At 44.3% G+C, this 72,089-nt stretch overlaps 2 long non-coding RNA genes across 3 annotated transcripts; both read right to left on the reverse strand.

Annotated features, from left to right (window-relative positions):
- Positions 1 to 293: 293 nt before the first annotated feature.
- On the reverse strand, positions 294 to 20,298 carry LOC141579670 (uncharacterized). Of its 2 annotated transcripts, XR_012511532.1 has the most exons (5): positions 20,205 to 20,298; positions 17,027 to 17,152; positions 13,412 to 13,533; positions 2,673 to 2,760; positions 294 to 1,455 (listed from the first exon to the last, which is right to left on the reverse strand). It is a non-coding gene; the product is annotated as an uncharacterized LOC141579670 (long non-coding RNA). The 2 variants fall into 2 exon arrangements; XR_012511531.1 differs by lacking the exon at positions 2,673 to 2,760.
- A 407-nt stretch (positions 20,299 to 20,705) lies between these two features.
- LOC141579671 (uncharacterized) lies at positions 20,706 to 49,872 on the reverse strand. Its single transcript, XR_012511533.1, has 3 exons — positions 49,643 to 49,872; positions 22,908 to 23,048; positions 20,706 to 20,822 (listed from the first exon to the last, which is right to left on the reverse strand). It is a non-coding gene; the product is annotated as an uncharacterized LOC141579671 (long non-coding RNA).
- Between the last annotated feature and the right edge of the window lie 22,217 nt (positions 49,873 to 72,089).

The raw sequence follows: 72,089 nt of genomic DNA on the forward strand, positions 1-72,089 counted from the left end.
TAGACATTTTTTAATTAAAAAAAATAAGGCCCCAAATAGGATAGAGACTTGAAGGGGCATACAAAATTAAAGGGCAAAGACAGAAAAATGATAAATACTCTACAAGTTTAATATAATACTTACACTATGGATCAGATCAGCAATTCTCAGTAACAGCTAATTGAAATATGTCCATGAGGTAAAACGTCTCTCCTGTCAGGAGATGTCTAACAGAAAATAGAATTAAAACAACAAACTAAAATTCTAAGTCTGGCGAGGTACAGAAGTCTACCAGCTAAATGTGTTTTCTTCTGGAAAAGAGGGAGGCTCACCAGCTCTTTACTGTGGAGCCTGAGCCCAGGGGATGGCGGTGAAGTGAGCTCTGTAAGTACCCAATAGCAAACTTGTGATGAATAAAGAGATGTGAGCTTTGATGACAGAGATGATACTACTATTCACTTGTCCTGTAAAGTATGTCTTCACGTTCAGTGATCAATACCTCGGAGTCCTCAGGGATTAAGATTATAGGAAAATTCACAGCCCGCACCCAGACATCCTCTTTGAGCTCATGACAATGCACTTAGATGTCTCAAGGGCAACTCGAGCTCCACCTGCAAAGAGCTGACTTCAGGGTGCTCCTCCCATAGCCGTCCTACCCAGGGCCCCTGGTCGGGGGGCAAGGTCTCCCTGCCTCTCCCAGCTCAGGCCCATCACTCACAGATGTGACTGGACCCCACCTTCAGGGCCCAGATTTCCTCAGTCACCGAGTCCCACCACCCACACCTGACCTACCAGGTACTCACTGGCACTCACTCAGCACTGACTGTGTGCTGGGGACCACGCTGCACACTGTTCACACGTTATCTCACTGGATCTCCACAGCAGTCCTGGGAGGTCGGTACATCACTTCTTCAATTGATTAGATAAATTGTTTCACTTCCTTGAGTGCATCATCCAAAGTGACACAGCTACTCAGCCACAAAACTGGGACTGAAAACCACTTGAAAATTCTACACTCCTACACCTCGCTGCCACCCTAATCTGACTCATCACATCATCTCCTGCAGAGCCTTCTAAATGTTTCTAAGCATTCTACAAGACAAAAGTGATCTACGAGAGCACCCCACTCCCCTACTTAAGATCTGTCAATGACGGTCCACTGCCCTTAGGAGAAAGCCCCACCGGGCCTGAGCACAGCCCAACGGCCCGGCATCCGCGTTCCCTGCGCAGCCTCGCCGCCTCACCCACCACGCAGATCTACACGTGCCGTGTCCAGGACAGGGATGCTGACTCCGTACAACCCGGGGCTCGTCTCAATCAAACAATGATCACCTTCTTCAGTGTTCACCCTCTTCAATGCTGACGGTCAGAAAAATATTTTCTCAGGATGAATCAATATCTTTTTCCTTACAACTTCCTGTCATTGATAATGAGCTCCATCCAAAATACAGAAGACCTAATTCTCAGTCTCCTTATCTGTAAAATGAGAATAACAAGGAAATATATGAAGTTTTAAGTGAAATAATATATATGTGAGGCTGAGGGACAATTCCCAACATACAGTAAGCACTCAATATGTGCTTACTTAATATTAATAGGAATATATTGCATTCCAGCAACATTAACTCAATGTTTTATGGCTTTGTCCAACAGACTACAGACAAACATTTGGACGAACACCTTTGAGCAGATCAGCCCAAGCGTGCTGGGAGAGGTAAGCACTGACTCCAGTTACAGCTGCAGCCAACCAGCCCTACGGGGCTGGGGCAGTTTGCTCAAACTCTTACATGTTGCTTGAGAATTTAGCTGTCATTAATGAATAAAGACAGGTGTTCTTTAGTCAAAATTCCTGAAACATATATCTTCAAAGATTGATGCAAATTTGATTTCAAGTACAACACTCTCACTAGAAAATATTTGAAAATGATAGTCTTAGCTCCCCTGCACATCAAAAAGGGCATGATCTTAATGTATCTGACTACACGAAAAGTGTTGTTTAAAGGAATTTAAGATGAAGCCATCCTAAATAAGCTCTAAGTATCATCTTCACAAAGCCCCACCCAAGGGTCTCATTTCTCACTTCCACATAGGTGTTCAGGTAGCTTAACCTGGGTCTTGGTTTCTTATAACACGGGGGTGGGAAGAGTTGTGGATAGATTTATGTAGCAAATATAAACCTAGGGTATTTGCTGTGTAGAAATCCTAGAAATAAACAAATTAATATATAGTCCTACCCTCAAGAAGCTCAGCCTTTCCATTTACAACAGCATTAAAAATAAAATGAGAGATACATTTAACAAAAATTTACAAGATTTGTACATTGAATATTTTGATGTATCACCGAAATAATACTTAAAAGATCTACATATATGGAACACATCCCATGTTCATGGAATGGTAGACAATATTGTTAAAAATGTTAAGACTCCTCAAAGTGAGTTACAAATTCAGTGGAATCCTTATCAATATTCCAGCTGACTTCTTTGCAAAAATTGAAAAAGTGATCCCAAAATTCATATGGAAGTGCAAGGGGCCCAGGTCAGCCAAAACAATCTTGAAAAAGCAGAGCAAAGTTGGAGGACTCACTTTAAAGGGTACTAAAAAGCTATAGTACTAAGTCAGTATGGTACTGGCATAAGTTTGGATAAATAAATCTATGAGACATAATAAAAACCCAGGGGGAAAAAACTTACATTTACAGTCAGTTTTCCACAAGGGTGCCAACAACACTCCATTGAAAGAATAGTCTATTCAACAAATGGTGCAGGGAGTGCTGAGTATCTGCAGGCAAAAGAATGAATCTGGAATCTGGACCCCCATATTTTAAATAAATAAAAATTAATTCAAAATTGATCACAGACATAAACGTAAAAACTAAACCTATAAACTTTCCAAAAGAAGACGCAGTATAAATCTTTGTGGTCCTAGGATAGGCTTTGGTTTCCTAGATACAATACGAAGAGCACAAGTGATAGAAGAAAAAAGCAGATAAACTGGACTTCATCAAATTAAAACCTTTTTGTTACAAATTACATCATCAAGAAAGTGAAATGACAGGGGAAGGGGGTATATCAAGTGACAGAGTGCATCCTTAGCAAGAAAAATAAAATAAATCAATACATCTAATTACCTCCCCTGTAAAGAAATTGTTTTAATGCTTAAAAAAACTAAAGTGAAAGGACAATCTGCAGAATAGGAGAAAAATTTTGCAAAGCATGTATCTAAGAAGAGACTAGTATTCAGGATATATAAAAAATGCTTACAACTGAACAATACAAAGAAAATCGACCCAATGTTTAAATTTGCCAAGGATTTAAATAAATACACAAATGGCCGATAAGCACATGAAAAGAAGCTCAGCATCACTAGCCAAATCAAAATCAAAATGAGTTCTCATTTTACACCCACTAGGACGGTTATAATCAAAACATGGACAATAACAAGTGTCGTTGAGGAGGCAGAGATACCTCATTTGCGGCCAGTGGAAAGGGACAATGGTGCAGCTTCTTTGGAGAAGTCTGGTGTTTCCTCAAAATGTTAGAGATATATGGCTCAGCAATTCCACTCCTACATGTAGAGTCATCCCTCAGTATCCTCGGGGGGTTGGTTTCAGGAACCCCCCACCCTGGATACCATAATCCAAGGAAGTTCGATTCCCTTTACCACCAGCCATCTGGATCCATGAAGTGGAAACTACAGATATGGAGGGCCAACTGTACAGCCAACAGAATGAAAACATATTCCACAAAAACTTGCACATCAATATTCATGGCAGTATCATTCAGAGTAGCCAAAGGTTACAAACAATATCCATCCATCAATGAACGGATAAACAAAATTACCAAGAATAGGCCCACAAACTTTTGGTCATTGAATCTTTGACAAAGGAGGTGAGAACATACAATGGAGTAAAGACAGCCTCTTCAGAAATGGTGTAGGGAAAACTGGACAGCTGCATGTAAATCAATGAAGCTAGACTACTCCCTCACAGCATACACAAAAATAAATTCAAAATGGCTTAAAGACTTAAACATGTAGACAAGACACTATAAACCTCTTAGAAGAAAACATAGGCAAAATATCTGACATACATCTCAGCAATGTTCTCCTAGAGCAGTCTACTCAAGCAATAGAAATACAAGCAAAAATATACAAGTGGGATGTAATTAAACTTACAAGGTTTTGCACAGCAAAGGAAACAGTAAGCAAAACTAAAAGACAACCTATGGAATGGGAGAAAATAGTTGCAATAAATGAGACTGACAAGGGCTTAATTCCCAGAATATATAACACCTTTTACACTTGATAAGAAAGAAAAACAAACAATTCAATTCAAAAATGGGCAGAAGGCCTAAGGAAGCTTTTCTCCAATGAAGACATCCAAATGGCCAATATGCACATGAAAAAATGCTCAATATCATTATCAGAGAAATGCAAATCAAAACTGCAATCAAATATCACATCTCACCAGTCAGAATAGACATCATTCAGAAGTTCACAAACAATAAATGCTGGAGAGGCTGTGGAGAATAGGGAACCCTCCTACACTGTGGTTGCAGTTTGGTGGAGCCATTGTGGAAAACAGTACAGAGGTTCCTCAAAAGACAAAACATTGACCTCCCATATGACCCAGCAATCCCACTCCTGGGCATATATCCAGAAGGAACCGTAATTCAAAAAGACACCTACACCCCAATATTCAGAGCAGCACTATTTACAATAGCAAGACATGGAAACAACCTAAATGTCCACTGACAGATGACTGGATAAAGAGGTTGTAGTATATTTGTACAATAGACTACTATTCAGCCATAAAAAAATAATAAAATAATGCCATTTGTAGAAACATGAATGGACATGGAGAATGTCATTCTAAGTGAAGTAAGCCAGAAAGAGAAAGAAAAATACCATATAAGATCGCTCACATGTGGAATCTAAAAAAACAAAGAAACAAAAAGATAAACTTATCTACAGAACAGAAACAGACACACAGACATAGAAACCAAACTATGGTTACCAGAGGGGATAGGTTGTGGGAAGAAATAAATTGGGAGTTCAAGATTTGCAGATACTGAGTATGTATAGAGTAAACAGCAAGTTTATACTGTATAGCACAGGAGAATATATTTAATAACTTATAGTAACTTATGTTGAAAAAGAATATGAAAATGAATACATGTATGTTCCTATATAAATGAAGTGTTGTGCTGTACACAAGAAACTGATGCAAAATTATAAACTGACGCAACATTATAAACTGACTAGAATTCAATGAAAATATTTTTAAATAGAGAAAAAACGAAAAAAAAAAAAGAAAAAGGATATTATAAAACCAAAAGAATAAAGTACTGACTGAGGCTACAACATGGATGAACCTTGAAAGTTTATACTGAAATAAGCCAGACACAAAAGGGCAAACAGTGCCCTTTTAGGTGAACTGTATCTAAGCATTTATTGTACTATTCCAGTAAATTTTCTGGAAGTTTGAACTCTCAAAATCAAAATAAAATGTATTATTAATTAAAAACCTAAAATGATTCCTCACAGGAGGGCTTTAATTATTAAATGCAGAAATGCATGTAAAGCTCCTGGAACAACACTTTGCACGTCCACACACAGTCACTGCTGTCACTGCCACTCAGAGGGTGGTGCCAGCGCTGATGAGGGCTGCCTCCAGTCGCTCCCCTGCAGACAGGAGTGAGGGCCTGGGCTCTGACAGGAAGGGTGACCGGGAACATGGGTTAGACAGAGCCACGCCCCAGACTTTGTATTACCCAACTTTCTTATACAAACTGCTCCATGTAACATAAACACGCTACAGGGATGTATATTACGACACAGGGAATATAGCCAATGTTTTACAATAACTATAAATGGAGCATAACAATAAAAATTGTGCAACTATTGTACACCTGAAACATATCATATTGTAAATCAGCTATACTTTTATAAAATGTTAAAAAATAATTTTAAAATGTTATCACTTCAGTATTCAATTCGGTTTTTAAGTAACTAATAAACAGCTTAGAATGTATAAAACATTTAAGTGTGATGTTTGTTTACATATTTATTTACTTTCAGCCTCCTGCTAAAAGAGAAATTAAACAATTTTTAACACAGCTTAACAACCATAACAACAAAAAGACAAAAGTTAGAGTGAAGAGAAAATGGAGATTCAATACTTAAATGAAACCAGGGGGAGGTAAACTCATAAAAACGAATGCCATGAAGTCAGGGTAAGTGTTAAAGGCCGACTAGAAATTCAGCCATAAGATTCTTGGCAGCTAAAGCAAAAAGTAAAAGATGATGGGGCGGGTGGTAGAGCTCAGTGGTAGAGCGTGTGCTTAGCGTGCACGGGGTCCCGGGTTCAACCGCCAGGGCCTCCTCTAACAGATAAATACACCTAATTACCTACCCCCCCAAAAGAGGCCCAAAGAAAAGAAAAAGAGAAATTTCTTTCCTAAGAAAACCTGATGTTAAATTTAGATTAAATACTAGAAAAAAAAAGAAAGAAAAATAGAAAAAGATGAGTGACACAAGCGATAATGCCCGTGAGATAAATCTGCGGTGGCTGCTGGCAGGTCCCCATCTCCCACGTGGGAAAATCTGAAACATACTTCTCACCACTCAGAGTCATCATCAGCCCACCCCACCCCTCTCCCTGTTAAATGCAGGAGCATGGGTAGGGCCCGGCCTTTGCTCTCTCTGTGTCAACACAGTGAGACAGGATGGAAGGGGCCAGAGCACAGCCATTCAAAGAAGTCCACAGCAATTAACATCAAAATGGTGAAGGATTCAACCCCCAGTAGGCCTTGAGGCTCAGGATGAAGAGATTTTACTTCTAGCAGATCTTGAGCTTCATTATACACCCATTGTAATAGTAACATGGTGAATAACACGCCCCAAGGCACCATGGCCATCCCAAGGCTAGCCACAAAATGTCAAAGGGTGGGAAATGGCCAAATCCCTGGGAATCCCAGCCCCTTGCCCTTAGGCTGCTCCTTCTAATTATTAGCATATAAAACAACCAAGCCCATGAAAACCAGCAACACAGCGCCACCTCGTGGTCATCACTCTCTCCCCCTCTTCGGAGAAGGCCCACAATTTGTCTGTGGAGTGTGTACCTACTTTTAATCTGAGCACCCAACCCCCACACCTCGTGGCATTTCTCCTGCCTTTCAACGTGTCTCTGTGAATAAATCTACCTTTACTCAACAGTGGCTTGCTCTTGAAATCTTTCCTGCATGAAGCCAAGGACCAACGTCTGGTGGGGCACATTCCAGGGGCTCAACCAAAGCCTGGGACACAGCCCTTCCCATGCCCCACATGTGTTTTCTTGTATCAACAGGACTGGGATGTGAAGGGAGTTCTGAGGCCCCAGCTAAGGGACAGAAGTAGCCCCCAGGACCAAAATGGCGGGCAGCCCCTCCCCCAGCAGGGGCCCTGAGGTCAGCCCGGTTCTCTGTGGTTCTCTGTTGTGCTGACTCCCCAGCCAGAGAGCGTTCTCCTAGGCCTGTTCCCACAAAACCCTTCTCTCCAAAATGCAAGCACATCATGTCACAGTCCTCTTATTCAACCAGGAAATTTTCAGACCACTATTTCCTTCCCTAGTAAAGAATCTATCTGTCCTCCCTCCCATCCCACCACTTCTTTCTTTGTGAGAACTCTGTACTCCCCATACACCATCCTGAACGCAGGTGCCTTGCTGGCTGGGACAGAGATGTTTCAGTCTCACACAGCCTGCATCCTTTCACTTTCCCCTTTCTACCTTAAAAAGCCTTTCCTGAGTCTCCCACCCATCTGATTCTGAACTTCACAAAGTGCTGAGGTTGCAGTCACTGTGTGCATACATCCCAGGTTTTGACTAGGTTTCCTTCACAAGATCTTCATTAAGGAGCTTCATCAAGAAGTTTAAAGAGTCTTTTCTTACATCGGAGTGGAGGAGCCTGCATAAAATTTAAATGGCCTTGAAGAGAGAGTTAACCAGGGACAGAGAGGTCATAGGTCTTAGTCAACAGTGTCATGAGGCAAAATGTTCTTCGAAGGCTCAGAGTGGCTTCTGAACACGGAGTCGGGAGGGAGGAGGTGCCAGGCTGTGAGTGGGATGAGTGACACTGGGTACGCTACCCCAGCTGGGGAAGTATTGGATTTTGTTCTAGTTTTCCAAGAATTTCTTAACACCTTTTCACTTATTGTCATATACCATTTCCTACGGATTAAGAAAATCAATGTCAGTCATTTGGGCAACTTGGTAGAAGCTACACGATGCCATTCACAGGGCTGGGATGTAACAGCCAAACCAGTCTAAGTTGAAAGACCAGTAGGGGTATTTCCAAGGTAATCACGGGCATGCAGCAATCTCCCCAGCTTCAATTACCTCATCTCAAAAGTGGGGCCAATAAAACTACCAAGCAAAGTGCGTGATGATTATGGCCGACATCTGTTTACTAGGTAAGTGCCCGTGACAGCTGACACTGGATTAGGAATGAGTATGATCAACGAGGCCCAGTCAGCCTGGTTACATGCACCCTGCCTTCATGCCTTGGTGCAGGAGCGGAGTTTGTTTAGCTGAAATGAACGCCCCCAGAGCAGCCCCGAAGGGAAAGCTCCTAGCTCTGCACGGCGAGACGAGTTCCTTTCCTTCTCTGAGCTGATAACAGTTTGCAGTCGTCTGTTTTTACATTTATTCCTTTAGTACCTGCCTCCCCTCCGGAGTGTTTGCTTAAGCAGCACAGGTCCAGGTTTGTGTTGCTGCCTGCCGGATATTCTGGGCTGGGAGACAGGCGACTCCACGTCTGGCTCTGGTGCTGAACGGAGAGGGCAGAAAGCCCAGGGTCCCATGCTGAACAGAGGCCCCTGCACCCAAAATTATGGTCTGACTTTGGGCAAATTACACCGTCTTCTTTACCCTAAGATTCCTCATCTGTTCATGAAAATAACTGCCCATGGCACGTAGAGTTTCAAGGATTAAAGGAAATCACCAAATTCACAACCTATTCAAGGGGCTACCAGTACGTCCTCAACAGGCACATGCTACCTTTATGGCTGTGACACACGCTAAGCGGGGCGGAAGGACACAGTGAACACTGCTAAGTGCCTGTTAAGTGTTTCATGTGTGTTATAATACTGTTTAAAACTTACAACAAACCCAGGAAGAAACGAATATTATAATGCATATTTCACAGATTCACCAACAGTTTAATGGAGGTTACACTCTAGTCCAAGGTCCTTTGGTGAGGAAATGGCGATTTAAACCTGAATCTGAGCCCAGGCCTGGGCTACACCTCTCTCCAATCCACCTCAACACTTGCCTATGAAATCCACCTGTCCAATACATGTTTGCACAGGCCAGCTCTTAAATGCAAATTGTGCCACCGTTTGTCAATGTTTGTTAATTACCATAAAGTGCTCTCAGAAACCGCTACAGAAAAGACAGGTTGACCCACATCCCTGCCAACAAAGAAGAGATAATTTGCCTTGCGTTCTCCTGTAATGTGCAGAAACCCTTCCCTACACCACCAAATTCAAATGTATGCTTCCTCCATGTTTATGTTTGCACACGGCTTATTAAAGTAGAAGGTACCTGCAGTAATTCCATCTCGGTTCCTTTCCAAGTTTCCAGATTATCCACAGTCTGTGAATGAAAATACTACAATGTGAATTAAAATACTACAACCATGTCAGTAAACAAAGAATGCTGAAACCAAGTCATCAAGGCTGCCGCCACCCCCCAGTGCGGACAGACCTGAAGCCCAGCCTCTACAGCCACTCACAATGCTGCCCTCTGAACAGACTGAGAATAAGAAGACAGGATAATTGCCCTAGATAGCTAGGTGCTTGTCTAAAGAATGAATCCAGTGAGGTCAAATGATACATACAAAGGCACTAAATTCTTTAACTTGAGATGCCTGGATTTCTTTAGATAACAAGCAATCTTTTATTCTTCCAACTCCCTGGTCTTTGTTGTAAAGCTCCTATATAATCCTAGTTCCTCCCCTACTTCTTGGGGGCAGACCCTCAGACAGATTTGAAGGCTGTCATCCCGCCTCGAGTCCTCCCGCCTAATAAAGTGTAACTCTAAACTTTCAGGCTACACATTTCTTTCAGTCGACAAGTCCCAGAATAGACACAACTCATCAATTCTGTAATGGAACACACTGGATCAGGAACCAAAAGCGTGTTCTAGTCCAGAAAAACTACGGGTCCCTCTTTCTTTCTGTCATTATACAATCCCACCAGAACTCATTAATTTTCTGTCTGCTCATCTGGCAACCAAACTCAGAGAAGAGTCAACTCAGCAGAGTGCTCTACTCGGGAGAACACCCCGCAGCAGCACTGCAGGCTACCTGCCCTCCCGCACGCTCTGCCGACCCATAGTGTCCTCTGTGGAGACCAGGCCAACAGAGGTGTTCCCAACAGCTGCAAAGTCCCACAGATTAAATAAAAGCATTATATTTTCTACGATATGTTATGTATATTACCATCTCTGAAAACAGCTTTGCCAGAAGCCCAAATTTTCCACATTAATCTGCATAGGCAATTCCGGCCGCCAAGGGAAAACAAGTCTTATGACGATGCTAAGGGCTCCAAAGTCCTCTCCAGGAGCATCAACCAAACTGCCTGCAGGCCTGCAGCTGCAGGCGGCTACATGTCTGTTTTTAAAGAAACCCCTTCCTGCCCTCGGGCGCTACAAAGTCCCTCTATGCCCTCCCATTTCAGGGTAAGAGCAGCCACTGCAGAAACTTGCAGGGCAGCACTGACAGGACTGGACACAGAGGATCAGAGCTAAACTAAGCCTTCTGATGACACGAGCTTGTCACTGTGTCATTTTACAGATGAAGGTATATACAGAGAGGTGGGGTGATCTTGCTCAAAGTCACACAGCTAATAAGTGGCAAAGTCTATAACTCAGCTCCACCCTCTGGCGTGACGCTCCAGCTGGGACACCCACAGGGTTCTCTCGTGCCTGCCTGAACAGTCCTTTACTGTCACTCATAACCCACCACGGTTTCTGACCCTAGCCTGACTTTTCAGCCTCTTCTCCCTCTAGTTTCTCAGGAACAAGGCTGCTCGGGCCACTGTGTGACTTCGGGCTCCCCAAACCCTCAGTGCTCAGGGTGGTCTTGCCTGTGCATCCAGCACCCTGCTCAGAGGCTCTTCCTCCCCTGCAGGAGGACGTTTCCACTCTCCACAGGGACACCCCCTCAGGGAAGCGCTCTTCTCGCCCTCAGCACGGCAGGTGTCCCAGGCCACATCCCGAGCTGCCCCATTAGGACTGCCTGTGCCCAGGTCTTCTAGTCAGACCAGCAGCCTCAGAACCAGGGATTATGCCCGGGTCTCCCTGCAAACCTACTGCCCGCCTCACAGCCCCCAGCCAGTAGGTCACCTGGAAGTCACAGCAAGTGCCCCACCCAATCCCGAAATCTCTTCATTTGCCAGCACCGCTGATGACTGGTCTCCAAAGTTTGGTCAGTTTCACACAAAACAGCAGCTTCCACTGAAGCTGAGGGTTTTCACTTCTGCTCCCCATCCTTACTGGAAACGTCAAGGGAAACCAAAAGACCTTTTCTCAACCCTTTTCTGATGACACCTTCCCACCCACAATACTCACATGCTCAAGAGCTTTGGGTCAACGTGATTTTGTTTCCCTTATGCTAAGTGGCTCAAAACACTGCAGGATTCTTTCTCTTTTGAGAGTATTTGTTTGTACTGAGTTTATTGACTTTAATCTCTTTTTGTCTCTCTCTTAAGTGTCCCTAGCAGTTGCCACTTCTTACTCCCTTCAGCAGCCTCCCTCCCATCATCTAGTCTAGGAAATCATCTGTGATGAGGGGCCCGGGGGCAGTCACAGAAGATGGAACAAAGGTACAGAGAGGCTACATAATTTGCCCGAGAAGATCAGCTTCAAGCCCCAAAACTGTGTGTCACGTCCCTCTGTTTAACACTTATGCTAAACTAGTTAACTTTTTATAGATTATGGTTATAAACAGATGAGGTATCAAAATACATAGAAGGACACACATCAACTCTAAGATGTTTATTAACCCCACTATTTTGTTTCTATTTATTTTATTTCTATTAAAAAATATTAGGAACCTCTGCAGTCAATATAACAAAATGTTAATGGGTGTTAAATCCAGAATATAGAGGCGTAAGTGTATCATTACTCATAATTATTTGTATGCTCACAAGACAAAATGACTTGAACGTCTCTCTCCCCTCCCCCTACTCGCTACTGGCTCTCACCTGAGCTCCCATACCACACATTTAACAGCCTTTCACTTTATCCACAGCTGAACTCATCAGGGTTCCCCCAAAGCTCCCTCTGCAGCTTTCCCTCCTCAGAGCACAGCAGGACCATTATTTACCTCATTAATCCACCCAGAAACCTGGGCCTAACTCCATCCTACCTTCACAGACATCATTCATCCTTTCCTTTTTACCATCTAAACATGCCTAAAATCTGTTCATTTTTTCCCGGTGACTGTTCCACTGACTGTCCCACCGCTCAGGTAGAAGCCACCAACACTGCCCACCTGGACTCACGAGTCTCCCAAGTGGCCTTCCAGCTGCTCTCCCCTACTTGAGACAAATTGGATTTTGTCACTCCCGTTCTTTTATGACTCTTTTCAAACCTAGTGTTCTTAGAAGAATCTCCAAGTTCTTCACATGGTGAAGGTGTTTGCCATGAAACTGTCAGCTCAGGGAGGGCAGGACCCCCCTCCTCCTTGGCCCTCCTCTTTCCCCAAGGCCCCGCCCTCTCCCTCGGCCCCACCCTCTCCCCCTCAGCCCCGCCCTCTGGCACAGCGCTGGCTCAGGAGGACCTGCTGAGATACACCAGCCTGTATTCTAACCCTGGTGTTCAATACTTAGCAAATTGCTTCACTTATCCATACAAATCCAAGGTAGATTAGAAAGATTTTAGATGTTCAGCTAGACTATTGATTTGGGGATTTTGCACTAGCAACCTGCAATTACATGTTCTAATGATTCTGTCTTCTTAAAACCACACCCAGATTTAAGGAGTTATTTGTGGAATGTCTTCGGAGTAAAAGGGACTGTACTTTTACAGACTTTATGTTGTATAACATGAACAACCCGGACAGGGTCACAAATGGAACTGCCTCACAAGTGACCGAAGACAGGTGAGAGGCACAAAGCAACAGGTCGCAAAGACGGTAAGAGCAAATTTGTTTTGCCAACCCCCTCAAAAATGCCTGAAAGAACCAAAAATTCTGAATTTTGAAAGTAAAAGATTATCATATAGTGAAATAAAATAAATAATCCTCTTCATCAGGGTTTCAAGATCTGACTCCAGATTTTTTAGCAGGCCATACTGAATCCTAGCACAGAAAAATCAGATGGACTAGTGGTGAGTAAGTTCCAGGAAAATGGCAGTAATTCCTCCACTTGTGTAAGGACATACACTCACCTGCCGAAGGTGAATGTAGAACGCATTCTGGAGAAATTCAGTAGCTTCCAGGCTCCGCTTCTGGATGCCGAGGACACGGACAGCTTGGAAGCATGCTTCTAACAGTCACCAGAATTCTTACACTGCAGGGGGAAAAGGAGGCCCTCAGTCGATAGCAGAGATGTTTCTGTCATTTATCACAGGCGGTGCCTCAGGGACTCAGTGCCCTGCAGCAGCCCGGCCCCAGGCGAGGACACGCAGCGTGGCCCACCGAAGCAGGAGGTGCGCTGTGCTTGAGAAAGCCCATCCCCGATGGGGGCAAGAGTGGCTGGTGGGGTTGAGTGAACATATAAATGCCCACAGAAATATGCCTGCATTCATTCAAGTGATACAAGCAACAGTAGCAGGCTATTTAACATAATTTCAATTGTCAGTGGAAATTTTGCCGTTCCTTTCCGCTTGTCACCTGCACTCTGAAACAGGCTTAGGCTCTCTCACACCTGCAGCTCTGAAGCAAGAGTTGTGAAGTCATTTTACTTTGCTGCAAGTGTCCTCGGTCCCCTTCTAACTGTGTCTGTCCTCACTTAACACAGTCGGATATCTTCCTGGATCTCTGCCTGAGTTCCTTTCTCCTCCTCCTCAGATCCTGAGATAAAGGACAAGTGAAGGCACATGACCAGAAAAGGCACTGTGGACTTGACTGAAATCCACAGTGACCCCCTAAGTGAGTGCTGCCCACCCCTTACATTCGATACTCAAGGTTCTGCCCAGGGTGAGATCCAGCCCAGAGAGGTGGCCCAGGCCAATTGAAACCTACGTGGCTTGGGCACGGCGACAGGTGCAGGAGCTGGTTCCGGGGTCAGGCCCCTCCCCAACTCTGCTCCCCTCTCTCCCGAGGCCCCGCTGCCAAGCACTCAGGCTCCGTGATCTTATGTCCTTCTCTTCTACTCTACTCCAAACCCTTTTCCTTTTCCTTTTTTCCCTAATTATCCCCAGCTGGAGTGATTTTTCAATCGCAGTATCTGAAAAAATTTCCTGCAGCCGAAAATGAGGTCTCAAGAAGTCAAAGCACATATGCTACTTCCTGAAGAGTGCCGCTGGCTAGGGGGACCCTCACCAACACTCACGTGGCATCAGACATGTTTCAGGGTTGGCCACCCCCAACAAGAGTGTGCTGTGACCCCTATGCCCGCACAGCATCTCTGCTCACAAAAATATAGTTGGCCCACTTATCGGTTATTAAGAAGCAAAAATACAAAATTGCTCATGTTTCTTACTAAAATTATCTATGAAGCAGAAAAGGGAATTGTAATAGAAAAGAACAATTTTGACCCCATGTTAGGTCTGTTCCTTTGGCTTTAACCCTGTGCCCTGTTTTCTAGGCTCAGACTGGCTAGCTCTGCACCATTTGTAAAAGAAAGTTGCCTTTAGACTGAAATATCCAGGACAGCCTATTCTCCTGGCCGTGATCTTGAAGGATGCTAATTCATCTGCACTTATGTAGAGATGGCAAGTTGCAAAATAGAGAATAACCTTTGTTTTTTTTTTTGGAGGTTTCACAGGGGCAACATGATTTGATCCGCATGGACAGCTGCAAGAACAGCGGATTCAAAGGACAAGCAATTCATACAGCAAGAAGTTTCCAACAACTAACCAAAACCCCGCCCCTTTTTAGTATAAAAGGAGACACAATTCTGACTTGTGGAAGATGATTCTCCTGGACATCAGTCTGCCATCTTCTGGATCTGCCAGCTTTGCAAATAAAGTCACTATTCCTTGCTCCAACACCTCATCTCCCGGTTTATTGGCCTGTCATGCAGCGAGCAGAAGGAGTTTGGACTCGGTAACAAAATGACTGCATTGGAGGTAGTATGTCTCCACAGTTTCCTCGTTTCCAATATGTAACATGCACATTACTTATGATCTAGTGCAAATAATTCATCAAAGACAACCACAAAAAGAAACTATACTCACCCAGCTATCAACACTGAAGACAAAACCTGTCAATTTTATAAGCTGTTTAAGAACACAACCAAAAAACCTAACATAGGGAGTTGATTCCACGGAAATAAAATTATTTCTACTCCTTCAAAACTTTTTCTTTTCTTTTCTATTTTATTTTGTTAAGCTTATTGAAAAGAAAATAAAAGTCAGATCATTTTATTTCACGTATTTTTGTTATAGCTACATACTTTAAATACTACAGAGACTTAAATTTCAATAAAAAATTGTTCATATATTAGTATAAAGATATATACACAATCAATGGGGATTAGGAAAGGAGTGGACATTTACTAAAAATCCACTGCAATCCAGTCTTTTACAAGCATATCCTGGAATATAAGCTCTATTATCCAGGGGACCTCACCCACATTCTCACTGCTGAGTCCCTTAGTAATCAACTACTAAGGCACCAGCATAGAACCATGTGATCTGTATTTTAGGAATAAATGAGGGAATTCATTCAATTCTAAAACAAAAACCCTAAAATAAATACTGAACTTATTTACAGATAAAGAAAATTGGTCCCTCAAAAAGTAAAGTTTCTTCCTCAAGGTCACAAAGCTAATAACTGGTAAAGGCAAGATTTGAACTAATCTGCCTGATTCTAAAAACTAAGGTGGAAATCCCATTAGACTGGGGAGGGTCCAGCTGCGCAGCCTATCACCATATCTTTGTTCAGATCTAGCCTTAGGCAGCCTGAGACAGCACCCCATTTCTATGGAACTCGAGGGCAAATGATAACAATAAGGATTTTATATCCAGCAATTTCTTAGGTCTCATGTATATAAAGTGTCAGCAGGTCAGCAGAAAATCTCTGGAAACCATGAGTGGGTCCAGACCTTTTTGCTGATTAGAAACTCAATCTATCAGGACATAGTGACCTTCCCATGAGAGGCCACATGGACATAAACTAAAGGCAGCTGAACAATGAAAACTAGCAAGACCCTGGAAATCAAGCAAGAAGGATCCCTGCCATCCCCCAACCAGTTGCCTCTTCATCCACGTGGACACGAAGACAGAAGACCCGGGTTCTTGTCCAAGTTACACTATCATGGATTCTCACCCATAAAAAGGTACAACTCTATGCTGTCATAAGTCCTTTCCAACTCAAATATGATGACACCAATATCTCAGCAGAATATCTATGTCTCCACTTCCCCTCTTCTAATAGGAGAATATTTCTATGGACACAAAGCAGAAATCCAATTTAAAAAACCATGCACGAAGCCAGGTGAATTTCTGCTTAAGAGACTTTCCTCTCACGCTCAGTGAATGAAAACTCAGAAAAAGTGGTCCTTCTCCTTCAGCAAACGGGAGGCATCCTGATTGTGTGTGTGTGTGTGTGTGTGTGTGTGTGTGTATAAATCAAATATAATCGTCTGGGATGTGTACAGATTTTTTTTAATGTCACTGTAATTTCATGGGGATGAGCCAACATTTAAAGTAATTTGAATCTAGTGTTCTGAGACAGTCTCAGTTTCTTTTGGTGGAGGAGGTGAAAGGGGAGAGTAAAGGAGGAAAGAGGTAAATGAAACAAAGAAGTAAGAATACTGCTAGGGAAAGGCAAGACGTTAATTTTGTTCCTCATTGCATCACAACAAATTAGGGACTGGCTTTCCCCCGATGTCTTACCGAGCACTGAGTTGAAGAAGAAGAGGCGACAACCCATTTCTCACTGAGATTGTGGCTGTACATGGCATCTTATAGACACAAATCATTTACACTGATCAAACACTCTAGCAGCAGGCTGTAATTCTCCTGTTTTGAGAGACAAGAAAACAGGAGTTCAAAGAGGATGTATAACTTGACAAAAGTCAGAGGACCAGTAAACAAGAGAGGATGAATTCAAACTCAGATCTGAATGTAGAGTCTTATCTTCCCACTCCCAGGACTGGAAAATCCTTAACACACAGGCTCCCCAGCTCCCCTGCAGTGTTCCTGGCGCCAAGCATTTCCCATGGTAATGGTCTCCAGTTCTCACAGACACAGCGCTCTGTGCAGCCAATGACCTTGATCAGACCTTGATCATCTACCTGCCACGCCCACCAGGCTTCACCATACAGGCAGGAAAGCTGGCTTTCAAGTGCATACAAAGCCACCCCCGGTCTAACCTGGGCTCTTCTGCAGCTTCTCCAGCCTAAAGGCAGCCATGAAACTGCTCATAGTCTGTACATGAGCCACACTACCTCTCTCCATCTGTCTCCCCACCTATACTACTTAGCTATGACCATTTTGACAATCTTGGAAACAAATTTTTAAAAACAGAAAAGAAAGGATTCTGGAACAAGTGCTTAATACTTACAATTTTAAATGACAAGTTACAAATTGAGTATTGACAAACCGAATCTTCCTTTCTAAATGTCAGTTTTAAGCATTTAAATATATAATAGCAAAAAATTCTCACAAAATTAACAAAAACATAAACAATAAACTGGAATAAATTCAAAAATAATGCCCATGTTCTAAATGGAGAAACTTCAGGACTATACTGAGGGTTAAAGTAAGAGGTATGAATGTAGAGACATAAACATATTGCATGGAGGAAAGCAGTTTTGTAAAGCTGTAAGTTCTCCTAAGAATAATTCAAAACTTACTAAAAACTCCCATGAAATTTCCAATCTGATTTTTTTTAACTTGAACAAAATATTTTGGAACTCTTCAGGAATAATAAAGTCATAATACTAGACAAGAAAATTTGGGATGGAAGAAAAGAATCAAAAAAAATCAGACTGCCAGTTATTAAATAAATTTTTACAATATGTAAGATATGGTGCTGGAGTAAGGAAGGGAGATTGACAGAAGGGAACCATGAGCTCAAAAAGAGACTCTAGTGTATGTAATTATTTTGTACAGGTGGGATTTCAAATCAAAGAGAAAAGTATGAATTCAATAATTGTCCTGGGACAATCAGAATCACCTAGAAAGAATAAATTTTATTCCTGTCATAATGACCACAGGATAAATTGCACATAGTGATGTAAATAATAAAAAGTACTAATAACAGCAAATACAACCCTTTGCTCTTATTAACTCAACTTCTCCTCACTATAACAAGTACTATTATAATCACCACCTTAGAGATTAAAAAAACCTACATAAGAGATTTATTCCATTATAAGGAAGTATTTCTAAGAATGTCAAAGTTAAAACCCATAAGGAAGACATTTATTATCTTAAGAGTAGTTTGAGCCACAACAAGATTAAAAGGAAATCTTGTTTCTGAACAAAATGAAAGGAAAGAAATGACAAGAAAAAGCTCTGTGATACATGTTGATGAAGTCACGAAGTAAATTTTCATAGCATACAAAGAGCTGTCACAAAGCAACAAGAAGCTCCCTCACTTAAATGTTTCCAAAGGACAAAATGAATCATTCATTTTAAAAAATTCAAAAGGCTAATGAGTGAAAAAAGCTCAAAACTTCACTGGTCATCAAATGCAAACTAAAACAATGAAAAAGCACTTTTGCTTATCATATTGGTGAATATTTTTAAGATATTCTAGTTAGTGTCCATCTGTGGGAGAACAAATCATGAGCGACTTTTTCAGAGGATGACATATCAATGGATATGTAAACTCTGAAAAACGTACGTACGCACTGACTCAACTCCAATTCTAGGAATCGTTTCCTTTAGGAAAAAAAAAAATCAGTCCAAACAGATGTATTCATCAGGGCATTTACACAGCACTGTTTACAAAGGTGGGAAGAAAAACTGAAGTGAAATCATATCCAGCGATAGAGAATTGGTTACATAAGTAATTGTGCATTTTTTCATTCCCCAATGGAGAAGGAATTTCTAGAGTCACTTGAAAGGAGTCTGTGATGAATGTAAATGTCACATCCAGGGACTAAATTTCCAGAAGCCTTAACTAAAGGAATATACATACAAGATCACAGGAATGTCTGTACAAGAAGGATGCAAGTCAAACATTCTTTCTGACAGTGGAAAGTGGAGAAAACTTAACTGTCCACCATTAAGACAATATTACGGTAAATCACGGCGAGCTGCGGCTGCTGAGGGATCCGGCGTTTCGCCGTGGTCCAGGGTCTTGTCCACAGCAGTCTCCCACCAAATGTGTCCGTGGACAAGAGACGACACCCGCACATCAGGAGACCCCTCCAATCTATCTGAAAGGACAGGGTGAGTCTGGAGTGGGAGGACGTCTATGATATACCCCTGAGTGTATAAAGCGAGCTGCAGAAAAACATATAGTATGGTCTCATTTTTAAATAAATCATATATACACACACCTATACATTGATTTCTCATATGTGTATATATATGTATCTCATAGGCATAAAGGTCATGAAATATATATACGAAATTTTCCACAGCTTTTACTCTCAGGAAATAATGGGAAGGGAGTTAGGGGCCTTCCTGTACCACCACAGTTCTCTTTTCAGTATTTCAGTTAAGTATACTTGGAATTTAAAAGTTTATTTAAGTCCGAAGTAAAATGGACGATGCATTCCTTAAGACAGAATGCTACACTGGTCATTAAAAATCATGCCAGGGGAGATAGAATATTGTAGAAAAACATGTAATAAGCCGAATGGAAAATGGAGATCTCCGCACAGTAAACAGAGACAGAGTGCTCACTGGTTTTTATGACAGAGCTGATACACACTGACGAAAAGAACAGAAAATAAATGTTAAATTGTTAATTATTATCTCTGAGTAGCGGGACCAGGATAGACTATTTGCCCCTTTTTTCAGACTTATTATATTAAATGCAAATTATTTTTCATCTGAAAAAAGCATTTTTAGGCGTGTAGTACCACGCATTGGGGAATAATACATGAATACTTACAGAAACAAGTAACTAGGAGACACCGCAGCAGCGCTACACAATGTAGAACGGGCGATCCTGATTAACATTGTGCAGTTACATAAGGACCCACAAAGTGAGAGCACCTGCTGTAACAGGGCATAGCCCCCTTCTGTTTGTCAGTTTTGTCTTCAGGTCTGAGGCAGTTCTGAGCACGGCCAGTGTCAGTGCTGGTGTCTGGATGAATGCTACTGGAGGTGAGGACACCTGCAAGCGGAGAGGAAGAACAGAAACCATCCTCTGCCTTTTCTGTCTTGTTTCTTTGTTACTTTAAAAGAGAGGAATAAATAAGATAAACTGTGTATCTTCCCTACTGAAATTTCAGTAATGAAACCGTTTTTAAAGTCTTCACAGCTTATATTCTGCCTATAACTGTCTTTTCAACAAAGCATCATATTTATTAAATGTGAATTGACTCAGTTAATTAACTCTCTGTTGAAACATTCTAGTAAAGAACATGAAATGCCTTATGTAAAAGAACCACACCTGCAGTGACTAGCACAGCTGTCTTGACGGCAGTGCATTCAGCCCGCACCATCCTGTGGTCCTGAGCTCCTGATGCTGGTAAGAGAGCACGCTGCCGCCTCAGATGGAGAGATACTGTGAAAGAGTTTGAAATCTACAGTACTGACAAAACATAACTGACAAATCCCAGGCTCCTTTGAGGCTGTCATTTTCTGTTTCTGGCCAACCCCCGTCAATGAGCAGAACCACCCCATTCCCGAGTCATGGGACTCACGTGGGAAACAGTTTTGGAGAAATTACCAGGTATAGAATGTAACAAACTATACATAGATCTCTGAAAAAAGAAAAGATGCAATACTCTGATTTTGGAAGAAACTCAAAATATTCTCCTAAGCCTTAGTAGCTGGAAAGGCTGGGCATCTCCTAAGCCACTTATTTATTTCGCAGCCAGTGAGCATCTCCCACAAACCCTGTTTCCCTGTGTCTGCTGGGAGCCTCAGGCACACTGTTGCTGTCGATCTTATAAGTCACAGGGCAGACGTGTGTCTCTCATGCCTGCAACCCTCACACAGGCTTGCCTCCTAGCCTCACTGTCTGAACTTGGCCCCATTTCCTCACCTGTTTATTTGGTATCTGTTCTGTAAGCTGCCTGAAATGCTTTTTGGAACATGTCAGAAGATTCAGTGTGTAGATAAATGGACAGATGGACAGGTGAGAGATGGGCAGACAGACAGAGAGACTCCAAGAAAAGGGGAACAAAGAAAATTTCCTATGCAGAACCCTCTTCTAGTCAGGGAAGAAAACCACCACGGAGACGTGTGAAGAGGCAGGTGGCTTAGGACTATTTCCTGGATTCCATGAAAAGTCCCACCAAGAGAGAGGGTAGAACTATAAATAATAAAAGAAAAAAGCATGCATGCTTGAAAAATATATCTACAATATGTACTTTCTAAAGAATAGATTCAAATCAGCACGGCCCAATAACACAATCCTTGGGTATTTACAGAAGTGAGAATCCCATCTCCAAACCACAAGGCATCCCTTCGGAGCACTAAGAGTCTACACGGGACGGTCATAAAGCTGTAATCACAAAAGCTATGCTATCCTGCCCTTACGAGGAATGAGCAGCTGTGCTCGGGCTGCCCACGCGCCATTTACACCCCACAGCACCTCTAAGGGGGAGGGACGCCTAGCAAGCCCGTCTTTGCAGGACAGGAAACAAGTCCAGGAGAAGCTAAGCTGACCTAACATTTCTCCATCTCCCATGACTGGTCACTCCAGAGCAGGACTCGAACTCGGACCCACGTTTGTAATCACGGTACTACCGGGCTTTGCGTGCTTTTTGTGTGTATAATACATTTGTTTCTGGCATGAAAGGATATTTAATAAATGATCGGTTGTCCTGTGTATCTCATTAGCTCACAATCATTGTTTATAGTGTTGAATTGTACTCTTTTTCCCTGGAGAAAGGAATGGAACCAGCGGGTGTTAGAATGAGGTGGGGCTCCATTCTTTATCTGGTACCTCATCTCATCCAAGTCCCCAACCAGGGAGAAGGAGCAAATGTTCTCTTCATCTTTTAAAGAGAGGGCTCCACTGATGGTGACTTAACTCCAAAACCAAGTCTGGGGAAGGGCACATTCAGCAACCAGAGCATTATCACCTGTAGGAAGGCGAAAACAGCTCACGGGAGGGCTCAGGGGGTCAGCTTGATTTAATTTCAATCGATAAAACAGTAACACACTCTAAAAATACTAGCATGCAATCGATTGGCTCTTTCTTGACATTTAGCAATTTTCCACAGCCCACATGTAAAATGATCGTGAACAAGTGAAAGGAAGTGTCTATAGACAAGAAAAATCAATGCCACATGTAGACTGAAACCCAGGCTGGAGGAAAGGAAGAGAAAGGGCATAGTAAAGAAGTGGGGAAAGGTTGGGGAAATAAAATCATCACAAGGACTCTCAAGCATCATCCAACAATCATACAATCATTCAAGAGAGAGAGAGAGTTATTGAGGTCCTATTCTGTGCAAGGTTGTAAAGCGGGCAAAGCAAGAGCGCAGCGACCATGGTGGCAGCAAGTGGCGGGGCTCAAATACACTTCTGATCCTGGTACCTTGCACACTTGTCCTCAGTATAAAGGCAAAAAACAAGAAGTAAAATAAAACTCTGTAAACTCAAAGCATTGTTGAAAAAAAATTAAACAAGACCTAAATACCTGGACAGACACACCACGCATATTCCTGGATCAGAAGACAGAGCTCTTGGAATGGCAGTGCTCCCCAAAGCGATCCGTATATTCAACGTGGTCTCGATCACAATCCCAGCGGGCTCCTCTGCAGAAACTGACTAGCTGCTGCTACAATTCATATGGGAATTCAAGGGTCTCAGTAACCAAAACGTACTTGAAAAAGAAGAACAATTTAAGAGGACTTGTTATTCTCAATTTCAATCCTTACAACTGTATCTCCAGGTGAGATTAGAGGCCATTGTGAAGTTATTACTTTGTTTATTCTTATTTTCTAAATTCTCTACAATGAATATAACTGTTACAATAAAAAGAATAAAAAGTAAGGTTTGTTTTAAAATATACACACTGATTCACTCATTGGGAAAAAAATATTTTAACTATAAAGAGGTAAACAAATATCTAGTGAAAAAGGACTACTTAAAAACAAGAGTGTATTTACATTTTTCATTAATTGAAAACTGAAAAGCACAAACACATCAAGTTTCTAGGGAGACCGATGCAACAAATTAAGTTATTTTCAAAAATTCTAATTGAACAATGAAAACTCAAGAAAGGGAAAATTGTGATTGACACCCAAGTGCAAACACATGGAAAGCAAAGGCCTAGAAATCACAGTTCCTTGAACTCTGATACTAACTCAATAGAAGAGGAAATTCCTCACTAAGGGGACAGTGGAATCCCATGCATAAGACAGCATACACAGTACAAACTGCACTAGAATCTGAGGTGATTTTCTTAGAAGAATTCCAAAGTTACAACATTGCTGAAAAACTATAAAAACACTGAAAGACAGATTAAAACACACAGTCATATATATTATATAGAAACATATGAAGTCTACTCCCATGTTGCATAGAAATACAAACATATTTGTTCATTTATGGGCACTGAATATTTTATCGCATGTAGAATATTTCAACTAAAACAAATAATCAATAATACACAACTCTTGTCAAATCTTCTTGATAAGTTACTCTGCTATGTAACCATAATGTGTCTAAGATAGATCTAAAATTAGTGAAAAAGTTCTTTGTATGGTTTCTTGAACTCTTCTCAAAATTCCAAAATTAATTTTAAAATAGATCTGAGCAGTATTTCTATATTAACTTTTCCCTCGTGGAATGAACAACACAGTCTGTTGTCAAAATTCTGTCCTTAGAATGATTCACGAGCACCGTATCCTAACAAAACTGCTGGACAACAAGGCACTATCCAGACACTGTGACCAAACAAACGAAACACAAGGAAGACAGTGACCCTATTATGGAGGGCTTACCGTATGTTTCAACACCGGGTATTTATTTGATTGGTTTGATTGGTTAGCAAAATAAAACCAATCAAGTACTTTCTGCTTTGAGCATTCAGTAAGTCATGACTCTGTTGTTAGTGTCATGAGAAGGAAAGACTTGAGCATGACTTGATTAGGTCAATTGGCAAAAGCCATCACTGGGGAGTGAGTAATAAAGAAGTTAACTGATAGCAATGCTTCTGCCTACAAGAGACCTAAAATAAACCTACACTGATCTCTTTAAGGAAATGAGGAGATGAGGCCCCAATGAGAAAAACAAAAACAAGAAATCAAAAAAGTAAAGACTTTTTCATTAACGGTTCCAGGAAGTAGTGGAGCATGGTGGTGAGGATCACAGATGCTTGGGACAAACATGAGGGTCTGAATTAAAACAGCACTGTGTAGCTTTGACACTGATAAGTCAGTGAAATTTTCTGAATCTCAGTCTCCTATCCATAGACTCGGGACAACAACAGCACCTGTCTCCTAGAACGGTCCTAATAATTAAGTTATTTTATATATAAAAGGTTAAATAAAATACCTCAGATATTAAATATTACCCCAAAAGCACAAGGAAAAAAGAAAACAGAGATAAATTGGAGTTCATCAAAATTTAAAACTTTGCTTCAAATGTCACCATCCAGAAAGTGAAAAAACAACACACAGGAGAAAATTTTTTCAAATCATTTATCTTATAAGGAATTTGTATCTATAAAAAAAAAAAACAAAAAGGAACTCCTACAACTCAACAATAAAAAGGCAACTCAATTAAAAAATGAATAGAGGATCTGAAAAATATTTTTCAAGGAAAATATACAAATGGCCAAAAAGCACAAAGAAACGATGTTCAATATCATTAGCTGTAAGGGAAATCAAGTCAAAACCACTAGGAGAAACCGCTTCACACTCACTACAATAGGTTATAATCAAAAAAAGTGTAACAAGCACTAATGAGGACACAGAAGAAACGGAGGTCGCAGCCGTTGCTGGTGAGGATATAACACAGCGTAGCCAACTTGGAAAAATGCCTGTCAGGTCCTTAGAGAGTTGAACATTTGGTTTCTGAATGACCAGGCAATTTTGCTTCCTGAGCACACACTTAAGAGAACTGAAAACAAATGTTCAGATAAAAACTCCTACAGGAATATTCACGGCGCCATTAATCATCACAGCCAAAAAGCAGAAACAACACAAATGTCTATCACGTGATGAATGGGTAAACAGAGGGGCCCAGCCATACAGTGGAATACTAGTCAGGAATAGCAAAGCATAGAGTACTGACCCAGGCCACAACTTGGACAAATATTGAAAACGTTACTCAGTGTGAAAGAAGTCAGTCACAATAGATGGTTCCACTTACATGAAGTAACTAGATTTACATGAAATTTCCAGCACAGGCAAATCCACAGAGAGAGAAAAGTGGCTTTCTGGGGCTGTGGGAGGATGGGGAAGATGGGAATGTCTGTATATGCGTAAGGGGCTTCCTGTTGGGGGGATGAAAATATTCTAAGATTGACTGGGATGAACAATTCTGGGCATAGAGTAAAAACCGCCGTACATTTTAATGGGTGAATTGTTATTAAAACTGGTAAGAAAAAAAGCACCTCCAGCCAGTTACCTTCCTATAGTAAATGCAAATTGCTAAATTTTATTACAGGAAGAAGAAACTGCCCTCAGCATGAAAGCAGGAGTTCAGCAAATGTGAGTTAACCGAAATTGGAAAAGAGCATTTCACTTGAAAGAGTTGCTGAGTGTACACAAATTATTAAGACATGACAAGGAAAATCAGTTTGACATCACGAAGAAGCATTCTGCTTCAAATGCAGATCAAGGATTCGGCAAGCCCAGCTGCTAGAAATGACCAGAGAAGAAACCTGGTTCTTTAAACAAGCGCCAGAGCCAACAAGGAAATAGTGGTGAGGAAAGCAGGCGGCCGAAAATCTGAAACAGTTTGCTACAAATACTTTCTCCAATGAAAATTCAAAAACAAAATGAAAGTGATGTGATATTGTGTTGACCTCACGTGAATGGGCTTCCTCCGGTGCTCGACAGTTTTGTAACCCCGAATGAGAGACTCAGGAGAATCAGAATGGCTCCTGGGAGTCCCCAAATAACTGCCCACCAGCACGCTGACCACCATCACATCTGCCAGGGTGTAATTGCAGAGAAGAGACCAACTTCTGAAAGGCACAGGAAATATTGACAAGGGAAAAAAAGGCTGATGTCAGTCTTGGGACAGAGGCCCTGAGAGCAGAGGCCAGAAGGCTGCAGGTGAACTGGAGTGGCCCTGGGGCAGGAAGGGACCACGGGGGAGCAGATCTCAATTCTCTTCTCTCTCTCCCTAGGGTAGGAGAGATAAAGTCTGCATCCTTCTCACCTGGAACTGTGGGTTCTGGCTGGCAGAAGTCTTACCGACATGTAATGAATGACTCAAGACTGTGGAAAAAGGAAAGAAAGCGAGAAGGAGTAGGGAGCCAACTCCAAGAGCCTCTCAAATGCTCCCATATTTATTGTGTATAATCAAAGAAAATAGTCTTTAACAGTTGTGTGATAGTAAACAGGAACTTGGGGAAAGACAGGATGAGACAGAGCTTGTAGAATCCACAATGAGTAAAAAGGCTTAGTTTACCTTTAGGGTAGTCATGGGGAGAGGGGAACAAGATAAATTCTTTAGATATTCATTAAAAGCAGACCAACAGTCCAGCCAGGTCCGTGTTTTGGGGATAATAGACTAACAGCACGCACGCCCAGCATTTATAGATGATGGCCTGGCTCATTGCTGTGCAATGAACAGAGTGCTATCTAAAACATCAAATATGCAAGCAAGGCATTGTCTCTGCTTTTTATGGCAAGGAGACAGGAGTGAGGATGCACAGGTGCTTGCTTGAAAGCAGTTACTAAGCACACTTTTTCTTCTTAAAGTTGACATGCATCTGGTGTCTGTTAAATTTGTTAACCCAATCATGGGTTATCACATGGAACCATTATGGAGGACACCCTAGGATGACAAATCCTGGCTCTGGGTCTTTTCCTGCCAGCTTCGGCCATTCCAGCAGGGTCTAGACACATCCCTGAATAACGATCCCACAGAACCACCCAGACTCTTAACTCCTGGTGCTTGGAACTTAATTTTAGCTCTACACAACTTAACATAGAAAAGTTTCAGAAATAATAGATATTATATTCTTTTTATATCTCATCATAGAACTGATTTTTCTGATTGCTCTAAGCTGCTTCTACTTGGTAAATCACCTAATTCTGCAGGTGAATTCAGTACTATCCATTGCGCATAACTAGACAGTCTGGGCCCTCTGACTTCTATTGGTCAAATAAATACCGATACACCTAATTGATTTCATTGTTCATCAATTTCAGCCTGGAGGTGAGGGAGTGTCACTCTGTTCCTCAGCCCACCCTCTATTCTCTTCAGCAACTCAGGCCTCCTGAATACAAAACGTAGCATCTGTTTCCCTTCATCTACACTTTCCACAAACGCAACAGGAAACATCAGCCTAGAGAATGAATTCAACACAAATGTTAAAACAAAAATCTACAAACCTGAAGCAACTCCATCTCCGAATCATGATACACAATGACATGAAAGTAAGGGTGTCAGGTACAAAGCACTCGTGAGCCTGACCACCTCATTTCTATTCTTCAAAGGAAGGAAGGTTTTCATGTTTTTTATTATCATTCTTTGTCATTGTTTCTGATTAAGCCAAAAAATAGTTTATGAAATAATTAAGCACTGCAATAACAGATTTTCGCTGTATCAATTACAGAAGGCATTCAGAGGGGATAGGAAAACCCACCTATGTAAAAAATGCAAAATTTCTTCCCCTGTTAAGAACACGTATACAAAATGCAACAGAGAATTCAAATTCATGTGGAGAGGAGCAAAAGCCACAGAATCAAAGTCACTACTATGAGTCAATTCAAAATTCACTGGACAAACATGCTCAATGCATTCAAAGAATTTTAAAGGCACACTGCAAACCATTCACTTAATGATCTACAGGCTAGAGGAAGAATTTCCCTCTTTAACAGACAACAGAAATCAATAGGATGCCCCACCAAACGAGGACCAAACAACAATCAGGTTTTTAACAGTTCTGATAAATCAGCATGTTCTAAACATCAAAATCCAGAAATTTTAAACATTCATTCACACCACAATGAAATAAGCACTTAAAAATAAAACAATAACCCGAAGAATCTAAGCACAATTTTCAAGTACCTGGATCAATGGGAAATTCTTGTAACGCTGGAAGAAAGAACAGGCTATAGCCTTTTACTTAAAAAACAAAACTACATTTAAAGATAACTGCTAAAACACATTTCATCATTCATGTTGCCTTGAAAAATCTGAGGCACTCGTATCTGATCAGAAAGGCAATTCTGAGTAATAGTATGTTACAATTAAGTGCCAGTTTGCTTTAGTAGAAAAAAGAAAAGCTACTGTTTCTCATCCTGCACAAAGAGTAAAGAACCTTCCTGCCTCTATCTCCTCCTATTTTCTAAGCTCATTCTCCCCAACCCTTCTGAAACAAGTATGAGAACCTTTTATTCCCACCAATATGCCAAATGACAAAAGAGTATCAATTTATTTGTATAAATATATGCCTACGCCTTGAACTGGAAGAGAAAGGTATCAGAAGGCTATATGGAACTTATTTCTACCTTCCTGAAATCACACACACACACACACACACACGTTCACAGAGACACATACATGTACACACTGAATTACTGGGCAATTCACAAGCTGAAGACTTCCAATTTATAGAAGATAACTTTGTAGTTAGTTTAAAATACAAAACTGTCAGCTTTTGAAAGCCTTCATCATCTGCTAAATCATCCAAATATCAACGAGACCCAATTAGCCTTCTCTGTAGAATATAATTTCCCATGATGGCAAAACAGACCCTAAGTAGTGGATCCAAGACTCGTGTTTATCACTACCTATGATCGTTTTTAAACACGTAAACAGATTCAGAAAGTATGTCCCAACAACATTTATTCTTATTGAAATAGCATATCTATTCAATTGTCTATACAGAAAATAGGTCCCATGATGGTGTTTAAGAGCTATTTTGTGTATTGAAATATTTATTTTTAAGTTCAGACAAGGAGGGTCTGTATTACTCAGTTGTAGAACACCTGCTTAGCATGCACAATGTGCTGGCTTCAGTCCCCAGTACCTTCATAAAAATAAATAAAAATAAGTGCTTATTTAAAAATAAGAATAAATTTATAAAAAGAGTAAATGCAGACTAAAAACCACTGCAATCTAGGAGCCATAATTTTAATAAAAAACAAGAGTTTCTATCAAATATTCACTATATGACAATCACAGAGACAACCACAAATCGCCCCTGACCACCATCAGGTGTGATTCTCAGCAACCCTACTAAGTAGACACCGAAGAGAAACCCAGCATTGCGGATGAAGAAACGGAGCTCGGAGGAGCCGGGGATGCTGACCGTCCTGCTCCCCGTGACACCACGTCAGCCCAGGATGAGCGCTGACAGAGCTGCACTGAGGGGACACCCAGCTGCAAGGAACCTTGGTGCACTGGTGAGTCCCAGAAAACACTCAAAACTGTTCAGTGAAGAACCAGCTCAAATATATTACATTGTGCCACATCCTTTAAACAGGGAACATGACTGAGACCTTTTTGATGCCTCCGTGTCCTTTCTGCCATTATCAATTATTTGCCCTCTCAGGGTGACCAGTGATGAACTGGACCCCATATGAAATGCACTCAGATGGAAGAGCTTTTAAAGCTGTTTTATGAAGTTTGTAAGACTCTGTCTATGCTTCACACAGGCGGTCATCCATCACTTCTCACCGGTGTGGATGTACCACATGAAATCACACCTTTCTGCTTTTTAAAATCCCTCCATGTAATCCAGACTTTTCAACAGCAAAGAAGCAGCTCAACCAGAAACAGCGGATAGCTTTTCACCAAATGGAATCGAACAGCCCATCGGACTACCTGGAAGCCCTTTTTTTCTATTAAACCCACTTCCAAGGACTTCATTATTTTCTGATTGGTGGACTTGGCCTCTGACTGGCCTACTCTGAGAGCTCCCAGCCTCACATCCGGGGGTGGGAGAGGACCCTGCTATTCGGGGAAATCAGTGCGGAAGGCGGAAATCTTCCACCCAGGTCCACACGGGTAGAAGTGCCACAACATGCTCAGAAAATATACCGTCAGCAACCCTGGGCTCCCATGGACTGATGTCACATTAACCAAACTCATGAGAGACTGATGCAAAGAAACCAGAAATTGAATTTATTAATGTAACAGGAGATGTGAAACTACGAACCAGACTGAAATATCAGAGTTCAACTATGAGTACAGATTCTCCTCAGCGGCCCAATCACGGGCAGGCAGTCACATGGCAATCATGGACAGAAGCAGAGCAGGAAGGGTTTCTAGATTAACTCAGTGGACTAAATTTCTGTTATACGAACAGATCTGCTGCCCAGAAGACATTTAACGCCAATCACGGTGCACTGTCCGTGGACAGTGGCTGAGACACGACTGTGAGCACCTGTGTAACTCTCCTTTCCCTGTCCTTTCTGGGCTAAGTGATGCACAGAGGTACAGAGATCCAGGGATGCAGATACCTCTAAACACCCAAAGCCCATCCCTGGGAGCCTGGAAACCAGACAGCCAGGGTTTAAATACCAGCTCTGCCACTTACTAGCTCTGTGACCTTGGACAACTTACTTACTCTCTCCGTGCCTCAATTTCCACATTGTAAACCTGGGATAACAATCAAATATCCCTTACTCACTTGTTGTGAAGATTGAAGGATTCATTTCTGTAAAACGCTCAGAAAAGAATGTAGCACATTTTTGGTGCTCAACAAATGTGAATTTAATAAGAAAGTGATTTACAAGTCTCCCTACTAATCATCTTCTGTGTTTCATGGCTAGTCTGAGTCCCAAAGGAAATCCTTATTTCCCCTCTTATAAACTCTTGGGGAGCACCCTTCTGTTGCATCTCACCACCTGTTTAAACTGAGAGAAGGGATGCCTCCTCCACACTCCTCTGGTCCATGGAGAGTGCTTCCCCCTTCACACCCCTGACCCCTGGCCAACGGCTAGCACTCTTCACAATAACAGATTGAGGTGTGAGTCTGGAGAGACAAGCAGGGCATATGAAACCTTTCCTTTCCCTCCAGTGTTGGCCACCCTTGGGAAGCACCCGGGATGCTCAGCTCCATGGCAGGGCAGCCCTGTGCAGGATGGGGCAGATCATCTTAAGGGAAGGCTCGCTGTGGCCCAGAGCTAACTGGGACTGCATGAGTCTCTAATTCTGGGACACAGTATCATGACACGCATTTTCCCACAGCCCTGAATATCATGGAGAACGTGGCTTCATCAGTAATAAAGGAGACATTTATCGCCTGTCTGTTCTTCTGTGTCATCTCTCAGTTGGCTGCTGGAGAAAACATTTGTATAAGTATTGGGTCCACTTAAGCCCCAATATATATGAAGTACCAAAAAATTCTGTGGCTTAACATTGTTTCAGGGTGACTGCGTAACGGTCCTGACTTTGCTGATGCTAAATTATGGGTATAGGAACTATGGAACCTCCTCAAATACTTTCATCATAAAACCAGCTTTTCTTATTTTCCTGTTTCTTAGTAATTGCCAAAGACTCTAAAATGATGGCTTCATACAAAACAGGAGCTAAACTTTATGAGCCCTTTGACATTCCCACTGTGCTAAACAATTTACATAATTTCTGATTCTCACAATTCTGCAAAGCATATACGAGCATCCCCATCTCACAGACGAGGGAGAAACTCAGAACAAACTGACTCAGGCTCACGTGGCTCAGTGGCAGCGCGTGCACGCAAACCCAAGTCAAATCACTACACCCCTTCTTCTATGTACAAAATCACCTCCCACCAAATGACACACAGCGGCTGGGTCAATACTCAGGGAACTCAGTACACTTTTCAGCTTTAAGGTGCTCAAGAGGCCGCTTCTAGCTGCTTTATAAAATCCCGGCTCACTGGTTGCTAACACTGGAATAAAAGACTGATTTTGCCATTGTTTGCACAGCAAGTCTGAAATGTTCACAGCGAGATGACAGAATAAAACAAAGATATAAGCAGAATAATTTTTCCAGGTAGACAGACATAATGGACATTGTGCTATTCTGAAGCACTAAGCAAAGGAATCAAAGCAAAAAAATATTTGTTAAGCCTTCTTTTACAAACAGGAAAATTAAGACTGTATGAAGGTGCAACAGCGCCTCCTATGGCTAAAAAGACCTTCCAGGTTGCCGGGAAAGATGCAACACAAAAATTGCCTGTTGAATCAGAAACAAGAATCAGATAACTAAAAGCTTATGTAGCACATACTGCAGTTTGCTTCGGGGAATGGAGGGGTATTCAGTATTTAATCTGACATTGCTAATACTCTTGAATATAAACAAAAGCACAGGCTCATGGAAACTCATCTTAGAAGAGGAAAGAATCCAGTCCAGCCACTTCATTTTACAGGAGGGGAGACTGAGGTCTGGGATCTGTCCTTCCGGCAATCAGCAGCAAAGCTCTCTCTCCTAGGCCTCATGTCATGCACTGTAGCAAAAACCAACTGATCTGTACTAGACCTCTATTCATAAAAGTCACGTCTGTATTTTTCCAAAAATAGGTAATCTAAGTATCTTGCAAAATACTTCTCAAAGAGCCAGGAAATCATACAAGTGTATTGAAATACAAAAACATTTATTTGCACATTAAAACAGCATGAGATTTATTCTATTAAAAAAAGTGACATGTCAAATCAATGTTTTGATATTTTAAAACCTATTAAGCATTCAGAAAAATAAATCAAAATTTCTTTAATCACAAAAGAAAGAAGCTTATTCCCTTAAAATGATCAATGTGGATTTTTCTATACTTAATAGTTCTGGTCAGATTTCTACGAATTTAAATGTCTGAGTGGATGGTTACACGGCAACATGAATTCTGAGTTGTAACAACACACATTCTGTGTAAATAATCTTCAAGGCCGTCTGCTTAAGGTGATTTAACAAGTCCCTGTCTCACTAGAATGATACAGATTTCATTAAACCTTCATACTGCACACACACCCAAAACCCTGTATCCTTGTTACTTTAAGCCATATTCATATATTCATATATATGCATATTGAATATGCATCAGAAACAAGCCACCCTCTTTAGTATTCAAAGTTGATCCTTCTAAACTATCTGTCCTTGTGACAGCATATTTTTACTAAGAAGCTCTTGGGTGCTTCGTATACAAGGCGTCTACATCTCACAGTCAAACAAGGTAAACGGCATCACTCAAATTTCACAAATGAGGAAATGTACTTAAGCCATGAAAACAACTTACATATTCATCATCAGGAAAGAAATGAGTAAAGATTTTACTTACAATATTCACTGACAAAACTTTCCTCCATACTAAGACTACATAGAACCAATTCAGTCTTTGTAAATTTTTCTGTCAATAAGCACCACTAGAGAAAAACAAGCAACATCATTAGCAATGGTTGGACTTTCAAAGCCCACTCCTATTTTGCACTATAATCATTTTTAATATTTTGTTTTTAGTGTTTACAGAGCAGTAAAATAAAAAAATATAAACTTTTTAAGTCATTGCCTGAGAATGCAACATTTGTGAAAATGTACAATTTCAATTTATGCCACTCTGTCTCACATTCTCACTGGTGTCTCTCCTTTGAAGGCTTCATCAAACTGAGACCGCTAAAATCGTTCACATATGGACTCACAGGAGTTCGGGAAACCACTCAACACGGGGCTGATCAGAGGAGACATTGAGAAAGCATCCTGTGCAGCCTGGGTTCCAGCCCTGAGTCTGCCAGCGCCAGCTGTGTGAGATTTTGGACAAGCTGCCCCATCTCTCAATCCCTCAGCTGCAAAAAAGGAGACACTGATACCTACCCTTAAACACCTGCTATGAGGTAAAATATGAGGAAAGCATTTTAGCCTTAGGGAGGTGTCCACTCAGAGCAAGCTTGGTCATTATGATGATGAGGATTACTTTTAATAAGTTAAGGCAGACAAAAAATTAGAAATCACCATAAAGGAGAAACATTTTATGTCAATGAGCATTTCCTTTTGAATGGATTGCAGAATGTTTTATAGAATTTTTCATAAACCAATTTTTGTCCACTAATTATAGATTTACAAGTTCATGGACATGTCTCCAGAAAAAGAATTAGAGGCCTCTAACCTCTGAATACTAAGAAAGAAAAGTTTAAAAAAAAATCACGGGGGAGATTATACCTCACTTGAGAGAGTATGTGCTCAGCATGCATGAGACCCTCAGTTCAGACACCAGTAACGCCATTTAAAGACTTTTTTTTTCAAGAAATGGAGAATTAATTCAAAAAGATGGAGGAATACAGAATATTTTTAGAGACTCAACTCAGATTTAAGATGGGGAAAAAATATCCATTTCTCATAGGAAATCTTGAGAACTATGTAAACCGGATCTGAGTTGTCTAATCTTTTAACATTATTCATGAATTCCTATTACAAAGTCTTAAAACTGCCTGATAACCCACAGTGGTGATACTGATCATAACAGCTGCCAACAACGGATTGAGCTCCGGCTAGGACTGCTCTGTTCGGCCATCTCTGCCCCTGAGGCCTCACCAGGCTGAGAGCACTAAATTTTGTCATTCATGAGCATCTCGTGTAAGTCCTCCCTTTGTGCTCCTCACTCTCCCCTCACCAGCCCCTCTGAGGGAAACACTGTTATCATCTTCCACACCCACAGATAAGGCCACTGAGGCACAGAGACTAAACCTGCTCCAGGTCACATCGGCATTAAAGGACCTCTATATTTCTGCTGTTTTACTATTGACAAAGGAATCTGAGATATCAATTCAAGGGAGACTGTTAAATAATCAAGTCTGTCAGGTCTTAACCTCAAAGAGCAGATACTATAGATTCCTGATTTAGGATGAGGCTGCCGCCACAAACTGACTCAGCTTGAAATTAATATCCAAGATGAAGCAGCGGATACACGTAAATATTCACGATTGTCAACTCCGCTCACGGGTCTGGGCACTTCACTGCCTGAACGGGGGTGAAATCCCCACCCCTGTCAGGGATGGAAGCGAGGCTCTTCCCAGTGTCACCCAGGCTTCACGGGCTGTTTCCCCCCACAGGCTGTCCTCAACGATTAAAAATCTCTCAAGATTTTTACACCATGCAAAACTGAAAGACATTTCTGCAGATGGAGCATTTTCTCAAGCTTAAAAATTTTTTGCTTACACTCAGCAAGGGGGAAAATAACACATGACTCTGCAAAGTCTCTGAGCCTCACCACTCACAGGAGTAGAATGGCCTCAGCACAAGATGACTCTTCACGGATGAGAACAAAATAAATCCGCCCCCAACCACAGGCACTCCCAGAGACAGCGCTCAGCAGTATTCTGCACACTCACGGTTGTGCAGCACTCACCACCATCTATTTCCAGAACACTTCATCACCCCAGAAGAACATCCCTGTCACTAGCAGTCACTCCCCAACACCCCTCCACCCAGCCCCTTGCAACCATCACCTGCTCTCTGCCTCTGCCTATTCTGAGCATTTCAGATCACTGAAGTCAACAATATGTGGCCGTTTGTGTCTGCTTCCTTTCACTTAACGTGCTGTTATCAAGGTTCGTCCATGTTGAAGTGGTATCAGCATCTCTCTTTTTTTTTTTTTGAAAGTGTTAAAGTTTATTAGAAGGTGGTAAGTACTATCAAATAGAGTAGAGAGGAGCATAAGTGATTGGGTTTCAAAGGGAAAAGAGCGGGTTGAGCAGTCAGGGTGGACTTCCCAGAAGTGGTGGCCATTTTCATATTCCCCTTTATTATTTTTTTCTTTTTTATTCACTCTTACGTCTGAATAATGTTCCACTACATGGAGATACTACATTCTGTTCATCCATTCAGCAGCTATGTAAGGACAAGGTCCAGAAGAATGAGTGTAAGAGGTGACTAGGCAGGGATGGCATTTAAGCAAAGGGCAAGATGTGCTTTCAAAAAATAAAAGCCAACAAACAGAGGCACAAGGAAATTCAGCGCATTTCTGAGGAAGTGCATGCTTGCTTCAGCATGACTGCCGTGCAGGGCTGGGGGGGTGTGGAGTGACAGGAGACACAATGAGGGAGTCACCTGAGAATATTCCCCATGCAAGCAGCTCAGCCAATTCTCCTCCCTCATCCTGTATTTTAGAGCCATTTTTGATAGGTGTTCTATTTCAAGTAACAGTACTTAGTTACACATCTGATCATCTGCATCAGATCACCTTACCTCCAAGCCACAGAAAGTCATTCACTGACTGGAGCAGCTCCAAGACATAACGGTGATGGACCAGGGAGTCCTGCAGCATCCCGGCCTGCAGGCACAAACCCCCACATGTTCCATGGTGATGTCTGGAAAGTAAAATGCATGGAAATATGTCACTGCTTGTGCACGATATCTGCCCCCAAATTGCCCCAAAATCATGCTGGCAAAGCACTACTGAGCCCTCTCACTACAAAAAAAAAAAAAAAAAAAAGAGACAGAGAGAACAGAAAAGAAAAGAATAAAGCTCAGAAGGCAAATTTAGGGTCTTCCATTGAAAACCAGCAAGCATCACTGCCAGTATCTCAGCTGGAATGGTCCTGACTTCAAAAACCACTGCGCAGTTACATTGCAAACGTGATAGACATATATGTATTCCACGTAGATGATATTACAGTAGGATTTTTCTTTTCGAAATTTCCAGTTGCAACATTAACACAAGAGAGTTTATGTTTCAGCTTTAAAAAAATTAATTATCTTCCACTGTCTTAATTTTGAACCTATTATTATTTTATAAAGGGTGCTATGCTGCACATTATAAACCAACTCTTTGGCTTCTGCCAACAAGAACTTTATGACTTCACTATTTCAGAGCAAGATTTAATGATGCTTTGAGAAGTGGGGCCTGGGGCGCTCACTAACAGCTTTTTAAATACTGACAAGGATGTGCCTATTTAAGTAATGCAAAGGCTCTACCTCTACATTAACTCAGAAACCAAATAAAGTACACCAAAGCCTTACTTTATCATTTTTAAATGTTGCTATTCTTTTGAATATTAAATTTCTTAAAAGATAAGATTTTTTTTTGAGAAAGACAGCAGCTGTATTAAATTTCCTCTCACCAAGAAAGCAATCTTTATCAAGAATATATACCCCTATGGAAATCCAAAAGACGGGACGTTTATAGCTAAGTGAACATGCAGATCTCAACACAAGCCTAAATCCTATCAGATCTCACTCGAACGAGCTCAACAAACTCCTGGACTACCCTGAAACTTAGCTCTTCTGTTCCAAATGTTGGCTGAGCTAAGATCATCACACAAGGCAGGGAAGAAGAGAAAAGTCCACCTGGCTGCATCCGTTTTCTTCCAGCCACAAGGTGCCGCTAGGGGGTCCCCGTTAATAAGCCCTCCCCATGAGGAAATCCGGCATCCACAATGACTCTAACGTCCCCAAGCAACCCCGACGCCCCTCTCCCACTGGTGGTCCCCCAGCCTGTCAATGGTCTTCTAATGACCCTCCCAGTTGGTGGCACTCTCCCCCTCTTCCCCGCTTCACACACACACACACACACACACACACAGAGCCAGGACAGCCTTCCCAAAGCACAAATTTGATTACATCACCCCCACTTCAAACCCTTCAGAGGCTCCCTGGTAGAGTTCTAGCCCCACCCCTGACCCTCCTCGCCCAGCCTCACCTCAGTACCCAGGTCCCCAATGACCTCAGGTGCCCCCTGACCTGCTGCTACTTCCCACTTGCCTCCAGGCTCATTTTGACTGTTTGTCAAGGAAGCCTTCCTTCCCTCGAAACTCTGCACTTTGGGTTAGGTGCCCCTGCTGTGTTCCTAGAACATTCTACGCTAAGACAACTTCTGACACTGCTAAGCTCTCAAGAAGCAATACATTTTGCTTAATACTGTGAGTCCACTCTCTCTCCCCTGGACACTCAGAATTGCGTGTGTTATGAATAAATGAATGAAGGGGTGGGTCTCAAAGGGACGGGCAGAGCTGCTCTCGCCCACCCCGACCCCTTCTTTCTGTAGAACATCAGAAGCAAAACCAGGAGTACCTCTCCTGAGGGTCACTTTCTGCTGACACCCTTCACTGCCTCTTCTGTGTCAGTTCTAGTAAAAAACCAAGCTCCTCCAAAGCCCTCCATCCCTAGGCCCACTCCAGTGTCCTCCCAAGCAGGGGCACCCTCCACCCTGGACCACACAGTGCACTCTCCCCGATTCCCCACCCCACAAGCCTCCAGGCCTCTACCCGGGCTGCTCCTGCCACCTGAGTCACCCTCTTGATTCCTTCTCCTGGCTGACTCTTACTCTGCCCTCATAACTGAATGTAGAGCCCATTTCTTCAAGGAAGCCCTCTCTGATGATGTCCTTTAGCTCTTGGCTGGGCTCCCTCTACAGCAGGACTGCTTGGCGACCAACTGGTGTTTGTCCACATGCTCCTCGGAGACCATGACCTCTTGGAGGCCACGTGGGAAAGGACTGAGACGACAAGATGGGTGGGAAGAGCAAAAATCAAAATCACAGCCCAAGTCCCAGATTCAAGGATTCTGTCTCAGAAGAAAAGAATAAAATGTTTCATACGTATGTCATTTGGCTATGAGTTTTGTGGCTCATGGAAAGCAAGAGGTTGGTGTTCTAGTCTAAAATCCAAGTTACATGCAAAGAAATGTACATATTCATATCCAAAGGAAACCAGAGCTGCTCAACAACAGTTTGCAGTTAAAATCAAAGGAACTTTGATAAAGGCAATCTCTCTCTCTCTCTCTCTTTTTTTTTTTTTTTTGTATCATATAGTTGTAGTAGTATTTGTATAACTAAGTGATGCCTACAGCCTATGATTCTGCACTGGAGTGTTTGGGGCTGAGGAAGCCCAGATTACATGCACTGTGTAAATACAATCACACCAACACACTGACAGGCGCCCTAGTGGCTGAGCTGAAGTTCCAAAGCAGACAACCTTACGTTGCAAGACAGCTCTCATTAGAAAGTAAGGAATGCAATGTTCTGTACTCAATTACAAACGTTATATGGGCCATTAAGCGATAGTGCATCTTGTCTAATGAAACCCCAAAATAAATTGTTAACGTCGATTTTCTCCATCTGACCCTTCTTTGCTAACTTTGGATATCAAACCCTCACTCCATACGGAAAGCTCAGATCTACGTTGCTGCAGGTTACATCCCGTGGAAGAAAGCCTATCAAGGGAGAACTGGAGAGTTTCCCTTCAGAAGCTGCTAAGTCTGGTTTTGCACCTGTACGTCATTTGCAGCCACGTCAGCGTCAAAGGAGTAAGACCTTACCTCTATGGGGCGAAAATCACTGTGGTGCTTCTGAACCATTAAACACTGAGCTTTGTGAAACAGTCCTGAGGCACTTAAATCGTACTTTTTGTGAAAGGCTCCAAAACTGACCCAATACACCAATCCAGGTACAACAGGGAGGTACCGGAATTAGTAGATAGAACATGCCCTTGAAGTCTGACAAGGCCCTGCTTGAATCCTGCTACAACATTGACTAGCCGCTAAACGGACCAATTCCTTAACCCCTCTGAGAAGGATCCCAATCTGCAAAAGGGGGCTGCCACCGCCCACCTGGGAGGCATGGATGAGAATGCAACACGCAAGTAGTGCTGCCGACTGGTACCTGACACGGGGCCTGACTAGCTTCCCTCCACTGCCCTTCTCTCCCTTTAAACTTGCACTGTTCCCCCTGGTAAGGGTCAAGCCCCCGGACCAGACTGCCCGATTCTTCTGTGTATCAACGGATACATGCCTTACCTTTAGGAGGCCAGAAAAAGAACTATCTCCTCCAACTTCACTATCAATGTTCTTAAGAGTCTGGGTTTTTTTAACTCTATTTTGGAGGAAGACTATTCCAAAACTGTCCAACCACCATTCTCCACTTTGGCTCCTCTCCCAGCGCCCGCCCCTTCTCACCTCAAATCTTCTGTCTGTTGGCCTTTTGTTCGTGGGAAAGAGAGTTCTCTAGGGTGGAGTCTCCCTAGGCCTCTGTCCCTCCCTCACAGGTGAGTGTGACTACCTTCTCCCCACTCCCCACTCCGACTCCAGCTTCCGAGGAGGTTCCCCTCCTGGACCATGCAGCCTCTGCATCATCCCCAGACGCGCACGCGTGGCCACAACCCTCCGTTCAGATTTCTTCCTGGGTGGCCCTGCCCACCCCCAAGACCCTTAAGGATAAATGCCATTGCTCTGAAAATCCCAAACGCCACTGAGTGACACACCAAAGCTGCATGGTCTGGGGTTTCCTCCAACCCAGGCACAGCCCTGCCCCGCCTCAGCCTCAGTCTGCACCTCTCGAGATGAGCTCATCCACCTGCACGGCTGTGAACACCAGCTAAGAATGACAACCCCCAACGTGTATCTCTATTCCGGCTCCTTCTCATGAGCCCCGGGGCCATAGACCCGAGTGCATCTTTGAAGTCCTAACTTGGATGACAAATGGAATCTTAAAAATGCCTCATGTCCACCATTTACTCTAGAGTTCGATTCCTGGCAGGTACCTCCCAGGCTCCCGATTTTAGTAACAGACCCAGAACCCACCTAGGTTTTTGAGGTTACATTCAATTTCCCCTGTACCTCCCCCCGGCCCTGCCCTGGATTCAGTCTTGTCATTTCTATTGCTAAGCCAGTCTCAAGTCTGGTTCTGCAAGGACCACGGATGGAACCCCACAAGCTCACAGCAAGGTGCAGTGCGTCACAGTCCTCCGAAGAGAGCTCCCTGGAGGGGGAGGCATCTCCTGCCTCTGGTCACCTCAGAAGGCACTGGATTCTCACAAAGGAGGCCCAGGAGAAGGGACTCAATGTTCTCCTGTGGTCTGAACTTTGAAGGGTCCAACGTTTGGGGGAGTTCCTTGTTAGCAGTCACACCTGCCAGTGAGCAGATGAGGATGGGGGAACCCAGGCAAGGCTGTTCTCACTCCGACCCCTGGGCTCTCGGAAGCCACGGGAAAGGCCTGTGTTCAGGGCACAGCCCAGCCTTCACAGATCCCAGCCTGCATTTGCCAACCCAGATAGCCTAGACTCCTACTTGCGATTCTTCTGTTCTGTTCCCCCCCAGAATGTGATGGGCTCTTTCAGAACGTCTGGCCTTTCTCAAGCGAGACCATGTCAGTGAAGGATGAAGTGTCCACAATTGGACCAGGGCATGAATGGAGAAACAATGTCTCATGGCCGGCATGACGGTGGTGGCGAAACCCTTCTCCCGGGTGAGATGAACCAGGGTGTGGGTGAGAATGCAAGGTCACTTCACAGCTGACTAGGGTGTTGGAGACTCACTACCGCAAACTAACGACACGGCCGTCAGTGGTGGACGTCAGCTGCAACAGACACCGAGTCAGCTATTTACTGCCAACATGGGTTAATAGTAAAGGCTGGTGCAGGGAGACCTGCACGGCTGCGGAGGCAAACCACAGACCCGGCTCTGAATGCCCACTGGCTGGAGCAGAGAGGAAGCTACGGTCCCCTTTAGTGGTCCCTGTGTCCACAAGATCCAGGTGAGCCAGCTACTTAGGAGAAGGCCATGTTGTTCTGATACTAAGAAAAACCAGCCTCGTAAAGGGAAAATAAGAGTGGCATGGAGTTTAGACCCGCTCCTGCCTCTCTATGAAGGCAAAGTAAAGTAAATGGCACGGGGAAGGTGAATGCAAAAACAAAAAACAAAAAACCGGTTACTGCTTCCTCCAACAGCATCCCCTGCAGCTGCTCATCTCCGAGCCTGCCACTTTCTCACCAGTGACCACTGGCCAGGAAGCTCCGTCACGCACGTCACACAGCGACAGCCCGGAACCGCGTGCCAAGCACGTTTGTGTAAAAGCCAGAATCAAGGAAGATGCTGCAGATTTTGACTTTCCAAGTTTAAATACTCCTTGAAAAAAATCCCTCAGCAGCCGCCTAAATCAATTCACATCTCACTTCTTCAAAACAATCAAACAAATTTAATAAGGGCGCATTTGTCACCAAACATAAGGAGGACCAAACTGGTTCCTCAAAGCAAGGATTTTAACAGGTATCAAACACCAGTGGGGATGTGCTAACAAAGCAAAAATTCCAAAAAACTAGAAAAGAAAAAGATGACTATGATAATATATGGATCAAGGCAACTATTAAGTTTTTGCTTTTTAAAGCGATGGGGACAGCACGGAGGACAATCTGGCTATTTCCAATGCAGGGTGTGCACAGCCCACTTTTCAGACGCAACAACATGCTCACAGGGCAGTACAAGATAGAAAGGGAAATAGAAAAAGGAAAAGAGGAACAGCGAAAATTAGAAACACATGAGAACAAAAATAACTGAGAGCAAATACAAGAATTTACGTGAGTTTGGTGAGGAAAGGGATGAGGGGACGGTGAGACCCACCCTCACCTATTGTTCCAGGGAAGGCAGGGGCCTGAGGCGAGCGGCGTTGCCGGGGGACCCCAACGTGGTCAGCTCCCCAAACCTAAACTTCACCTAGATGCTTGTAGACTGCTTTGGAGCTACAAAATGTGGTCGCATTTCAAGCTGGACAATTTTACTCATTCCCACCAAGAGTAACAGGACAGAATTAGGCTCTGTTCCTGCACCAAAGCATTGTTTAAAAAATTAATGACTGTGGAATAGTAAAAGCAACAATGGAGTAAAAGTGACTGGAGGAGAACTTACTTGACCCGAGCTCACTGGCCGCGTTATCTCACTGACGTTCAGATGCTGGTTGAGCCCTTACGGTACCAAAACAGACAGACCCACCAGGAGGGAGGTTTAATGCGCTGCTGTATTTTGATGCTGGGAGCCATGCCTGGTACACAAGGTTCTGGGTAAACAATGGTGACAGTGTCAACCACTATGGGCTAAGCACACAACCAGCTACTCCGCCAAATCCCAAGGACAGACTTCAAAAGGCAAAAACAAGCTGGCATTCTCTGGTGGGTCTGCAGACTCAGAGCCAAGCAGTTGTTGAGTAAACATGTCACCAGTGCCTCCTGTGACAAAATAGGAGGCACTGGTAAGGGGGCTGGGGCAGGGCTCCAGGCTTCCACTGCTCACCCACCATTTGTCCTGGGGGAGAAGGTGGTCCCTGCTTACGTTGCACCAATGCAACGACATTGACTGATGCCTGGGGACTCAGCAGGAGGTGACACGTGTCGGGAATGGAGCCAGCCTGCGAGTGGCACGGTGCTGGCATCTGTGCCCTCATCTTTGTCCAGGCCACTACATCTGCCAGCTCATCTACAAGAAGCAGAAGGGGAGAAAGCCGTGTAGATCACGGGGCCCTGCGAGGACAAGTACAGGTCATGGCCACGACATGCCTCACCCCTTCCTTAAGACATAGAAGTATGTCCGGGGAGGAAGTGAAAATTCATCCAGAACCCGCCGGGCACCACAAGCAGGTGGGACTCGGGTCCCCTGTGCCTGTCACTCACAGGACTGGTCTGGACTATCTTTTTATCAATTCTCTGGCATCTTCTCCTCCAACTTACCAACAACCAGAAAGTAGAATCTGATTTTAGACTCACAGAGAATCGCATAAAACCTCCTCCACATCAGGCCCGGCAGCACGTGCCAGGCCCTCCTACCGTCACCTGTGGGACCGCCATGAGCACTCTCCAGACTCAAGGCCCGAGGCCGTAGGTCGGGGGGACACAGATTCCCACACTCTCCCCAGCAAAGGGGGACCACCTCTCGTCAAAGGCATCTCACCTTCTTCTGCCCGAGGGACATCTCGATAGATACACAGGGAAACAGAGCAGAAGGTGGGGGGGTAGGCAGCCCAGAAGAGCTCGTCTGCACTTCCAAAGCAAAGTGGGTCCGTTGACCTAATCACAGGGACAAAGTGAGGACGAATCTTTCCCTGCTGTGCCCCATTCTCTGTGACACGCCTTTCCCTGCCTAAGGAGCTCATTTGGAAGCCTCTGGCAGTGTTTCTGTTGTCCTAAATTGGCATGGTGGTGTCAGGCCGGGAGAGAGTGCCTGAGCCGTGCAGGTGCTGGACCTGGGAGGCAGGAGACACTGGCTCCACCCCCAGCTCAACCAGCACCTCATTCTGCGTCTCAGGATTCAGCATGACATCTATAAGCAAAGGGATGAAACTGTCCCAGGACAGGCTGTCCAACAGGAATGAAATGACTGCCATGTAAAGAAAGTTTCCCAGTTGCCACATTTAAAAATATAACCCCCCCAAAAAAACCCTAGAAACTGATTTTAAGAACATACCTTACTTATTCTACAGTATGTAAAATACTATCATTTTGACATGTAATCAATAAAGAAAGAAACAAGATAGTTTACATTCTTTTTACTAGACAAGTCTCAGCGTCTGATGTGCATTTGACCTACAGCACATCTCAGCTCAGACCAGCCTCCTCCCCAGCTCTCCTAGCATCAGTGGCTTTGGCTACTCTATTGGACAGCAACTCCAGGGGTCACACCAGGGGAATTGGCTGAAAAGCGGGAGTAAGTGTCCATAATAACTCTAAAAGAATCTCTCTGAAACAAAGGCGGATTCACTTTTAAACGTCTGAAAACCGGCGGGTTTCACCTCCCTCACGCCTTGGCTACAAGACAGCCCTCCTTGCTGATCCCTTTCTGGATGTAGGGAAGAAACCCTTCACATAGCCAGGGTGGCCGGGCATCCAGGTAGAATTTCCTGCTCTCTGTGTCCAGTCCCACGAAGTCCTCCTTCTCAAACAGGATGTAGAGCAGGAGGATCTTGTCCCCAGTCTTGTCGGATGCACAGTCCAGCCACTTGGACTTGAGCATGATGAAGAGAGACTCAGTGAAGTCCTCGATCCTCTTCTCCACCACCCTGCAGTCCTCGTAAATTGAAGGCCACGTCGGTGCGCGGCTGCTCGGCCACCTCCCCATGCAGCACAAAGACAAAGAGCCGAGAGTTATAGAGCATGGTGCTATACAGCTCCTCTGTACATGGAGCTTCTCGAAGGTCTTGGCCAAGAGGCAGTCGGTAATGGTGACAAGGCCCACGACCTTGCGGTGGGTCTGGAAGCCGCTCCACCCATTCTCGGGCGCATAGTGGTGACTGTAGTGGATACAGAGTGCCCACTGCGAGCCGCAAGGGATGATCTGCCTCACCAAGGAGATTCGCTTATAGATGCAAAAGAAATTCTCCTCTGAGATGATCCCCACGGGTTGGACCACCACGGGGAGAGTCTGGTGGTCCTCAGCACACTGCACGTAGTCAGGGATGCTCATGATGCAGGCCCTGACTACAGGGAAGAGGAGACAGTGGTACATACTGTGCTGCGGGCTGTGGGCCTCACTGGGTTGCGGTGACCTGGTGTGTACCAGTCAGAAGGCAGGGGAAGCCCAAGCAAAGCCGGGGGTACAGTTTGTCCTCAGCATCTGCACATGGCTACCGCAGGTCGGATCACATTACGCAGCTTTTGGTCTAGGCTTCCGACCTCTGTAGAAAGGGTCATTTCTTGTTTTCTGTTTCCAAGCACCTAGCCAGGCCCTGATGCAAAGTCAGTGCTCAAAACTGCTGAATAAAGGAATGAATAAAGGAACTGCTTCCACACCCCTCAGCAGGATATAATGCAAAGAAACACAGTAGGATCAAAAGACCTGGATTTCAACTCCAATTTATTTGAACTCCTAAGCTGCAGAATACTTGATAAGAAAACTTGCTTTGGGGAGGAGGGTTCAGTTCAGTGGTAGAACACATGCTTAGCATGTATGAGGTCCTGGGTTGAATCCTCAGTACCTCATTTAAAAAAATGAAAAAAATAAATAAACCTATTTACCCCCCTCAAAAAATATTTTTTGAATTCCAAATTCAAGAAAAAATAAACACCTTGCAATTGACACAACATTGTAAACATGAGTATACTGCAATTGAAAACAAATCCTTGCCTTACAAGAATATATCTGGATTATGGAATTTTACAAATGTAAAATGCCTAGGGTACCACCTGCATAAGAAGAAGGAACTGTACAAATTTACTATCCCTCATTTATGAGCTATATTTCCTTTGGGCGGTTTATAACATCTCAGAGCTAATTTTCTCAGATTTAAAAAAAAAGAAGGAAACATTACCGGATTCTCCATACTGCTGAAGAATCAGATAAACCTATGATAGCATCTGACCCACAGAGTTTACTCAATAAATGCTTGTTGAATGAATGAATAAACAAGAAAAGTGAATGCTGCTCCCTGCCACAGAGCATCATGATGGTACTGCCTGGAAATCCCAAGCCCACGTTTCACCCGACTCTACACTAACCATGGGTGACCTGGGCAGGCCTGTGTGCTCCTCTTAACCCCAGTTTAATCATGAATAGAAATGAGGGCAATAACACAAACCTCAAAGGGTTAGTGAGTCATTACTGAATTGTATCCAAACTTTGCAAGATGGAACCTTTAAAGAAACTTGGGCAAAAAGTCCGTAGGCCCTCTCCATATTATCTCTTACAACTACATGGGAATATGCAATATATCTCAAAATAAAATGTCTAATTTATTAAAGAGGCTATTGAGGATAAATGAGCTCACTGTGTCAAATAAGGAACACACAGTACAAATAGGTCAATGCCCAGCCCATGAGATACACTCAGTAAACATTCCCACTGAGCCCACTGGTCCCTCCAACTTCAGAGCACGATGATGTGTCCTCATGGCCAGAGGCCCCTGCATCTGAAACTAACAAAGCTAATGGTCCCCACTTTTAAGAGCCCCTGCCAACACCGTAGGTCTAATTTTGTACTTGTATTTTTTTCTTTTTATTAAATAGAAAAACGTAATTGCATAGCCTTCAGGTCACCAAAACCTGACTACAGAGATCATGATGTCAGCCGTTCTTCATGAAACAATAAAATGAAAAGCCATTTCCACAAGATCTCTGTGTATATCAACTAGGGAACTTCATCCTGGACTGAGAGGAAGAGGACTGGGTAGGAGGGGGCAATCTGCGGCACACAGACCCATGGGCCACCTGTCCCACGATGGACTTTAGACCCAACACTCACCCTCAAGGAACTTCAAAATAGACACAGACAGAGTGCTGTGGACAAGATTTTTTTTTTTTTTAAAGAAATCCCTGATTCTCTCGCAGGTTTTGTTTCTACCGAGAAACAAATGTCTTATGTATATAATGTTTCACAAAAGACTTAAATTATTATCACCCCAACTTGACGCATTAAGAAACTGAGGGAGAGAGGTTTATCAAATTGTGCAAGATTAAAGACAGGCAAAAAAAAAAAAAGATTAGAGAGAGGCCACGTCGGACACTGTATTTAAACCCAAGCCCCTGTTCCAGTGTTCACACTAGAAAGTGGGATGAACTGCCCCTTTCCTGCCCTCTCCCTGCAGTAAATGTCTGAAGAGTCTTTTCTGTGCCACCTGGAATCACAATCACTTCAATTTTCCACAAAGAGCTATGTCACTCCTTGGAGGATGTGTCAAAATGTATATGTTGAATGGGAGGAGAGATTTGTATTTTCTGTTTCTCAAAGGAAACATGGCTTAAAAGAAAGTGAAAAGCACTTTTCTAGTCTAAGTCTTCATTGTGCAGAGAAGGAAACGGAGGCTCAGAAGAGATGAGGAAAGGGCCTTATTAACAAATATTGCCTCAGCGCAGCACCAAGCCAGCCTTGGGCACTTCTGGGGGAGGATCTGGAAGGCCCAGGAGAATGAGTCTTAGAAAAAGGAAAGAGAAGAAGCATACAAGGCCCCGTCTCTACACCACCATACCATGAAGTTCCACCAAAATACCCAGTATGTGTGCAGCCAAAATTAAGGTGGGCTAAACCGGTTATAGAATCCTGGAAGTCTCAACCTTAGTGGAAATTCCAACATTTACTATGTTTTTTTTCCCAGTTCAAGCATCAGCTCAGTGGGTGCTCTGTACCAGGCACTAAACGAGGCCTGGATTTCTCCCAAATACACAACTCTTATATCACGTGTGCAAACCACACACAGGCCCACCAGAAGGAAAATGCCCACAGATAAGGTGGAATTACTGAAACTGAAAGCAGCCAACCAGCATATATTACTAGGAAAAACGGTGCTGCTAGAAATAGACTCATGGACATAGAAAGCAAACTGTGGTTAGCAGGCAGGAAAAGGGGGATTAACAGATACACATTAATAAATATAAAATAAATGACAAGGACCTACTATATAGCACAGGGAACTATATTCAATTTCTTGTAATGAGTTGTACTAAAAACAATCTAAAACATATGTAGATACATATGCATATGTTTATAACTGAATCTCTGCTGTACATCTGAAACTGACATTCTAAATTGAGTACACTTCAATAAAAAATAATTTTAAAAAATAAGTAAAAATAAAAGCAACGCCATTTAGAAAAAATAAAAGAATACTCTGATCCCCTTAGCTGTAGGTGCTGGAGAATTCTGGTTACAAACACCAAGTCCACTGGATCACTCCAGCACTTGCTGTCACTCTTTCTGACCATCAGAGAGTCACTTGGCTTCAGTGAGTTTATTTTCTCTTCTGTGAAAGGCTTCAGTTGCAAATAACGATGTATAGAATCTCATCATTCACAAACCCAACAATTAATAAGGACTTCCCATGGGCCAGGCTCTGTAAATATGAAAATAAGGTTCGAGATATATTCATGGGTAGAAGAAATTTATGCCATAAAGACATTAATTCTTCTTGCTTTGATAGACAGTTTCAATACAATTCTGTTTAGATTTCCTACCAGATTTTTTATGGGTAACAAGATAATTTATGGTCAGGAACAGCCAAGAAACTTCTTTAGAACCAGCACTGGGAAGGGGTGGATAGGTCATTCATTTCCACTGGTCTTTCTGAAGTGATGAAAACGTTCTGGAATATTAATGGTTGCACCACTGTGAATATGCTAAAGCTGCTGAATTGTAGCATTTATGTGGGTGGACTTCATGGTGTGTGAACAATATCACAATAAAGATGTTAAATGAAAAAATATTTCTTGACAATTATTTTTCCCTCTATACAACTAGTCTGCCCCACAATTTAAGAAGAACAAATAAACCAAAACAAACCAAATTTTGCCAGGAGCTCTTTAGGACTGCAATGTCCCTGAGTCTCCAAAGCCTCTGGTGGTGCTGTTCCTGTTAACACACCCTAGCTGGATTGGGCTATTTAGGGACTGTAACTATTTTTTTAACATCGACGGTCACACGTTTCACCCTGGGAGAGGGAAGGATGGAGGATGTCACAGCCTCATGCCTTCAGCTCATTTTTAACTGAACCAAGCCTTGCTTTCAACACTGTAATCCCTCTCACTATAAAAACAGTGACAACATCAAGCACCGCCATCATAACACGTGAAAGTGTTCAAGGTACTTACCTGGGGCAGAAACACTGAGGGAGGAGACGGAAGCTCGCTCAGCACTGACGCTCCCCTTTCCCGACTCCACCAGGAGAATCTGGGGTTTACAGCCGGAGGCACTCAGCCGGGGGAGCAGCGCAGACGCCACTGATCTGGTCCCCAGGGAGAGGGAAAGGGAGAGGAGGGCAGCCCCGGGGTCGTGGGGCAGGGAAATCCGTGGGGGGAGGCGGGCTGTAGCCCCTCTCGGAGGCCAGCCCCAGCCCCAGCCGCCCACCCCCTTCCGGGTCCGCAGACCTCGCCTGCCCGGGACACAGCCCGCCCAGAGGCGGGGACGGGCCGGCGGCCGAGGAGAGGCAGCCCGGGAGGAGAGTGCTCGCGGGTGGGAGAGGGGAAAGGGACGCCAGCCGCGGACTGAGGGGAGCCCGGCTGGGGCGAGAGGCAGCAGGTGCACACCTGGCCCTGGACAGCTGTGGCCGGGGCGCCGGGGCAGGAGCATAAGTCCTACCAGGCGAAAGAGCTGAGCAGCTTTGGGGCCGATCCCCGGCTCGGAGCTGGAGCTTCCAACCCTAGATCCAGCTGGCAATGACTGCGCATGCGCAGGAGGGCCAGCGATCCTCTCCGAGTTCTGCGAGAGAAGGTGGGGAAGCGAGGGACGGAGAAGATGGGAAGAGGACGGGAGAAGGGGAAAAGTGGAGGGAGAGACATGACCAGGAGAAGCAGAGAGAAGGCAGGGAAATGGATGGTGGAGGAGAGTAGCAGAGATGGAAATAGTTTTAACTCTGGGGGCATCCTGAAGGAGGCAGCAGTCCTGCCTCTGCACACTTCTCTAACCCTTTAAGGCCCGCAGCTCATATTTTACCTCCCTGGTCCAGCCCTCCACCCAAGGCCTCTGCAGAATCCCCTATGGGGATCACACCCGTTGCCCCCAAGTGGAGCTGGGTTTCCTTTTCCTCTGGGAACCAAGCACCCGCAGGTGTTGTTGCTCAGAACTACCTTGGAAAGAGTACATTTTCCCCTTTTACACTCTGGGACACAGGCAGGCAAGATCTCTGCCTTACCTCCACTGTCCCAGGTGTTGTGCTGGCAGGGAGCGGGAGGTACGAGGTCAGATCCCAGAAGGAGCATACTGCCTGAGTGTTGGTGCATAGTCCCCATCCTTCCTGGGTAAACCACACCCCACCCTCGGGGAACCATCAAGGGCACACAGTATGTCCCTGGGTGTGGGATAGCTGCCCTCATTTCCAGTGCCCAGCTTGCTAGGAAGATAGGAGTGTTACTGAGTCCAAATTCATTCTCCTTATTGCAGGACAGGCCAGTAAGTTGGGAGACCAGGTGTTGGGGCATGGAGTAGCAACATTCTGTAGACCTAGATGGCAAACTAATATCCTGGAAAACCATCTCCCCAAGTCAGAATTCAGGCTTCTTTCCTACGAGCTTGGTTTTTGCAATCTTCTTGATGTAGGAATTCTTTGTTGTTAGAATCCTTTGTTCATGCAGCTATCTGCTTGGGTCAGATACCTGTAAACCTCCAACAAAACAAACGTTATTTTCTATTATGTAACTTGTTATCTTTATATGAATGGAAAAGTGTTAAATATCCTTAAAGGTCAGAGCCTTCAAAATAGGATCTCCTGTATATTTTAGGCTCTAGGCAACATTGTTTTACAAGCAAGATGAAGCCTAGGAGACAGAGCACAGGGTTACAGTCAAAGGAACAGATCTAATATGGAGTCAGATTTGTTCTTTTCTATTACCAGGTCAGAAGACACTTGAGGATTTAAATCCCTTTAAGTTAAAAATAAGTAATACTTTAAAGGAATTTACATACATAGGTCGGAATGTGCATAGCATATCTGGAAAACACACAAAGGATTGTAAACAGTGGCATCTCCAGGGAGGGCTGAAAGAAGAGAGGATGAGGGAAAACTCCTTTCACTTGTGTATTTTTGTGCTCTGTTTGAATTTTTTTAACCACATGCATGTATTTTTTTTTCAGTTAAAAAAATATGTAATGGAGCAAATAGTAGCAAGCTCAGCAAATACAGCAACCATGGAATCACTGAGTCATCACTTTTGATTTCAGCCAGGAAGCATTTATTGACTCTCTCCTATGTGCCCAGTGCTGTTTTAAGACTTCTTTTTTTTTTTTTTAATAAAATAATAAAGTGCTATTCCTCACCCCTTCCCATGGCTGGTGGAAAACCAACTGAGTTTTTATTGAGTTGTTTTCCAAGAAGTAGAGATCAGTTATAAACATAACACATCTTCAGGGCAAAACAGGCGGAGTGGTTTTCCAGCAGGCCAGATAGCTATGAAGGGTTTTCAACAGAGGCACACAGAGGCTGAGAGAGAAAGCCTCCAGGACCCTACGAAAAGCTGCCCAAACTGCCTTCTCCATGGCACTACTGAAATAGGAAAGAAAAAATCTGACTCCATTTTAGATCTGTTCCTTTGACTTTAACCCTGTGCCCTGTTTCCTAGGCTTAGTCTTGATGGTTCTGCACCTTTTGTAAAACAATGTTGCCTAGAGCCTGAAATATACAGGAGAACCTATTCTCAAGGCTCTGACTTTGAAGGATATTAACAATTTTCTATTCACATAAAGATAACAAGTTACAGAATAAAAAATGACATTTGTTTGTTGGAGGTTTACACGGATGTGACCCAGGTGAAGAGCTGCAAGAACAAAGGATTCTAACAACAAAGAATTCATACACCAAGTTTGCAACAACCAAGCATTCCCACTTCCCATTTTTAATATAAGAAGAGACTGAAATCTGACTTGGGGTGATGGTTCCCCAGGACAATATTCTACCATTTCTCAGCTGGCTTTCCAAATTAAAGTCGCTATTTCTTGCCCCAAAACCTGGTCTCCTGATTTATTGGCCTGTAATGCAGGAGCAGAACAAGCCTGGACTCGGAAACACAGACATTGAAAGTATCCATTTGGTATATTAAATGACCTGCTTCTACTCATCTTCCTGACGTTTTATTCTCTTGACCACTCCTACTATGTTTATGAAAAACTTGTCATGTGGACACATTTCCACTTCTAGCCACTACACTTCCAGTTAAGAACTGATGCCAAGAAGGCAATGGAAGTTGCTAGAAGGTATTACCTGGACAAAATAGGGCAGAAGTGGGTTCTGGCTGATGTTCAGGAGCAGGCTGGAACACCTGACAAGTTGTTATAAGTACGGCTAGACAGCTGGGCACCAAAGAAGAAGCTTCTAAACTTCCATGAGGGACTTGTTGGATAAGAAGAAAAGTCCCAGAATATAGCTCGGATCCCACCACGAGCTTCCTGGGCGAGTCTGGGCAAGTAATTTAAAATATCTAGGCCCGTGCTGTCCAACATGGGAGCCACAAGCAACATGCAGGATTATGAAGTTATTCTGTAGCCAGACAGAATTATAAAAAGACATTTTATTGCAAAGGCCCAGCAGGTATAATATTTAAAAACGTTATTGGTTATCTTGAACTAATGATTTATTTTTGTATGTGTAGGTTTCTGTGGTTTGTAAGGCCTGTGACTAATGATTCCGTTACAGTGAACTATTTTGTAATTATAAGTTACTGGACACAGTATCCTCATATCACAGTTGAAAAAAACTGATCCACATAAGCAAGGTAATCTGACTTATTAGTTATGAGCAGGGGCTCTTGGGCCAGCCTGCCTGAGTATAAATTCTCACTCTGTCTCCAGGGGGTTCTATGTGAATCTTGGACAAATTATTGTTGTTTTTGTTGTCGTTGTTATTATTTGTGCCTCTTTTTCCTTACCTTTTAAGTAGCGAGGATTATGTAGACTCTATCTCCTACTGTGTTGGCAGGATTAAATGAGTAAACGTCTGTGCTGCCCACTTCCCTGGGTTTCAGCATTCTCCAGTCAATCAGTGCCAAACTCAGAGGCATTCTCCACTGTCTTCGTCAGTCTGGGATGCTGTAACAAATTACCGTGTGTCGGGTGGGTTAAACAACCAGCATATTCCTTATGGTTTGGAGGCTGAGACTTTCATGGTCAATGTATCCTTGAGAAGATTGCCAGCTCGAAGATGGCTGTCTTCCCAATATCTTCATACCCCAGAGAGCAGAGAGAAGCAAGCACTCTGGGGGCTTGTATAAGAACACTAATCCCATTCATGAGGGTTCTACTCTCATGACCTCATTTTGTCCTACAAATCACCTCCCAAAGGCCCCACCTCCCAATACCATCACCCTGGGAGATGGGGTTTCGACATATGGATTTTGAGGGGATGCAAACATTCAGTCCACACATCGGCTAAGTCTCCCCAGCATGCAGTCATCAAACCTGTAGCTAATTTCAAAGTAATATTTATATCTCTCTGCCCATTTCCATTCCTACATCCACTATCACTGAAGCCCTGTTACATTTTATTCCTTATTTTTCTGGTAGAGATTTAATTGATTCCTCTAACTCCAATGCTCCCCTCGCTCCAGTCTGCTTAACAGCCCTGCCAGGTAGGTCTTCCTTAAAACACCTTCCCATTTCACCTGGTTGTTTTTTAGGTGTAAATGTCAGAATTCTCTCCACACCCCATCCTATACCTTTAATCCGTTACACTACGGCTCACTGTTATTTTCCTTTTACCAATGTAAGAAATTTCCATAAGCTTAAGAGCTTAAACCAGCACAGATTTATCAGCTTATGGCTGTGGAGGTCAGAGATCCAACACAGTTCTCACTAGGCTAAATTCAAGGTAGTAGCAGGGTTCCTTCCTTCTAGAGGGTCTAGAAGAGAATGTTTCCTTGTTGTTGTTTTTTTTTTTCCAGTTTCCAGAGGTCACCCACCTTCCTTAGCTTGTGCCCCACGACTTCCTCCAGTTTCATGGTCAGCAGCCTTTCTGAACATTGCTCTATGGCTACACCTCCCTCTGAATTTAAACTCAGCTGGGAAATGTCCTCCATTTTAAGGACCCCCGTGAATACATTCGGCCCACCTGGACAATCCAGGCTACTCACCCTATTGTCTCATCTCAGGATCCCCTTGTCCCATCCCATTCAGTCATTACGGATGTGGCTGTGACACTCACCTTTGTAACATTTCCTCTCATGAGCATTTTATGGTTCAAGGCACTTATGAATGACTTTTTCTTTTTCTTCCTTAGCCTTTCTGCATTCAGTATGTCTGGTGGATTATATGAATCCTTTTTATTTGTCCCCCTGCACTAATCTTTAATAATGTATCATGGGTTTAAAATGCTAACTGATAGACAATTTAGAAGACAGAAATCCTCTAAGATTTTTGTCCTAAAATATCTGTCATGCATTTTGCCATGTACAGTAACACGTCACAGGTGGCTACCCTGTGGCCGGGGAGGGACATGATTCTGCCATCACACTCCCCTCATTCTCACCAATGTGCTGATCACCTAACCAAGGACCTATGCTCCCCGCTTCGCTCACTTCCTCCTCCTTTCCTTTGACTACCCTGTTCCCATCGCTTCCTTCATTCAGCACATCAGGATTTCATGACCACATTCTTCTCTAAATGGAATGGGTATCTTGAATCTAATGTCTGACAACTGTTCTTACTGTATATGCACACACTGACCTGCACATAACCCCGTCCAGCTCTTTATTTTCCTAGAATCTCCCAGAGGAATCAGTTCCATGATGATGGTGATGATGATGATGATACTGACAATGATGACAGGGACCTCTCAAGGATTCTGATAAAGAGAGAATCAATAAAGGGAGGGAATCATTGCAAAATTGCCCCAGAGACAGGCTTAAATGTAAATAACTGCTATAGTGTTTAATGAAATTGACTAATATTTAACTATTTTTAAAACTTTATATCACTGAATTTAAAATTTTAACGGGAATTCTCATTCACCAGTAACCAAGATTCAACTCTAGGACCAAAGTCGAAGGATTTCAATCTTCTAACAAATTGTCCACTAGCCTTTTAAACACGTGATCCTTTTAAAAAGCTTAGTGCTGGGCTGAAAATAAGCAGGATTCATATAATCTCACCAGACACAGTGAATGTGGAAAGACTAAGGAAGAAAAACAAAAAGCCATTCATAACGTCTTGAACTTCACGTTGCTCACAGGAGAAAATGTTAGCCAAGGTGAGCGTCACATCAACATGACGCCTGAGTGGGATGGGGAAGCTGATCTTCCTCATCAGACATTTATCCTGATTTGTTAGATGCCAACACAGTTTCCTCATTGGATTTGCTTCTAACAAGTATGGAAGAATTTACGTTCTACCAAAAGCAGTCTAAACATTTTCCCCTGCTGTCAGGTCTCTGGACTGAATGTCCCCACAAGAAGGACATGAATATGTTTCATAGGGAATTCTTCCTGAGAAGCAACAGGGTTTTCGAGGGAAGAACTGCAGGCCCCCCATGGAGGGCTGGAGGAGGGCTAGAGGGGGCACTGGAAAAACAGCAGGAGTGAGTTCAGATACTACCGCTCAGGTCGGCAAAGACAGCATTGCTATCTCTGAGGATATGATATTCTCCCAAAAGTTCCATGAGTGAAGGTACCTGTGAACACTAAGCAGTTTGTTAAGAAACAGCAGCACATAATTTGCGTCACAGCTCAATTACAGTATGTTTTGATATTTGGAAAATAATTAGCCCATTTTCCTTTGAAACTGCAGCGGTAGCAATAGAAATAAAAAAGGCTGAGCCGTCTTGGAGACAACAATCAATAAACAATTCTAAATCTGCAGGATTCCTTGACGATATGCAAGCAGTGAGCTAGATGTGTGCTGCAGATACCTCTTACTGCAGGGCTCACTCCTGCAAAGCATAGAACTAGTTTTCTCAGCAGACAGATGGAACCAAGTCAAGATTCCAAATCTTGAGAGATTTACTATCTGGCAGGAAAGATCACACAAGTACATCCAGCCAAATATGAATAAATGTAATCAAATATTATCAAATGTGATTGGAGCACAGATGAAACAGAAATTCCTTTCACCTGGGATCTAGAGAGACTTCTTCAGAAAATATGGCTTTGGAGATGGCCAAAGACATGGGTGGAATTTTGGCAGAACAGGATGTAAGGAATTTTAAAACTGATTCTAAAATTCGTATAAAAATTCAAAGGATCCCAATTATCCAAAACAATTTTGAACAAGAAAAACAAAGTTGGAAGACTTGCACTATCTGATATTCAGCCTTTTTTTTTTTTTTTAAACTACAGTAATCAGAAAGTATGGTGTTGGTGTAAAACAGGAAAATAGAATAATGGAGCAGAATAGAATGTTCAGAACTAAACCAACACTTATATAGACAATTGATTCTCAAAAAGGATGCAGTGGAGAAAGGATCTTTTCAACAAGTAGTGCTGGAAGAATTAGATAGTGATATGCAAAAAAAAAAAAAAAAAGAACTTTGATCCACAACTCACAAAATATACAAAAATTAACTCACAATGGATCATAGATCTTAATAGGAAATCTAAAACTATAAAACAGCTAGGAGAAAAAGCATAGGCTTAAGCTTTATGACCTTGGGTTTGGCAAATATTTCTTTGCTATGACACCAAAAGTATAATCTACTTTAAAAAGAAAGTGATAGAGTGAACTTTATCAAAATGAAGACTCTTCAAAGCTGTTCTAAACACTGCTAAGCAAATGAAAAGACAAGCCATAGACAGAAGTTATTTGCAGATCATATATCTGATAAAGGTCTCTCTTTGTATCTGATCCAGAATAAAGAGGTCTCAAAACTCAATAATAATGCAAACACCTGAATGAATGAATGAGGCCAGAAAACACACTTCAGTAAAGATATCCAGATGGATAATAAGCATATGAAAAGATGCTGATTAAAGATGCCATTAGTCATTAGAGAAATGCTTTTAAAAACCACAGTGAGATACTAGTACACATACATACAAGAATGAATACGATTAGAAAGACCGACCTTACAAAGTGCTGGTAAGGAAGTAGAGCAACCAGAGCTGATACACACCACAAGGAATTTACAATAGTACAACCATTTTGGAAAAGTCTTTAACAGTTTCTTTAAAAAAGGTAAATACCTATCTACCATATAACCCAGATATTCCTCATCTGGTGCTTTAGAAAAGAAAAGCATATGTCCATATAAAGACTTGTAACCAAATATTCACTGCAATTTTATTTATAATAGCTCAAGTTATAAATAACCCATGCATCCATCAAGAATTAAATGGAGAAACAAATGATGGTCTATCCAAACACTTCTCACAACAAACTCTTCAGTAAAAACTCAGCACAAAATAATACTCTGCTATAAGACAAATAAGCTATTAATACAGCAACACAGATGACTCTCAAAATAATTACACTGAATGAAAGAAGTCAGACAACATAGAGTAGATACTGCATTAATCCATTCATACAAGGATCTTGAAAATGCAGACCAATATGTTGTGATGGAAAGCAGATCAATGGTTTCCAGGGGAAGAGATTGGGAGGGAGGGAGGGACAACAAATGGCAGGAGAGAAGCTTTGTGGGTGATGGGTATGTTCACTCTCTTGAATGTGGTCATGGTTTCTTCGGGATATACTTATGTCAAAACGTATTAGCTGTACACTTTATACGTGTGAAAATTACTTTGCTAAGTATACCTCAAAGCTGTTTTAAGAAAAAAGGCACTTCAGTCTTGATCCACCTCAGCGCCTGATTGGAGTGACATGATCAGTCCCTCACCCTGTTTGCCTAACAGGAAGGTAGAAAACCTCTCACGGAAAATAACATATGGATTTTTCATTTGCAATGTCTGCCATGTAATAAAGAATTTCAAGACATGCAACATGTCAAGACTGTATAACGGATAATATGAGAATAAGAAACATTAGACAAAGGATGCAAACCCCCAGGTGATGTAGGCATCAGAGTTACCAATAAAGGCTATGAAATATTTTTAATATATTCAAGAAAATAAGGAAATTATGTGAGAATAGATAACAGGGTAAAGACTTTCACCAGAGAAATATACTGGAATGTATTTTTAAGAGAAATCAAACAGATACTCTAGAACTGAAGCTTTCAGCTCTGGAGACAGGTAAACAGAGCTAATTAGGATCCCTTTTAAGTAAAACTTTCAGTAATGCCGGGTAAAATACAACAACAAATGTAACACAGTGCTAACAATGGAAAGAGAATTTCCCAGCTGACAATAAAAAGAGGACACTTAAAGCCCAGAGTGGTAACCTTGTGAGCTGATGCCACCACACCCTGGAGGGAAGGGGTTTTAATCTGCACATAATTAGAGATACAATGTCCATTTAGGAAAAAGGGTCCATACCAGATATAGAAGACTCTTCCTTTATATCTATATAGTCAGAGACAGAGATGTAAAGTGGCAGCAGAGGTCACAGAGACACAGGTCCCTGGGCCAAGGAGTGTGAACACCTCTGCAAGCTGGGAAAGGTAGGAAGACGAATCCCTCCCTAGAGCCTTGGCGTGGAACATAGCCTTGGCCACACGTTGGTTTTAGCCCACTGACAATGACTTTGCACTTCTGCACAATAGAACAGTGAGATGATGAATGTGTATTGCTTTAAGCCACTGAGTCTGTGGTCCTTTGTTACAACAGCAAAAGGAAAGAAACTCAGGAACCAACATGTTCATGAACCCCAAGCTGCCTGCTGTGCTGGAAGGAAGTTCTTTGTCTCTGATACTGAGGGAGTCTCCTGTCTTCTAGCAGCATCCACAAACTACCTCATGCTAACTTGACAGCTTGCAGAGGGTTAAATCTTAACCCTGCACAGTTCTTGATATTTAGTTAATAAAAATGATGGTGTCATCATGGGTATTTTTCCATCTTTTAAATACCCTTCAGTCTTCTAATAAAGCTACCTCTAACTGAGAGACGGTGTAAATAGTTTTCAATCTTCATAATAAATAACTGTGGTTTTATTTGGTTACTTAAATTATGAATAATAATATTCACATTAGTAAAAGTTATTAAAATCAACATTGTTTAATGAAAATATCATTTCTTTTTGCATGAACATGTATTAACTACAATAAATGTTCCATGCTTTGTTCTACGATTTACTGTTAGAGCCTTAAAGAATAATATTTTCCTCAAAAGATATTATGGCAAAGGGATTTCTTTTGGTGGAACAGTTCCTACATCAAATCTGGTGCATGGCTCAGGCCACTGGGAACCTAGAGATGATAGAAATTAGGAGGCATTATAAACACAAAATGATTTTTAAAGGAATTAAACAACTGGATGTGTGAAAACAAAGAATCTGAGAATATTCTAGTGAAATAAATGTATTTTTCAGCTTAAGCAAGACACTGGGTGAATAAATCTAAAATGAAAAAAACACCCAGAGGTCAGCAGTGAGTCATGCATGCAGTGTGACTGATCAAAACCAAGTTGTTTCCAAACCAGTGTGCAGGCTTGATGCCTTCATGAATCAAGTCTGTGTGGCACCAGGTCACCTCGAATACATGTTGATGAGGTATTTATAAGCCCTTCACCATCCCAGCACAAAGCCCACACATGAGCCACAAGACCATCACCTACACATCTGCAAAACACACAGCATGGTCAATAGCACTTTTCTTGTTCAGTAGCCGGTGGCAGGGCACTGTGAGCAGACAGAGATACAGGGACACAGAGACACAGAGGCACTTCCCCTCACTCAGCTGATAACCTTCCCTGCATCCTGGGGACAGGATTGTCAAAAAATGCACCATGGATTGATCCTCCTCCTAGGAAAGGAACGGTAGGGCTGTCCTCAGGTTGGAGCAAGGGTGGCCGGAGGATCTCAGAAGAGCTGTTTCAGCACAACCAATAGAATTTTCAGCCACGGTGACCACGAGAGACAGGTCTCCTGCCATCCCGGTAGGCACTTGGGCTCCTGAAAAAAGCTGGGCTCAGTAAAGGCTTGAGTAGAAGGCACAGACCTGAGGGATGCCCCAGCAAGAGACAGGAGGTAGGGCCTGGTTTATACTGCTCTGGGTGTATCCCAGCCTCATCCGAATACGAAATCAGAAATTTGCAAAACAGCAGAGCTGGGATGGATCATCTACTCCAGATTCCTCACATTACAGTTTAAAGGGTGGCAGCCCTGGGAGGCAAAGCAACGTGCTAAAGGCAGAACATGGAAGAGGCAGCGCGAGATAAAATGCACCGTGCCAACCCCTGTTCAAGGATGCTGACACTGAGTGTGGTGCCAAGGTTTCCAACGTGGAGAATGAGACAGTGTAAATACTTTGTTCCCCCCAAAACCCCAAATATTTTTTAATGGCACAAAACTCACCTTAACTAGCTCTCTTCTGAGGGGGCTCTCTTCTGCTTCTTCATCTTTCTGTCTGTCTCCATTTCTCTCTCTCAGACACAAACACATACAATTTTGTGAAAGGGGAATTCCTGCCATACAAAGACAGAATTCATATCTTCAAAAAGACACCTGACAAAGCACGTTTCTCAATTCAAGTCTTTGTGTGGGGTCTGGGCAACTGGCTTATTTTCTAGAACAATCGGTGGTTCGAAAGTCAGGAGATCATCTTCCCCAAAGGAAGAGTTCTGGTCCGTGTTGATGAAGTTGTGGATGTCACATTTCATGAGCACGTTCGGCTCCTCCTCTGGCCACCTGCTGCATCTGATGGCTTCCTGGAGCCGAACATCACTGTCAAGGGCTATGGTTGGGATACCAGGTTTGGCCTTGTTGAAGTGGCCCACTTCATTGACGTAGCAGTGAAAGAGGGACCTAGATTCGTCATTGACCTGCCAGAGAACATCTTGGGCACCAGGGGTCTCCCAAATTCTGACACAAATCTGTTCAGTCTGAATCTGTTCTCGGGAGACTCTGCATTGCTATAAAGAAAACCAAAATAAAATATCGCTCACACTCTAGCTCGGTGACCTGAAGAATCATAGTTTTTGCCATCTACTGAGAGCAAACCCCTGCAGAGAGCATGCTGACAAGCACTGGAAGTGAAAGACATCACTTCTGAACACATACAATTACACCCAAGGCAAAAGTCTCAAGTGAGGGCCCTTGGAAAATCCTGAAAAGACATCGCTCCCTGAGAATCCTCAATATTGGTGTCTCGCACACCAGTGTTTCTCAGTGGGACACTCAGATCATCTTCATCAGATTTAGTTAAAGTGCTTCTTAAAATGCAGAATTCTGCTGTGCACACCCTCAGAGTCTCAGAGGTAAGGACGGGTAGTCTGTATTTTCATAGCCACCAAGATCACTAAACATGCTCAGGTTTAGCACAGCGGTCTACATCGGGTCACCTGAGCATCGACAATGCTGTCTCATGTGGTGGGGTGGCCATGTGTGTCAGGGTGCTGTCCTTCCCACGTGACTCCCCTGATTCTCAAAACTCACAGTGCAGCCCCATTGGGCAAGAAATACCACCATTTCACAATGCATACTCAAGGCGCCCGACTGACAGATACAATCAGTGATAGGAGAGGGGACAAAACTCAGCTTCCTGATACCTTCTTTCACATACTGTGGGACAAATGATCAATTCAATGGTAATAAATTAGTGAATGATTGAATAAGATGACTCGTTAGTCCCACGAGTGCCTGGAAGAGCGAGCTTGGGCACACTGAGTACCGTAACAGCCCATCTACGTAATTGCCATCCTCCCCAGATCTATGTAAAGGTTACTACCACGAAGGCAGTGACACCTGAAGGGCAAGAATCATGTCTGAACACACTCTCAAATCCAGAACAGAACCTGACAACTATTAGGCTCTGGAGTCTGTGTTTAGCGAGTGTGGAATCTCAGTGATTTCAGCTCTTAGACCTTGCCTTCCCATCGCACCCGTCATGATATGGCCCCTATGACCAGTTCTTTCAGGGCTGGTGCCACGGAACACATTTACAGGACTGGAAGAATCTGATCATATAAACCATCCCCCAGATTATCATCAAGTGTCACCTGCATTTCAGGGATCAGTAATTCCAGAAGCTTTGCAGTTCAGGAAGCTGAGGGATTTTTATATCAGCTCTGTCTTCTACTGTGACTGCCTGGGTGACATCCGACAAGGAATTCTCAAAAGCCTGAGCTTTTCTTTCAGGAATAATCTAATTAACAAATCTCGCTGACCACTCAACAAATGTGATGTGAAGATCAATGATTTACACAGGAGTACAACATTCACTAGGTCGTGGATTTAGAATCAGAGAAAAATCATTTGAGAAAGATTGACAGAATTTAACTTTAATGCAAGTTTAAGTATTCTTACCTTTCAGTAAATCATCTTCCCCTACTTATCACTTCACCCAAGTTTAAAAGATATTTGAGAACAGGGATGAGTGTGCCAGCAATCTGTGACCCAATAACCTAAAATGTCACCTAGGAAAAAGAGAGGAGTAACACATTTTTAAAAAGCATGGTGAGGATGGCGGGGCCATCCCCCAACTCCAGACTAAGAAGCTCTGAGTAATAGCTTTCCTGCCTGCCTGGGGCATCAGCTGATGTGAAAACCCACCCAGAAACCTCACTGTCCAGCAGCTCTTCCGTAACACAGGCTACACTTCCTCAGAATTAAGAATTGGGTCAAGTAACCCCTACGCTGAAGAATAAAGACAAAGGGGAACAAGAGGGTTCTGCCCCTCCCCAGGGGAGAGCCCAGACCTTGGGCTGCATGCTCTGCGCCCACCTCCCAGGAGAAGAATTAACTGGAGAAGTGCGTTCTGCGAAACTGGGGCAGCAAAGTTTGAGATGGGAACAAATTGACCAGCTGGTCAGGGACAGCCCCCTTCGTCGCTGCCTTGGCAGCTGCCTCCCCCCCCTCAGCACATCCTGCCCACCTCCAGTGGCTAAGCTGTCAGGGAAACTGTGCTTTGGGACCTGGGGCAAAAGAGGCTGCCCCCAGGCCAAGATGCGGAAGAGATGGGAGTTAAACCACCAGCTCCCAAGCGGCAGGCTCCATACCCCCGCAAACACCCCGCCGCCCCCTCACCCTACTGCAACCCCGGGGCAATATGACCCGGAGAAGCGTGACCTGGGAACGAGGGTCGGCCACGTCAGGCCTCCAGAAAGATGGGAGCTTATCCTCCACCTCGCCAGGGGCAGCCCCTCTCTCCTCTCCACCACCTGATCTCACCGCGCCCACCTCCCAGGAGCAACCAGACCGGGTGTGGGGTGTCAGGCGAATCTTGCGCGGGAGAGGCCATCCCCAGGCCAGGTCAGGGGAGAGAAGAAGAAGTGGCCCCATTAGGCGGGGCAGCCGGACATCGCAGCTGCCTCTGCCCTTCGACCGCATCGCGCCCTTCTCCCAGGAGGAAGCTGACCTGGAGACGGGCATCCGGCTTCTTGGGCAGCAGAGGACGCCCCCAGGATTGGCCGTGGGGAAGAGGAGAGCAAATTGACAGGCTCCGCGCTGCAGGTCTTCTACCCCCGGCGTCGATACCCCCGAACCTTAAAGGCACCGCCCAGGGCACCCCTCCCCCAGCAGGTTGAATGGGACAGGTGTGTCTGGTGATCTGGGGGAGGAGAGGCCACTCCCACACCAGGCAATCGGGGAGACGGGAGCCAATCCACCAGCTCCCCAAGGCAGCCACCTACCCCCGCAGCAGCCACCTCTCTTGCCCCCTGACCTCACGGTGGCCTCCTCTAGGGAGCAGGCTGACCTGGAGATGGACGTTCGGCGAACTTGGGACAACAGGGACCGCCCTCAGGGCAAACCATGGGGGGAAATGGGAGCAAATGGACCGGCTCCATGGGAAAACCTGCCGCTGCTGCCACCACCCCCAACGTACCACGCCCGCCTCCCGGGGTCAGGCCGACTAGGATACACGTGTCCCGTAACCCAGGGTAACAGAGACCGCCCCCAGGACAAGCCGCGGGGAAGATGGGAGCAAATGGGCCCGCTCCCCCGCTGCAGGCCCCCGACCCCCGCCACCCGTGCACCCTGACTACCCTGCCTCCCGCCCCCAGCAGGCAAAGTGGGACAGGGGTGTCCGGGGACCTGGCGCAGCAGATGCCGCCTGCAGGCCACGCGGCACAGACATGGGAGCTAATACACAAGCTCCCCCGGGGCAGCCTCCCTATCCCCGCAGCCACCACCTTCCCAGCCCCCTGACTGCACCGCACCCATCTCCCAGGTGCAACCTCACCTGGAGTCGGACCGCAGGCAAATCTCCGGCGGCAGAGGTCGCCCTCAGGCCAGGCAGCGCGGGAGAGAAGAAATGGAGCAACTCCCTGGAACGGACCCCCTCCCCCTGCAGCCGCCGCCGCCGCCTCCCAGGAGCAAGCTCACCTGGAGACCGGCGTCCCGCCACTAGGGCAGCAGAAGCCGCCCCTGGCTCCTCCGCGGGGGAGAGCTGAGCGAACTGACCGGCTTCCGCGCGGCAGCCTCCCTAACCCCGTGGGCCCCGCACATTAATGGCACCGTCCCCACTCAGCAAGCTGAGTGGGACAGGCGTGTACGGTGACCAGGGGCAGCAGAGGCTGTTCCCAGGCCCGGCAGCCGGGAGAAGGCAGCTATTCCACCAGTTCGCCAGTGGCAGCCGCGCTCCGCCCCCCTGTCGCTGCCGCTGCCGCCTGACCTAACCGCCCCACCACCCAGGAGCAAGCTTACCTGGAGTCCAACATCTGGCGAATCTCCAGCGGCCAAGGCCCCCCTAGGCCAGGCTGCAGGGAAGAGAAGAAATCGACCTGCTTCCCAGCGCAGCCTCCCACACGCCGCCGCCTCCGCCGCCCCAAACAATTGCACTAGCCTCCCGGGGTCAGGCTGACTGCGAGGATGTGCACTTGCCTTCTAATCCTGGCCACGTGCCTGAGCACCTCCCTGCATCCCTACACTCCCTGCACCTCTGCACCCCTGCCACTATCTGCACTTCTTCACTGCCTGCACTTCTGCACCACTGCACCCCCGCATCCCCTGAACTGCCTGCGCCCTCCACAGCCCCTGCACCCCTGTCACCAGTTACACTTTTGCACTGCCTACACTCCTGCACCCCTGCATGTCCCACACACCACCTCTTGGGCCTGTGGCAGAGTCTCTGCTGTTAGACCAATGCACAGGAACTCACATCTTTGCCAGTATATGATGCATCAGTGGACGTCTGGGGTTGGCTGCAGGAAGGTACATGTTCCCGGTCACTAGTCTGGGCCACTAGGGTGATCTCTCTGAGGTCACCAAGGGCGGGCTCAGAGATGCTGTTTTCCGGGAAGAGAGGAGTTGGAACAGGTCTTGAGGGCAGAGCTGTGCTCACCAGGCAGTCCACGCTTCATGTTTTACACAGGGCTTCGGAGAAGTGAAATGGATCCAGCCAAGTAAGACGGGCCTGCTGTACGCCCACCTCAGTCCTGGGCTCTGAGTCAGACCGACTGGCTCCCACCCTCACGGCCCAGTTTTGGTACCTGAATGGTCCCTTTGAGGCATCCCATCAGTTCTCAGGAAGAAGTCTGACTGCTTCCACCCCATGGCCCTCCCTCCTGTGCTGGCCTCAGGAAGTTTCCTTATTTGGGGAAGAAGGCAGCCCACCCCCTACCCCACCCCTCACCATGCTCTCACCCAGGCTGCTGCTCTCTCTGCCCATCAGAGTCTGGGAAGCCATCCCCCTTCAGTTATGTCCCTTCTGAGATGGACTTGCTTCCACTCAATTCTAGGCGAGGATGCACCATGGAATGCACTGGGTAAGAGAACCAAAATAAATAATTTCTTCTGTGAGGTTTTCTGTTTATCTACTGGGATGGGCTGTGTGTAGTTTGCTACCACTATTGGTGTGAGAGGCTAAAACAGCCTGTGTGTCCTTGTTTTCATCTCCCCGTTGTCTTTGGGTTTTCCCTTGACACTCCTGAGACATTTACTTCTTTTAGTTTTATTCCTGTTATTACACAGGGGCCCTACTGACATGGAGGTAAGGTGTTGGGGGAGCGGGACAGAGCAGGGCATCTGTAGTCCTGTGATTAGTTCTCATTGAGCCTGTGCCCTGAGCTGTGACCTCCACAAGTGTGTCTCTTTCCCCCCACCCCAATTTGGGTGAGACAGAAGGGATTTCCCTTCTCCCAGGTTGGTTAGGCTCTGGTAAAATAATTTCTCATTAAAAAAACAAACAAACAAAAAACAACTTCCCCAAATGAAACAGAATGTTTTGGGTATATTTCAATAGAGTTATTTTCTCCTTTCCAGGCAGGAAGCATGAGGAGTTATCCTCTGAGGCCTTCATTCTGAGAACAGGACACGGTCCTGGAGGTAAAATGCATGAAAAAGAGCAGGGGGCCCCTCTGACTGGCCCCCTGGAGTTGTCCCACTCGGACTTCCCCACGCTGAGACTTCCACTGGCCTCAGGGACCTTTTAAATCTGCCTGCCCTGGGGGTTGTTACAAAAGCGGGTTCTGCCCTGGGAGCTGTGACTCGCCAAGCCTGCCTGGCTGCCTCTCTGTGTTGGGAGCAGATTTTCCCCTCATTTTTCTGGGATCTAAGAAGTACAGTGGGATTGCAGCTCCCTCAGCTCTGGTGTTGTTTTCAGGACAGAAGGAGAAATTTCTGAGCTCCACACGAGCTGGAACAAAGGCTGGAATCCTCCCCTCCTCTGCCTCCGTGCAATAAGTGGCTGTGGTTCTAGCCGAGTTTCTGAAGATGTGGATTTAAACACACACATCCCAGCCCCTACAGGAGCACACAGTCCCATAAATCCCCCCAGTTTCCACTGGTAACTACTGAGCCAATGGGGACACGGGTTTCGGGACCACAGAGGCCTGACTGCACTACTTGCTCCGTGGCCTATTAACGTAGTTGCTCTGGGTCTTGTCTGAAGTGGCTTGCTTACCGCACCTGGTACATGGGAAACACAAAATAAGTACTAGATCCTTCACTTTTTCTCCCTCCAGGGCCTTCAAACATAGAAAGTATTAAGTGAACTCAGACGGCCTAGTCACCGCAATGAGGTCCGTCCAGCCTGGCTCTCCTGAGTGATGGGCACTGACTTGCACCTTAACTCGGAACAGTAGGGGAACTGCCTTCCTCTAACTGGGCCTCTCCCCACACCGGGCACGCCCTCAGCTGAGAAGGGGCCAACTCCCCCATTGAGGTGTGTGCTGGTGGCTTCAGTGTGACCTGGCCCTGCCGGGATGTGAACCTGCAGTGAGTGAGGTTGAGGGTCGGGTGGAGAGGGGTCCGTTCTTGGGTGGCAGGAGGCCCGGTAGCACCCAGCCCGGCCTGGTGCCTGGGGCTCCCTAACACCTCCTACAGCTCCTGGGTTGGCTCCGGTCCTGGCCAATCCGTACACCCTCCCAGCATCTTCTCATTAAGTCCCTTTTTGCTTTTATCAGCGAGAGGTGGCTTCTGTTGCTTGTTCAGTGAAACAGTACGTAGGGAAACCAGACTATTTCTAACATCAGTAAAATACCAACCTCAGTTATCTCGCCGGGCAGACCGTGCAGCACAAAGGCCTGCACAGGGCTGTGCGAACGGTTTACGTGAAGGGTCCTCATCATCTGTCTTCAGAGATGCAGAAGCTGGTGGTTCAGGTAAAACCTCAGGGAGGGATTGAGGAATCCAAAGCTGGTTGGTTTCAAAGGCTAACTGGTCAGACCAGACCCCTGAGCTGTGGTCAGAAGCCTAGCTCAACATCAAGCAGACTCAGCACCCTAAGTGCCAGGTGGGGGCGGTGGTGTTCCCTTTGCAGGCTCTCATTGGGGATTCACTTTAGCCCCTTAAATGCAGCAGAGATTCCAGCCCCCTTAGCCCCCACCCTGCGTGTTCCATGACACAAATCCCGGGAGTGTTTAATTTTCATCTTTGTTTAGGAGGATGAAGGAGGGGCAAGAGGAGACATAAATTCATACTGACTGACACAAGGTCACAGCCAGTACCTCCTCCTTGGAGAGATATGTGCTCCCAAATTGGTGGCTGGGGGGCTGGGCGGAGACCCTCCACTGGTCCCAGAGGGACCCCCTCATCTGGCCACAACTGATAGGTTGGACAACAGATCCAGAGGGAGACAGAGCATCTTTCCTGGGAATTTGGAACTGACACACAGAAATCAAGTTCACTCATCTGGGGATTGGCGAGGGTGAGGGGCGGTGGTTGGAAGTCAAATGAAACCAGAGCATGAGAGAAAGTTAGAAGTGAAAGAGAGAGAGACAGAGAGACTGAGCTTGTGAGAGCAAATAGTCAGAAAGAAGGAAAACAATCAGGGGACAGAGGAATTCCAGCTCCTGACTGTCTAGTCTGTCCTAGCCCATCCACGACCCCGCGGGATGGTTAATAAAATTCCAGTTTTGCAGATAAGGATAAAGGCTGAAAGAGGTGGGGGCTGGGTTTGGGTGCACAGTTAATTCAAGTGCCGCTGGACCCCTCATTTCCCATTGCCTGAAGGCACTGTAATCCTCACTGGGACCCCTGCAGTCCCCTGACAGCCCAGCATCCTGATCAAATGGCCCCTGCGGGAGTGGGAACCCCTCTGAGCGTGAAGAGTTCCCTGAACAGAGATGCCATGTATCAGCAGGCTCCTGCACACCCCAGGTTAACATCTCCCCAGCTGTGCAGTCTCCCGACTCACTTCCCTCCCTGCCAGGCACCCCTTCCTTACCACCGAGTGTACTGCAGGAATTCAGACACAGGGATGCCCAAAGCAACACGAGCCCACCGGCTATACAAACAGCAGACTCCCAGCCCCACCTGGGTTCCGAGGGGACAGTAGGCGTCCTCAGCTTCCATGTGTCTAAGACAATCTTCTTCAGCTGGAGGTTATAGAGAAAAATAAAAGGTCCAAAACATAGTTCAGTGAGGAATTCCTCCAAGGACCTGACTCCAGAGACTACAACCAGGGGTACCAAACCCCCGGACTTGGGGTGAAGGTGGATTATTGATCAGCACAACCTCCGGTGGCCCAGCTCCTCAACTTGGCTGCCCAGAGTGGGCTGGGGGAATGGGTAAAGCCAGGGCACTCAGGAAGAGCACAGAGGACCTGATCTCCCCTCTCCGCACTTGTAAACCCTTCCTCAAATCTCAAGGCATCTGACAGAGAGCAGCCACCACAATAAGGAGATGCTCCCATCTCTTCACTCACTCCAGTCTGTTCACTTACATGCTGAGCATCCACTGGGTCCCAGGACATGACACATAGGATGGCCGATGGGACAGGCTTGGTCCTTCCCCCTGGACCCTGTTCAATCTGATGGAAGAATGATCACTCATAAAGAGTTTCTCAAAATTATAAAGAGACCAAAGACAAACTGCAGAGTGAACCAAATTTAAAAATATATATGAAGATCCCCCAGTCTCCCCACCTAAGGTTAACAGCATAAAGCAAAAAGATCTTGCCTTTGATCACCAAGGAAGTGGTGACCCTCTCTCAGGAGGAAAGGAGAGTTAATCTTTGAGCAGGACACAGAAGTGCTCCATCGAATTGGACCAGGACCTCTGCATTCATTCAGCAAATCTGTATAAGCTCCTACTACTTATGAGAATCTAGTAACTATACCCATTCCCAAGGCTCTTGGGCTTTATTAGTCAACAAAATAGACACGACTCCCCATCACTGGGGGCTCAGAGTTTTAGCAGAGAAAACAGGCAACATGATGGGGGTAGCAAGAGCTTGGGGAAAAATAAGAGTGATATGAGCAAACTCAGGTGATGGTGGTGGGGTGGGAGGCAGGCAGGAGGGAATAAGGCAATCCTGGCAGATCTCAAGGAGTAATGAACTTGAAGCAGAATAGATCCGGAGGAAGAAGGAAGAGCCGGAGCCAGAGGCCCCCAGAGTGATGGGGAGAGTGTGGGCGGAGAGGCAGAGCAGGCCGGGTCCTGGAAGACTTTGGGACGACTTTGGCTCCTAATGAAATGATGACCCGTTTAGTGAGTTTTGAGGGGAGGGGTGATATAGTCCAACTTAAGCTTTTGTGTTTGTGTTTTCTTGTGGGAGGTAATTTATTTATTTTAATGAAGGTGCTGAGGATTGAACCCAGGATCTCTTTTTTTTTTAACATTTTTTATTGATTTATAATCATTTTTGAACCCAGGATCTCTTGCATGCTAAGCATGCGCCCTACCACTGAACTAAACCCACCCCATCAATGTATGCTTTTGCAGGCTCCCTCTGACTCTGTGTGGATGAGAGATTGTAGGAAAGCAAAGATTGAAACAGGAGGCTATTGGTGTCCAGGAAGGGCTGAAGGTGGCTCTTAGGAGGGCGGGGAGCAGGGAGCAGGTGGTTAATGAAGACAGAATACCCAGAATTTTCTAACAAGCTGGATTTGCTGTCTGTGTGTGTAAGAGAAAGACAGAAAGAACATTGTTCCAACATCTGGACCTGGACAATCGGAGGGATGACCTCTCCATCCACAAGGGATGGGACAAGGTGGGGCTGAGCAGGTGGAAATGGGCTGGTATCAGCTCAGTTCTTCAATGTCATGGTTAAGGGGTGTATTACATATTGCCACAGAAATGCCTAATAGGTAGAGGAGTCTGTTTTCTTTTTCTTTTTAACATTTAAAAAATATAATTTAAATGTATTAATTGTATTATGTGAATGATTTGGGAAGTTTGTTTCATGCCAAGGTATATGTTATATATAGCCAAATGGAAAATATATCAGAAAGGGGAGAAATGAGGGCTTTCACATAAACTGACTGTCCATAACGTAGGTAAAATTTCAATAAAACCAGTCTTCAGTGCAAAAACCTCATCTTGGTGTTATATAAAAATAAACGAAAAAGGACTATGTTAATGTATCATTATTTCATGTTACATAATAGCCCCAAACAAACACACTGTTTAACTATGAGGCTTGTAGAAATGCTGTTCGCTTTTTTCACATAAATACAGAAATGCAGAAAGGTTCTAAGGTAGAATAAGCATCTTAGTGGAAATAATACAGATTTGAGCATTTTACATGATATATATATTTACTGATACAAAATTTGGAAAAGTAATTACATAGTAGAACATATGTATGAATGTGAAAGCAAGATTAATGAAAGAAAAAGAATGTGAGTCTCAGGGATAAAGGTCCAGATGGAAAGGGCAAATCAGGGAGTTTTGGAGAAATCGAGAAATTGATGGCATGCCAATTTCCAAGGCTGGGTTGCTTCCACCAAAGGAATAGCAGAGAGAGAGATGAGAGGCCCAGGAACCAACCCTGGGGCACACCCACAGTGTATGTTTGGGAAAAGAGGAGACATTGGCAAAGGACCAGCCAGTAGACCAAAAGCAGAAAGCAGACAGAGCGATGGGCTGGAGTTTAAGTGAAGCAGGAACACGGGGGAGGAGGGATGGAAGAGCTGGGTCAAATGCTGCCGAGGGTCTACGCATGATGAGGACTGAAAATTGACCGCTATATTTAGCAACGTGTGGTCACTGATGCCCTTGACAGGGCAGTTTCCATAGAGCGAGGGATCAGGGGAAGAGCCAGAGTGGGTGTAAAAAAGGGATGGCTCAAGAGAAGATGCAGACAGTGAGTTTAAACAACTCCTTAAAGATTTGCTGCAAAGACACAGGGTGGCAATTGGTGGGGGTGAATTAGGGTCAAGGAGTGCTGTTTGTTTCTTTTAAGAA

This window comes from Camelus bactrianus, chromosome 13 (assembly GCF_048773025.1).
Source record: "Camelus bactrianus isolate YW-2024 breed Bactrian camel chromosome 13, ASM4877302v1, whole genome shotgun sequence".
Classification (NCBI taxonomy): Eukaryota; Metazoa; Chordata; class Mammalia; order Artiodactyla; family Camelidae; genus Camelus; species Camelus bactrianus.